Source organism: Perissodus microlepis, chromosome 6, assembly GCF_051167445.1.
Source record: "Perissodus microlepis isolate ML-2025 ecotype Zambia chromosome 6, ASM5116744v1, whole genome shotgun sequence".
NCBI classification, from domain to species: domain Eukaryota; kingdom Metazoa; phylum Chordata; class Actinopteri; order Cichliformes; family Cichlidae; genus Perissodus; species Perissodus microlepis.
Genome location: NC_140466.1, coordinates 39,747,162 through 39,819,250, shown reverse-complemented (window position 1 = coordinate 39,819,250; position 72,089 = coordinate 39,747,162). Strand labels below are relative to the sequence as shown.

At 41.0% G+C, this 72,089-nt stretch overlaps 2 long non-coding RNA genes across 2 annotated transcripts; both read right to left on the bottom strand.

The window, feature by feature from the left end:
• Window positions 1-14,381: 14,381 nt before the first annotated feature.
• On the bottom strand, window positions 14,382-15,029 carry LOC146386245 (uncharacterized). The gene is made up of 3 exons (XR_014800414.1): window positions 14,791-15,029; window positions 14,588-14,705; window positions 14,382-14,456 (listed from the first exon to the last, which is right to left on the bottom strand). It is a non-coding gene; the product is annotated as an uncharacterized LOC146386245 (long non-coding RNA).
• Window positions 15,030-15,558: 529 nt separating this feature from the next.
• On the bottom strand, window positions 15,559-62,452 carry LOC146386244 (uncharacterized). The gene is made up of 3 exons (XR_014800561.1): window positions 62,026-62,452; window positions 18,345-18,527; window positions 15,559-18,265 (listed from the first exon to the last, which is right to left on the bottom strand). It is a non-coding gene; the product is annotated as an uncharacterized LOC146386244 (long non-coding RNA).
• Window positions 62,453-72,089: the final 9,637 nt, after the last annotated feature.

Genomic DNA, 72,089 nt, shown 5'->3' with positions numbered 1-72,089 from the left:
ACCTCTGTATGTTTTTATGTGAGTGTCAGTGGTTTTATCTTGTGTTTTACTCCTTTGTTTCTGTACAGTACTTTGGGCAAACTTTCTGTTTTTAAATGTGTCATATAAATAAATTGGATTTGGATTTGGATTTTGGCATCAACCTTCCACTCAACATCGAGCTTCTCCAAGTTCCAGGCTAACAGCATCTACTTACAGCTGCTTACAGAGTCAATATTGTCAGGGGATCTCTGAAAATATACTGTAACAATACCAAGTCTCCCTGTCTGTCTATCTTTACGTGTGTGTGTGCATGTGTCTATATGTGTGTGCATGCCTGTATGTGTTTCTGTGGCCCCAAAACAGTGATTGATCATTAATATTTTATTTTTCTGCCTTGGTGGAGTCTCTCATGAGAAAAACACATTATTATTCACACACATTCACCCGTCTCACATATGCATCCACACACACAAGCAGATGAACACATGTGGCCTAAACCACACTAAACCACATGGAAACATAGACTATAAATAGAGCACAAACACACACACAGTCCAATTTGCCTCCGCAATGGTTGAGTTGTTTTGGGCATGCGGTCTCAAGGGAACTACTATGTCCACACTGTGTGTGTGTGTGTGTGTGTCTACGTGTGTGTGTCTACGTGTGTATATGATGGCCACAACCACACAAGTATAAAGTCAGTAAACCCACATACATGGCAGTACACACTCACCCTGTAGTGAATGCACAAGGAGCAACTTGGGGTTGCATTTTGCCCAAGGCCTCTGCAACATACAGAATTGAAGAACTGGGGATCAAGTTATCAACCTTCTTATTAGCAGGCAACACGCTCTACCCCGAGTCACAGCCAATAGAAGTAACTTTGTAAAGTAGCCGTTACAGATAACTTTCAACCATTAATGACACTTTCAGTACAGCAAATAAATATGTACCATGTTCACTCAATCGTGGTATTGAGTAGCGATCTGCTCTTCCATGGTTCCAACAGAAATCTTCTCCGTCTTTTCTGTATAACTCTCAGGTTTGTTTACCCGTCTTTGTTAATCGCCTGTGAATACAACTAAAATCTTCAGAAGTGTGGGGAAAATTGAAATATACCCCCGACATAATAAGTGAAAGCCCACCTTAGGGGGGTCACATTTCGCTGCAGGGCAACTTGCATGTGACAAATAAAGGCTTTCTTGACTTGACTTGACTTCCTGCTTCTTGCCTTTTACTTGCAGCAGCAGTCTGGGTGGGTCCTCAGAAGTGGCAGAACTTGAGAAGTGGGAGTGGCTAAAGGCACAAAGATTCCTCCTTCAGTCTCTTTCAGTGGGCAGCTTTCATTTCCTCAGAATCACTTGTTAGGTTAGATTCTTAGATTATTTTTTTCTTGCATCCTTCCCTTTCTTACAATAGTGATTATCAATCCCATACTAAAACCCTACACATCCATAATCCCTTAGTGTTCAATAAACCAATTGGAACATTGAACTCTGTGTGGAATCTCATTTGTTGTTAGCCTGAGTTGTAAACTAATTGGGGATGATCCAGGATTTAAATTGGTGCATTGTTTGTTTTCAATAGGTGTTCATTGTTGCTCTGTGTAATTTTTCTTTATTTTGTGGAGTCAGATATTTGTGTGCTTATGTTACTGTGTAGCACTTGTTAGCATAACCACAAAGGATTGTTGTACATCTAAAGAGCTGTATCGTTTTCACCTTAAGCAAAATTTATGGTCCCACAAATGTGTTTGCATGCACATTATTGGTCAGACAATGACCAGAAACCCATTGCAGACGTGCTCTGGTTCAGTCTTCCAGAGTCCTTATTGCATGTCACAGGAAGTGGATGATATATGCATCTGACAAATGCTAACTGGTTGACAAGTGGTAGATAAGTTTGCATCCTTCAGATTGTCCACAAGGGTTTGGGACCTAGTAGCTTTTAGTTCTTGCTGTTTTGTTCAATTAATATGGCTTTTAGTATTTTTGCTTGCAACAATTTTTGTTTTATGTTTCCATGTGAGCTGAAAATTGTACTCAATATATGACAAGTTGCCTCTAAAATGCTGACTTTACTACTGCTGTATTATCTTCTTTTGTTCGAGCAGTTTAAATCTACAGTGTCTTTAAAGAACAAAGGGCACTTTCTCAGATAGTCAGGGAGGAATACCATTTAAACCATGGGTCCTTTAAAAGTGGTTACAGTTGTATCAAACAGGACCAGAGCAAATAGTGTAACTACTGCTTATGATGAAGTCATTGGAAAAATAACTGCCCTGTGTTAAAATCTGTAGTAAAAAGAAAAAGTTAAACAGCAAAAACAGATTTCTCTGCTTGTCCAAATGCAAAAGCTAATGATGCAGGTGCAGTAAAATGTTAGTCTAATCCATTCCTGCCTGTCATGAATCTTCAAAGCTTCTGATGGAGATGATCCAGGATACAGGCCACATACAGGCCACATAAAAGTAAAAATATCTAGGAATATGGGTCCTTTAGAATCATTCATCTTGGCATCTTTATTGCTATTTTCCACAAAGATACGGAGCAATGTGCTACAGTACAGGGAAGGAGTGTAAATATGTTGACCTTCCTCTTCATCATCAAATTCAGGGGTGCTGGAGCCCAGCTACCATAGAGCAACAGCCAAGGTACTCCAGGTCACCAGCCTGTCACAGGACTAACCCACATCGTCGTCACGGACGTTAGAATGATTAACTTTTTAATCATTCTAACGTCCTCCCAGTTTACTTTTAAAAACTACAAGCAGTCTGAGAGAAAAGTGCTCTAATGGGGTGATATAGTACTACGAGATCTTAAAGATCAGATTGGACCTGATTTTTCAAGACCTTGTATGTGAGGAAAAATGTCTTTAAACTTGATTCTGGGGACTAGTCAAAAGAAGCCAATACAGGAGAAATCTGCTCTCTCTTTCTAGTCCCTGTCAGGACTCTTGCTGCAGCATTTTGGATTAACTGAAGGCTTTTCAGGGAGTGTTTTTTCTATTGAGAATTCTTATTGAATTCTTATTTATTTATTTAAAAACTACCAGTTTATTTAATGTTATTGTGTCTTATCATATCTTTTTATTCGCTATTATGGTACCTAGTGCAGACATGAGAGTCACTGTTAGGGGAACATCTGATCATTGGAGTTCTCTCTTTAATTTTACAGGATTCATAACTGACACAATATAAATAAAATGAAAGTGAGATGAAATAAGTAATATGTTTCTCAGCTGTGTTGATGGATTAAAATGATGAAAGCAGATACAGACTGTAATAAACTGCATTTTATTAATTTAAACATTTTCTGACTTTTTTTTGCATAAAAAAGAATAAGAAAGAAAGAAATTGCCAAAGTTTTGCGGGGACACTGTGATGTTTGGGGGGGTTTCTCATTTTTTACCTTCTAATCAAAATCAAACCATTAAGCTAATGTGAGACCTAAAACCCTCCAAGTGCTTCTATGAAGAAAGAAGCAGAAAGTTTTAGCTTGTACACAGTGTGACTGTAAGATTTATTTACTTTGGAAATAAAGCTTTATATTTTTTCTGCTATAAAGTGAGTAATTTAAGTGTTTTACAAGCAATTTTAATTACATTGGCATTTATTAACAAGTTAAAAACATACACATTAAAAAATAGAATGCAGGTGTGTTCAGCCTCTTAGAGCATGACAGCTTGGAAGGGCTCCAACTTTCTCCCTACAACACTGAAGTGGATAAGCAAAGATGAGTGGATGGATGCAGGGGTTAAAAAACAAACAACAGTCTGGACTGTATCAGTTTTGAAAAACAAGCTACTGTGGCACTTCATGGGACAGAGGCGATGTCCTTTCTAGACCTTGAGGTTCCCGTTAGATAACACACCACTACATTCACTGACACTTAGAATCTCACCTCCTCTACTCACTGAATAAATGACAGCCAGTATTAAGTCTATCCAGCCATTTCATTTATACAAATGTTTTTAGCCTTCTGATTTTTTTGTCAGCTTTTTCATTTTTATCATGTAAATTTTTTATGAAAGGAAAAAATATAACTGCCATCTGTTTAACAATGCAAAACCTCCTCCAGCTCGCATTCTCATTGTCAAAACATCTGGGTTTTAATTGATTCCTGTTTTGTGGTATTCACAGTTACTCAGCTTCCTACTTAGACCACATGCATATATATACTCAAAGGTGAAGTCATACTAATGTGTGCGAGCGCAGCACTGTCACACTAATTGCTGGGCTCATATACGTGATAGGGTTACAAGCAGCCTGGAGCCAATTTTTTTTCCTCAGTCAAATAAAAGCTGCAGCCTATCCGCGTCCTTCCTCTGAGGGGCGCTGCTTATTGTTTAAACATCTGTCTTCCTATTGCCCCCGAGTGTTCAGCAATTTGGCAGCAAGGCTGTGTGTGAGTATGCATGTGTATGCAGGCAAACTAGACGTGTGTAAATGTGGTTTGAGCAACTAAGTTTCTGAGGAAAAGAGGTTCTTGATATAACTGTTTCAAAAAGTGAAACATAGTCGCGCCTGTGCATGTGCACGAGTTGCCAAACATACATTATGCAATATGAAAGAGAAGAATTTAAGTATATCTATAAAGTGAGCCACTGGTTTTCCATCTTAATCGGAAATTTAATGACTTGACCCTTTTCTAAAAGAAAAAACTACTCCCACATGTACACACAATTACAGTAAGCTTGCATACAACCAGTAAGTAGATGCACAATATACGTGCTCACTCATGTTTCCTTTTTGCCTTTGTTTAAAATGCTAAAACACATCCTGGGTAGAAGCATGTTCTCCTCTGCAAAGGCTAATCATTCACAAGCCTAATTTTGCCTGATCAGTGAAGCAAAAAGGAACCCATCACTATTTTCTCCAGTAGTACCTTCTTGACAAGTCATGCTGCCACATGTAGGATCATAGAGATATGCGCTGTTTTCCCATTGTCTACTCGGTAGAAATGAAGACTTTTAAAAAATAATAATAATAATAACTGCTTTAATTTGTTTGGTTTACAAAGCTAAGAAATCTCAGTTTGTAACAGAGTTCCTCAAACTTTTCCAGAAATAGTGACCTCTAAGAACAAAAAAGTTTCTGGCTTTGTGTCACGACCTGCGGGATCGGCAGGGCGCTGATCAGCATCTCTCCACTCCTAGCCCCCCTTCTCTTCTCTTTTTCCTCTCTCTCTCCCTCTCCCCTGTTTTGCCGGGGCGGAACTCATGGCGGGTTCACGCCCTCGGTCCACGCCTTCCCGGATCGTGCACACCTGGGCCTCATCAGACCAGCTGGTATATTAGAAGGAGGAGATCAGCTGTTCAACGCTGGATTGTTGTGAAGGCTCTTGTCAGTACACACCTAGCTCAAGTTTCCCGTGCCTCTGTCTCAGAGACTTAACGTGTTCCTTTGTTCCTAGATTCCCCGGACCCGTCCCCGTGTTTCCCCGTTCGGAGTGTGGAAGGAGTGACAGGTCGCTAGCGGAGTGGAGAGAGGCTGTTCTGAGCGCGTGTGTGATTTCCCCGTTTTCCCTGGAGCCCTGGACCCCTGCCCCTCATGTCTTGTATATAGCACTAACCTCGCACTGTCTGTACATACACTTGGTGAAGATCTGTAATAAACAATCTCTGTTTGAACGCTACCCAGGAGTCCTGCGAGTGGATCCTCTAAGCAACCCGTGACACTTTGGAAGTAAACAGTGACAATTATTTTCCTGTAATGCTTCCCTTAACATAGTTACAACAGCACTGGCAATCCATGGTTTTCACATGAACTCAAAGCTACTGAACATGCCTACCTATTGATGAACAACATATACATAAATGTTTGGTGGTCAGATTCCGATGGCTCATCCCAGCTGTGAAGGGGATTAGAGCAGGACCCCCGGAGCCTAGACGCTGGTGGTGGAGATGAAGCTGACTTGAATAGAGCTTGAGTGATGAGAGGTGGAGATGGGGAGGAAGTGGGTCACACAAAGGCGTCTGCGAAGGAGAAAGACAGATGTGCAGTGAGATTTAAAGTAATGCTGATTGGCCTGGAGAAGGCCGGAAGCAGGTGACTGGACTAGACCAGTAATGACACAAACAGTTTGACAGCGTGGGAAAGTAGACGTGAAAGCTTTGACTCAGCCGACAGCATCTGGGAGCAGACAGATGTGACGCCATAGATCTTCCTTATTGAACCCATTAGATCAATTTTGTTGTTTTTCACCTCACTATTTTCCCCGTCGTTCTGTCCTGTCTCTCTCCATTCTCACTAGAATTGTATTCTCTGGAAAATAACAAAAATATAATCTTATGATAATTATTAAAAGAGCAGATCGGGGGATCCACAATTGATATCAGTACAGCACACTGGTTAGTTATGTGAAATTTGGACTACATGTCCACTCTTATTGTTTTTTTGTTTTTTTTTCTCTCTCCCTCTCTGCTTTTGACTTGCTGTCACTTGGATCTTGAACAAGTACAAATAAGCAGAAACTTTATAAGTCACACCAATGTCTCTGCATTATCAGAACAGTTTGAACTTTTGCTATACTTCAGTTAAAGTGTGTTTTAAATCTGCATCATCATCGTTGTGTCATGAAATTACCTCTTTATCATGTTTCTGCTGCAGCCTTATTGAAATAAGCCACACTGTTGAAGCAGCAAGACCTCTGCTAGTGTACTGTAACCTGTTTTCATTCTGTCCTGTACTGTTGGCATAGACAAGTTAGGAAAATATAACATTTGAAGAAGCAGAAAATAATAATAAAATGCGCTATTATTACTGCTATTAATATTGTTATTTTTAGGGGTGCTCTCATGAAATTTGCTTAAACACTACCAAGAAGGGTCTAAACTCACATATGGCGTAGATTATGGGACTTACATGTGAGTACACACCTGCTAATCCAGGCTACCTGTGGCAGTTCATTTAAACTGAAAGAATGATTTACTTGACACATATACTTGGTCAATTTTACTATGACACAACATTAATGTGACAAATTAATGCTGCCTGAACTTTTTTGGTCCTACACTGTACAGTTTTTGTCCAATTCAACAAAAAGTAAGATCATTTACTTTTACTTTAACTATGAACATTTTGTTCTTCACCTCCCACACAGCAGCATCATTCACTCATTTCGATTGAAAATACATGTAGCTGTCCTCACTAGCTTTCAGGGATTTACATAAAGCTCTGGGGCAAAATATGGATCATAAGTCCCCAAAATGTGTCGTTTCTCTTCTATCTTTATTTTTCCAGCATGGATAGATGTCCAAGTAGTCTTTGCTCGAGACAGGTGAAAAAATGTATCCTGCAATACTACCGACTGTCTGCTATTGGCCATCATGATGGAGTAATGTTTTTCCCACTGGGGTCATACAGTTCATTTCTTGCGTACATTTGTAGGGTTGTATTCTGATGAAATTATTTGTCTCACACTGGTGCCACAGTTTCTGACATGGGGGCTGGCTGGAGGGAAATTAAGAAATTACGGTGGCTAAGCTGATACTTTAAGCCGCTGAGGTGGTGCACTTGACTGACCTAATGATGTGCTGATTACTTGAGTCTGATAAATGAAAGTCCCAGGCAAACTTTCCTTTTTTTTAGCCAGTCTTATCTGGAAGCTTTTGCAGTCACAACTGTGATCTGAATGTGATGTAGTGCAACATATTTGCTTTCCAAGATGAGCTTTATAAATTCTGTCCGTCCACACTTTAGAGGGTGGGGTAATTTTGGACGGATGTGTGTCTCTGTGCAGTTTCTGTCTGTGTGTTTTTCCTTTATAAATGAACTGAGTTAGCTGGAACTACACTTCTATTTGAAGCTGTGGTTTTTAATATATTTTTTCTCTTATGAACCACTTTTTTGTTGAGTTGTTTTTTTCCTTATTGCATGTTATTTAACAATCTGTCGAAAAACTCAGGGGCCATGTGACTAAGTTATGCATGAATCTATTGCAGGAGTTGATCTGAGTGTCTAACGTGATTTCTAAAGATAGGTCAAACCACTACAAGGTGTTGTATGTCATTTGAGTGTGCTTTGTTACAGGTGCAGCAGTTAAAGACCCAGCATTTTTTTTTTTTCATCCTCGACTTCCCCCCCCCCCACCCCCATTCTTTTCTCTCTCTTTTTCTATTCCTCCACTTTCTTCTTCCATCCTTTGCCTTAACACCCTGTCCACTCCAGCACAATATCCACACAGACAGTAATATGAATAATAAAATAAAATAAATAAATAAAATAAAACCATTAACAAGACAAGCCTACAGAGAGTCTATGGTGATCCTCTTGGAAATCAAATATGTTTGGCACAATGAAGCATTCAGACCATTATTCTGCTTACTACTACTGCTGAACAGGACAGGTGTAGTAAGCAGAATAATGGTCTGAATGCTTCGTTGTGCCAACTGCTCAACAGGACAGGTAAAAAAAAAGACAACAAAAACAAATAAAACCAAATAGAAACTCACAATGGATCACAAACAGCTGCATTTGTAAGAAAAAAAACATAACCATACAACACCTGGAACACAAAAAAATAATGAAAAAGCATACACCAATCAACAATCTTGTGTTTTGTGCAAGTATGCGTGTGTATTTGTGTATGTGTCTGTGAAGCCCCAGATGCAGCGCCCGTGGCCAGATGGTGAGATCGCACGGTGGCAAAATCCAAGAACTGGGCGTCAGGTGCCCAAGAACTGCCCGGCATCCGGCAGAGAGGGTGAGAGCAGGCGCACTCGCAATTCAAAATATTTCTTTTCATCGTGCACTTTCACTTTATTTCTAAAGCACTACATAACAGCTGGCCCAAGTACTGTACCAAAATACAAAAATAAGAGAACAAAAGAATAAATCAGTACAAGTACATACAAAGGGTAAAAAGTTAAACACATATGACAACTCACACTGGGTTAGCCAAGGAGAAAAGGTGTGTTTGAAGTAGTTTTAAAAACAGCGAGGGATGGAGCCTGCCTGACCTCCAGAGGCAGCTTATTCCACATTTTCGGAGCCAAAGCTGAAAAGGCTCAGTCCCCTCGGGATTTATAACATGTCAAAAGCACCTGGTTAGCTGATGTAAGAGCATGTGACAGCATGTAAGGGTGATGCAGCAGCAGTTAATTTTTGGCAGTTACTTCAACAGAAAGAAGGACTTAACAACGGTATTGACATGTTGGTCAAGTTTTAGGCTGGGATCCATTTTCACACCTAAATTAGTAAAGCTAATGTTAGTCCCACACATCATTTGGGAGGGAAATAAGGACACAGTCTCAGACCAATAGACCAATTGTTTGAATGGACTTCAGTATCAATGAAGGAAATCCTGGAGCGATGCAAGGTTTTGTTCCCAATCTGAAAAAATTTCCTACAATGAGGCTCCTGGGCTGCAGGCTGCTTAATCATGACACCACGACACGGCTGCACTGAGTTAAGTGATCTATAGCTACAGTAACGCCTGTTTCTTATTTTCTCCTTTCACTCTCATTTTCCACTAATCTAACATACTTCTGTACATAGAACAACTAATGTTGTTTAATCCGTTTTTTCCTGTTTATTTTAGGTCACTTTGAAATGGTTCTTGGTCACTGTCTTATTTCCCTTGTCACAATTCTGTTTACATTATACAGAATTGTACATTATACATTATATACCCGGTTACTGCGTTCACCAGATATCAACACAATTTCGATCCGCTCCTCACGTGTTAACCTCTTCGACATGTCAATGGCTGTGAACAAAGAGAAACTTGTAAATAACTCATGAAAGAATAAAGTTACGTTGAAACCAAGCACACCATTGTTTTTCTTGTGACATTACCAATAAGTTTGATGTGTCACATTGGCCCTCTTCCTATTGAAAAAACAAAAGTTGTATCCAAGATGGCCGACTTCTAAATGGCCACCATGGTCACCACCCATCTTGAGGAGTTTGCCCCCTCACATATGCTAATGTGCCACAAACAGGACTTTAATATCACCAACCATTCCCATGTTATTACGCTGTATCCATATAAATGGCCCACCCTGTACATGCTTCCCTTAGGCAGTATCATACGATCCGGCCCCTAGACGGATCCTAAGCCCCTAGTGGACATGAGTGAAGCTCTCGCTCCCCCCGCCCCCCCAAGACCCAAGCTGTGACAGGAAACAAATCAGTTCGTTACAATGTCATTTATTTACAATGTGATAAAAAAGGGAGTATCAACACTTCAGGGTGAACGAATCTACACACCCCTTACCAAAACAAAAGTCAAAAATAAAGACAGAGTCTGACCTCGTTAACTTACTCAAAACAGGAGAAAATGGGTGATCAAAATAAACACCCCTACCCCCTCCACTTCCTCAACTGTCACAAAGTGACGGCAGCCAGCGGCTGTCACAGGCATACTGCTCGGACGTTGGGAGAAACGCAAGAACCTCTCTCGCCACGGCACTCCAGCCTCCATTTAACAGGCAGGTCCTTCAGATGGAACCAGTCACTCCGGAGCTGTGCACCAATCACAGCAGGGCCCCGGCACAGCTGTATTAACATAACTAGATGTGTTGATTGCACAAAACAAACACATACAATGCAGAGTCGTAACAGCATAGCATACATTTTCACTGCTAAGCAGATGACACCCAACTCTATCTACCCATGAAGACAGATAACACACACCAAGTTAAACTGCAGGAATGTCTTAAAGACTGTCACGGCAGGGGCAGCAGTCGTGTGGTGAAGTAAAGGAGGACCCAAGTTGCAGACAGCGGCGGTGATGCAAGTGAGTTTATTTACAGTAAACGACAAATAACAAAGGCGAGGGCAGAACTAAACAAACCTAAACTGGGGAAAACTAATAATAAACAAGACCCAAAACCATAACTCACAAAGTCACATGCAGGGAAAAACATAAGGAGGTTACGCAGGGGATGAAGAGCTGGGAATGGAGAGCAGAATGTGGAGCAGAGAGACGCGGAGATGAGCAAATAACACAGATGAACCAACCATGAGCACAGGTAGACACACACTATAAATACACACGGAAGGGAATAAGGAATTGCCCAAACAGGAGGGAGACACAGCTGATCCTAATTGACATCATGAGACACGAGCCTCAGACGTTCAAAGTAAAACAGGAAATTCACAAACTGTTCTACAACACTAACTTAGGGACACGAACAGAGCACAGAAGGGAGAACACTAAAACACTAAACACAAGAACCAAACCCTAAGAACTAATACAAAATAAGAATTAACACAAAACACAAGGTGATACCAAAAGGAAACACAAAACGCTGGGTCAAACGACCCAGGACCATGACAAAGACATAAGGACCTGGATGGCCTCTAACTTTCTGCTTCTTCATTCAGATCAAACTGAGGTTATTGTACTCTTAGAAAATCTTAGAAATATGGTATCTAACCAGATTCTTACTCTGGATGGCATTACCTTGGCCTCCAGTAACACTGTGAGGAACCTTGGAGTCATTTTTGACCAGGATATACTCAGTGCAGTGACCCACGAGCTAGGCAAGTGTCTCCAGCAGATCTGAGGAACAACATCCAAGATCTCTGTCCAGAAGAGTCCGGTCCTGGGAACAACAAAGATACTGGGCAGGACCCATAAGCTCCCAGACCTCTGGTAGAGGATCTGAGCTTGAAGGATAGACCGCCCGCAGGGGCGAGAGGGGAATTTTATGCAGCTTTTTATTGTGGAAAAAAGTTATGAGAAATAACATTTCTGGTTGCACACTGGCACAACGTTTTACTAATAGCTACACTGTACTTTCACATAATATCTGGACATTTACTTGCAGTATCTTCTTGTGACAATTTAAAAGGAGGTTTGTCCTCTTTGGAAAACCTGTATTACAATCAGAACCACAGTGGAAATTGATAGCATATTGTGATTAAATACATAGTACTAATATCCTGTGAACAGTATGTCAGAGAATCTGAAAATGAAGTGCAATGGATAATAGCAAAAAGATAAAGATGCTGGGAAAGTGGATTAACTCAGTTTGTCCTTTTAAAGACAGCCTCTTCTTGAGCATTAAAGAAAAACTTTTGTTGAGATCCTGAATGCTCTCATACATGCTGGGTCTCTGCATAGGAAACAACCGTGGTGTTATGTTTTCATGTGACACTGTCAGCTGCCCAGATAAAAGACTAAACTTGTTAAGCGTTACTGTGGGGAATTTCACAAGTCTGATTGACTGTGTGTCACTGCAGAAAACTTAACATGAGCTTCAAATGACTTTCTGTTAACTGGCTTTCTGCTTCTAAACTGCTTTTTTTTTTTTTTTACTCCTTTAAGATCTTATTAGACATCACATCAGAGACTCCAGACTTACTCAGCTGTGTCACTCCCACCAGGATAGCCACTTATCCTGTCAACCCCCCCTGCCCACTGGACATGGCAGGACCCTTATTAACAGGCAAAGCTCCAGTGGGTCATACCAAAACCCCCAAGGGGGGGTGGTGGTCATCAACACTGTGCTGCTGTGCTGGTGAGTGACAACTAAACGGCTTAAAATGTCACTTTGAATACAAAGCAGGCCACACACAAGGGCTCACATGTAGTGCACACAGGAATGCACACACACACACACACACAATTTGTTTTGTCTGTCTGCTGTGCGTGGTTCCTGCGGGGTGTGCACTTGTCTTTGTTCAGCCATGGAGTTCATTATTAAGTATGTAAGAAAACCACAAAGTGAATGTAAAACTAAACAGCTCCGATAAAAGTTTAAATCTCACACATAAGAAGCAGCATTTTGCTGTTTCCATTCACATGTTTTGGTTCCACGCGCTTGAGCTCTACTCACCGAACTCCATGAAGTGAGACTTCCTCTGCTGCACATTCTAAAATGTATCCTTACTTCTCCTTGTGTAATGGCACGGTTAACCAAAAACTGGTCTTCGTTTGTTTGGTGAGTCTTTTTTTTTCCTTTTTATGCCTTTTTTTCTCCCAGTATGAGTTCAAAAAGGAAAAGGAATATGAATGTTCCTTTTATTAGACAAATAAACTGGAATGACAAGCAGATTTGACTGCAGAAGGAGAGGTTGAGGAGAGTAATTCAGGGAGCAGGGACGATTGGTACAGGTGATATGCATTCACTTTTCTGCGTAGTAGCTCTGGATTTTGTATGTATAAGAACAATTTATCAACAACAACACCTCTCTCAGCATGTTTATATTGTTTTACTTTAAGTAATGCAAAATAAAGCAGAAAAATATTTATAAACATGAACATTTATTATCACAAGCAGGATGCTAAATGATGTAAAATGTATTGTAAACAAGTTGCTAAAGTAGAAAAATAAATGCTTCACGGGTATAATTACTTCAATTAAAAAAAGTTGTGTTTGTTAGGATGCCTGGGTCGTTGACCCAGGGTTTTGAGTTTAATGTATTATTTATCATTTCTATTCTTTGGTTTCTTCGTTAGAGTTATGTCTTATGGTTTGTCTCTGTGCATCCTTAGTTGCTGTCTCCCCTGTCTGCTATATCCCCGTGTCCAGTCAGTGTCTATGTCTGCCCTGGTCCCACGTCTCTGTTCCCTCTGTTGCAGTGCGTGCGTGTTAGTCTCTGTCTTTAGTTCAGTCTGTGTCATGTTTCCTGTTTTATTTTGAAGGTCCTTGTCTGATGTTAATGTATCTGGTTTCGCTTCCCCCTGTCTTGTTAGGCCTGATTTGCCCCAGCTGTGTTTCCCTCCTGTTACCCATTCCCTGATTGCTCCCTCTGTGTATTTAAGCCCTGTGTTGCTCTGTGTCCATGTTGCGATCTACCTTTTATCTAGCTGTGTGTTCTGTCAGTCTTCTGGTGTAAGTTTATTTTGATATGTTATGTTACGTTTGAGTTTAGCATTAAAGCTGTTTTGAGTTCAAGTTTTGCCTCCGAGTGTCTGCACCTTGGGTCCTATTCCTGCCTGCACACAGCCGTCCCATAACAGTGTTAATTTTTACTAGTGATGGGCAGATGAAGCTTCATGAAGCACTGAAGCTTTTCATCCAATTGGTTCATCCCAGCGCAAAGCTTCTTGAAGCTTCATTTGCTCTAGTAGGACACCTACTGGACGTAAAAATATTAGTTGGCATGAATTTGAAGAGTGTGGCCTTTTGCACACAGCCTGTAAATGTCAACAACAAAAGGAGTGTGTAAAACATGTATATTGTAGTGATGGCAGTATACTGTGTATATTTATCTGGCAGTATGGAAAATGATTATTTGGAAATGCTTAAAATGGAAATGATCATTTACTGTGAGGTGAGGTGTGGTTGGGGTATGGACAGCTACACACTGAGGCTTTGAGCCTCAGTCCTGCCTGTTCACATTTTATTCTGTAAAAACTAAATTTTTACTGCTTTTATGACCTTTTTAGTGGGGAGAACATAGCTAGGATTTAATGATTTAACAAATCTTTTAAATCCTTTGTCCTCCACAATGCTAAAGGGCTGGGAGTCCTCAATCACCATGCTAACCAGGTCTTCATCTATTTGAGATTGTTCTCCTGAGGAAAGACAATAAAGACAAAGCACAAATATAAATATCACACACGTAACTTATAACAGTTGTATAATATTGTTATATAATTTAGTAACATTACTGCATGCTATATTATCATGGCATTTGATGGCTCACCTGGTCTTGCTCCACAATCGGTGTTCCCCTTATTCTCATGCAAAGCTCTGTAGTGCCTAAGCATGGATGAGGTGTTGTTGTTATATCCCAGCTCCCTGGCACATAGCAAACACTTCACCTTGTACAAAAGTAAAGCCGCTTAACATAAATTGTATTGCACCATCAGTATTATGAAAATACATCTTCTGTAGAAATTTACATACCTTGTTGGGAGGAATAAGATCAAAATGTTCCCACACAGGGGAGGACATCCTCCTCTTCTTAGCTGGCTCCATTCTCTCCTGACTTTCTCTCCTCACTCTCATAAACCTCCAAACTGTCTCCAAACTCTCATTAACCGCAACTCTCCATCAAACACCCACATTTTTGAATGAAGTCTGAGGGGTTTATATCTGTCATAGCTCGCGGCAAAGTTCGAACCGCTTCATGAACCAGTCACGTGGTACAGCCGGGCAGCGAGGCTTCGGACGTCATCATTTTCAGCTCCTCCCATAAATGAAGCAAGCCTCGATACGTGCATCGCGGAAACGCCCCCTCCATTACTCGACACAAGCTTCGAAGCCTCGATACAGAACGTCACATCACTAATTTTTACATGTATAGTGACAAGCATTTTCTGCTATCTATCTATCGATCGTCAGGGTGCCCTGGTTTTCCAATTTTGACCTCGGAACTTCCAGGCCATATTCGGCACAGATGTTTCTGTATACTATGCCAGCCACTAGGTTACGGCGTTCCATGTATGCCCTGCCCTGCAGTTATGTGCTGGATTGTCTCAGGGGCATCTTTACACAGCCTGCACCTGGGGTCTTGCGTGGTGTGAAAGACCCCAGCCTCTATGGATCTTGTGCTCAGAGCTTGTTCCTGTGCTGCCATGATTAGTGCCTCTGTGCTGTCTTTCAGTCCGGCTTTGTCCAGCCACTGGTAGGATTTCTGGATATCAGCCACCTCCATTATATGCCGGTGGTACACACCGCCCCCTAAGGTGGTGGAGAATGACCAAGCTAAGATCCTGTGAGACTTCACTCTTGATGTATTGGATTGATGTATAAAAAAGGCCTATACCAACCATAGACTGTTTAATGGCAAACATATATTAGCTAATACTTTATTGATGATAATAACAATAATGATAACAATAATCATAACAAAATCGGAAAGTAAGTTGACATTTACAATTTAAAAAGGTGAAGTGAAAAATATTCCTTCAGCCTCAATTACCTGAAGCTCTATCATCAAACATTTATAATAACATCATATGACCCCCTATGAGCAAGCACTTTGGAGACAGTGGGAAGGAAAAACTCCCTTTTAACAGGAAGAAACCTCCGGCAGAACCAGGTTCAGGGAGGGGCGGGGCCATCTGCTGTGACTGGTTGGGGTGAGAGAAGGAAGAAGAAGTGAGTGAGAAAGGTGACTGAAGAAGAAATACTCAATCCATCATGGGAATCCCCCAGCAGCCTACACCTATTGCAGCATAACTAAGGGAGGATTCAGGATCACCTGGTCCAGCCCTAACTATATGCTTTAGCAAAAAGGAAAGTTTTAAGCCTAATCTTAAAAGTAGAGATAGCGTCTGTCTCCTGAATCTAAACTGGAAGCTGGTTCCACAGAAGAGGGGCCTGAAAACTGAAGGCTCTGCCTCCCATTCTACTTTTAAATACTCTAGGAACAACAAGTAGGCCTGCAGTACGAGAGCGAAGTGCTCTAATGGGGTGATATGGTACTACAAGGTCATTAAGATAAGATGGGGCCTAATAATACAACCCCAGTTCTTACAAAAAAAAAAGTTGGGATGCTATGTAAGAATTTAAGACCTTGTATATGAGGAGCAGGATTTTAAATGCAGTTCTCAATTTAACAGGGAGACAATGCTTCCTGCAGCATTTTGGATTAATTGAAGGCTTTTCAGGGAGTTTTTAGGACATCCTGATAATAATGAATTACAGTAGTCCAGCCTTGAAGTAATAAATGCATGAACTAGTTTTTCAGTGTCACTCTGAGACAGGATATTTCTAACTTTAGAGATGTTGCACAAATGGAAGAAAGCAGTCTTACATATTTGTTTAATATGTGCATTGAAGGACATATCTTGTGTCTTTAAGACATTCCTGCAGTTTAGCTAATTGGTGTGTGTTATCTGGCTTCATGGACAGATAGAGCTGGGTGTCATCTGCATAGCAGTGAAAATGTATGCTATGTCTTCTAATGATGCTGCCTAAGGGAAGCATGTAGAATGTAAACAGAATTGGCCCTAGCACTGAACCCGGTGGAACTCCACTGAGGACTCTCTATTTACATGAACAAATTGGAGTCTGATGAATAGATACGTTTCAAACCACTATAGCACAGTACCTTTAATGCCTATAGAATGCTCCATTAGTTTTAATTTAAAAAAAATCGTGTTTACATTGTTTTTGCTGATTTTTGGTTTGTTTTTTGTCTGGGAGCATACACAGTCTCTAAGGAGGTTTTGGGGGATAACAAGAGGAAAGAAACTGCAGAGAGGTGTGACAGACTGCAGCTCTGCTTCCTGTTCCCAACTCTGCATAGTCATGTTTTGGGGGGTTTAAAAAATTTGGCCAGATTTCAAGAAATGAGTGCTGCTCCATCCAAAGTGGGATGGATGCCATATTCAGGTTTCACCAAGAAAACTTCCCAATTATCTATAAAGCCCACATCGGGGTTTATTTTGGACACCACTCAGACAGCCAGCAATTTAAGGAGAACATGTGCACTCAAAAAAATAACCAAAAGTGGTTCTTTAGACTGATGCCATAGAAGAACCTTTTTTAGTGCTGCAAAGAACCTTTCAAACAATGGTTCTTTGAAGAACCATTTCTTTCAGTGGTTCATTGAAGATACTTTAAAGGTGCTCCAAAGAACCATCAAGAAATGGTTCTTTGGGGCACCTTTTATGGTTTTAAAATGGTTCTTTAAAAAAACATTTTTAAAAAGGTCCTTCAAATGGTTCTTAAAAAAACATTTTAAAGAACCTTTTCTGAGTGGTTCTTTAAAGAACCATTTTAAATCTTTCAAAAGAAAATGTATCAGAAATTGAATTTGAGTAGGGTAAAATAAATACGAGCACAGCATAGACATATATTAATGGTTATTGCCATTTCGTAGTATACCAAAAGACAAAAAGGCATTTTAACCCTCAGCACAAATCACTACTAATACATGTCACATATTAGTAATTTAAACAGTAATAATTAAATATTTTTACTATACTATAAATAAATATATATATTAATACTATATCTATAGAGAACACAACAATTAATATATGTATTGTTAATTAATAAAACATCAGAAAGTGATAAAAACACATTAGAAGTATCAATAGCTTCATAACAGACCAATAAATCAACACATTTTCATCTGAGGTTTGCATGGTCAGTAAAAATATTGAACTTCAGCCTTACATTATGTAAGATAAGTTTCATGTTGGACTCATGGTCCTTTGTTCGTCCAGTTTAGGACAATGTCTCTGACATATGTATCATATCAAATATATGTCATATCAAAACAACCCCACACCTGCCGTTGTTTCAGTTTTTCACAGGTGTTTCCTGTCAGCTGGTCAACCTCACTCAGGTGGACATCCATATCAGCCAACCAAACGACAAGCTCCTCCATTTGTGCTTCAAACCCCTCCCACTCTGAGACAAGGAGCTGAGAGAGAGAGAAAAAAGAGTCAATTATGAAGAAGAGAGAAAAGTGAAACCCTCCTCACAAGGTCTGACTCGCATACCTGCAGTTGACCTGTGATGGACTCCAGTTTGGCGTTTACGTCATCTCAGCGGCGGTTGCACTCCCTCGCCAATGCCAGCAGCCGAGTCTGCAGGGTGCCCTGGAAGAGCCGAGTTAATGTTCGACTCCTCCTGGTCAGGCTCTCCAGCTGGTTGAGCCGAGGTCTCCCCTCTTGCCGCAACCTCTGAACACACAAACACAAATTGCATCTGAAGCAGGAGGTGCAGATGTTTTTTGCTATTCTTTTCTAAATCCAGGCTTGATCACGCAGAGGTGAAAAAGAAAACTTTTTTTTGGCCAGCGGCCAACTGTTGTCTTGCAGAAAGTCAAATCAAATGTATATGATACACCATCAATTCACAAGAACACATAAAGAAAGTTCCGTTCTTGCCTCATTTCAAGTGAATTCTGCATCAAAACAAGGTGGCAGAATTAAAAAAAGTGTTTGCAGCAAATGTGAGCACAAAGCCTCACTTTGTAGAAGCCTGCTATTAAAGTTCTCCTCTATGCAGACGACTTTCCTGTTTTCAAGGCACAACTTGGATCTGCTGTACGAATCTTATGGATACACACTAAATGAAACAATAGTGTGCACAACTCCAGATTCTGATCCCTCATCCTACCAACATAGCAATAGCAATAAAGCAAATGTTGAGGCTTAAAAATACAAAGTCCATAAAGCAATGGCTGGCATGGGTTTTATCATAAGGGTGATAAATGTACAACATATGGTCTTAAGACTAAAAGTATAATACAGATTTTAGTCTAAGAGATTTTATGTTCATTTACCTGCAAATGCACTATACGTGCCTGCTCTGTGATCTTGCACAACATTTTGCAAATCGCTATTTAATACAAGAAGTAGGTGAACTAAAACAAGGTCATCTTTCTTTGTGAGAGGACCATATTAATTAAACAAACCTCAATGACATCATAGAGATCCCTAAAGATGGTCCTGAGGAGGGATATTAGGCCCCTTATGTCAAACAGAGTGATTTGTGGCCCCAATAACTTATTCGCCCCGCTGCCAATCACATAACAAGTGGGCGGCTCCCCTCGCACCCCGGCTAGCCAATCAGATACAGGTCCGATTTTTATGATCTCCCGCTGAGGTTAAGACTGGCACGGCGCTCCCACAACACGTCTGACTTCAGCCACATCAACAACTGGCGCCGCTTAGTCTGCTTGTGAGTTCGCATAAGGACCGGCCGGTTTCAACAGCAACTGGCGCCTCTTGCCTTATGTGCATATCAATCGGTAAGTGTTAATCTTCCTTTCTAACTACATTTTGCACTTTCCTTTTTAACCATTCTCTCAAACCTTTCATCTTAAAAAACCATGTAAATAGGGTTTTTGTAGCACTTCGAATACACTTTTTAAAATATATATAAGCTCGAGTTTAACACTCGGAGTTAAAAGTGCTTTAGTATACTATACTGTAGCAGCAAATCATGGCCTCGTCAGGTACCTCATTTCTTACTCTTTGTTCATTTTAATGCTTTTATTTTTACTGTTTTTCCATGTCTTTAAATACTCGTTATTTCTTTTTTAGACTCTGAAATAAGCGTGCTCAACTCTACTATCGGTGATTCTCTCGGTGATCCTCTTTTGGCTCTCAGCGAAGGCGGTCGCACTTTTCTCCTCTCCTGCCCTTATCTTCCCTGCTTAGCTTCTTATGTCCTTGTCTTGTCTTGTGTTTTTACTTACTTTTCCCTGGAACACTCTCTCACAGTCTGTTCTCTAAAACCTAAAAGAGGAATTATGGATTTGATCAACTGGTTTCTGAATGCAATTGACACCTCTTCTCAACGAGAAGTCTGGGCTCGGGTGAGCCTGACTGCTGAAGATATCTACCTATTCGGAACCATGATAACAGGGTTCTTGCTGATCGGAGCTGGCTTGGCCCTGGCTTATCGAAGAATTAAGGAAGCGGAACCGGCTGTTCAAATCCCCACAAGGCTGCCCGCTGGGATTGAAATGATGGGACGAGGCGTGAGTTTCTCAAAATGGGCTCATTGAGTGCAGCACGGAGAAGATCTTGGAGAACGCACGGCTGCCGTGAATACTCAGAACAAGACCTCTGAGTGAAAAACTGGATTACATCTGGAGGGGCTAGCTCGAATAACACCTTTGAGCGCAAATTCGATCACATCTTGGGGAAGTGCACTGCGGTCGTGAGTTCTCAGAACCTGCTCTTTGAGCAAAAAGAATGACAACATCACAGAACGTAAGTTTGGATAACATCATAGAAAGCTCACAGCTCTCCAACGGGAGATTGAGAGATCAGTGTTGGACTGTTAGAACAGCTTTGAAATTCATATGAGTTGTTCGCACTAAAGTAAAAACCATCATCACTTCATGCGGAGACCCCTTCGGCGCCAGCTGCGGCCTCAAGGCTGGAGCTGAACAAAACACCCTGATAACGACTGTGTTTAGACTGTTCCCCCCATTCCATGCAAGGCCACCTGGGTTGGCTGGAAGACTGTTTACTTAGCCTGGCGGGGCGAAGGACACTGTCTCAGCTGAACTCTGGACACACACTCATACACTGATATGCACACACTGATCCCCCCTCCCTTTCCAAACGCCTTCGATGCTTGTGCCCTACCGGGGAAGATGGCAGTCGACTGGACCAGCGCAGACATGCTGCAGGACCGGATGCACTGTCTACACCGGCTCTCTCTTACCCTTTACCCACCCCTGTTGCTTGTCTTGTGTTTCTATGGTGTATTGATAGTCATGTGCTTTTTGTGCTGAGGTGTTTTTTCTGTTATCAAACTGTTCTCCCACTAGGAGCTCAGTCTGAGTGGAGTTTTTTTTCTCCTCCTCTTACCTCATGTTATGTATTTTCGTTGTTTTTTTCCTATCAGCCGACCTTTCTGACATGTCTCCCCAATGTGATGTTTGTGTAAAGTTGGTCAGAAGGTTCCTTTGTAAGTGCGCATGTGCCATTAGCGTGCTGCCTGCTGTAACCCTAATTTCCTTCGGGATTAATAAAGTATTCTGATTCTGATTCTGATTCTCTCAATCAAATTGGTAGGTTTGCTTCATTTCTTGTTCTCTGTCTTAACAGCTAATTGTACAAGAAAATTAAATTAACCCTCTTTTTCATTTTATCAAACTTTTTTAGACATCTCGGATTTGGACCGCTTTATCTTTCCGAGGACTCCGAGTGCTTCTTCTTCACCAGCGATCCAGCCTCCATACCAGCGATCCTCGGGGAAAAATATTCATCTTTCCGATAGGGATAGGCAGGAGCTGATCTCAGCGCTTGATCGCCCCGCTTTATCGGGCCACATCAGTTCCATCCCCACCAGCGGTTCTTCTGTCCCTCGATCCTCGGGGGAAAATATTCGGCTGCCCTATCGGGAGAGGCAGGATTTGCTCTCCGAGCTCGGTCCCCGTGTTCCGGTCTCTCGGAGGAGCGTCCCGGCCAACACTTCTCCCTCCTCGGGCAACCGAAAGTCACGGCACCTGCTTTTGAGAGCCAAACACGGTAGGTCTCTCTAGGTTCTCCCTTTTTTCTCATTTTGAAAAAAAAACTATCCTTTTGTATTTAACATAACTGTTTTGTTTTTTACCCTCTAATTGTTAGGTGTAGGCGTTAAACGTCTCAGAGGTTTCAATACTGTGTGCGCAAGGACCAAGACCAAGAGTAGGAGGACAAGGACAAGGCGCAGCCGGCAGCACCTCATTTCTTTGGCTCTGCGAGCAGTATGTCTGGTTTGCTGAGTTAATGTCCTTTATCATATAAGAAAATAAATAAGCTGTTTTTGGTTTTGAAACATTGTCTTTTTACATTCTTCTGCATCAATTAAAATGGATAACCGGGAACATGATATTACTGACCCATTTTTAGCCATAAACCTAGCGTTAGCTAGGTTAAACCAAAATCTTGATCATTCTCAGAATACACATTCACAAAACAGTGAGCAACCTGCTGTGATCAATAATAATGACCCTTTAGAATTGCATAATTTAGCTCTTGCCCGATTAGCGCCTAGTGAAAGTGCCTTTCAAAATAATTCTCTGAGTTTGGGAGTGGATCATGGTGAGGTTCGAACAGAGTCAAACGTGGCTCATTCTCAAATGAGTCACAAAACATTTCCTCTTCTGATCAGTTTTTAGTAATTAATAGAGCTTTAGCAGCCTTGGCTCAAATACAGGATGAGGTTCAAATACCGCCAGAGTTATTGAGTCAAATAAACAGGTTAAATGAAAATCGTTTCAATGATTCTCACAACCAACAATCGCTCGGCTTTTCCCCAAACATTGTGTCTGCTAACAACCCGTTGTTAAACCGTTTCAAGGCGGTAATCCAGACCTGAGTTGCGCCAGCAATTCAGCACAACCGTCTATAGTTGTCAGAAATAAATTTAATAACGTTGAAATTAGAGAAATTTTGAATTTCCCGCCTCCACACGATATACCCAATTACGCCCAATATTATCAAGGTATAATGGCTTTTAACAAACAGGATTTTCGAGCATGCAAGTCCAGGCGATCTTATACAATTAGAGTTGATGGGGCAACAGTTACAAAATAATGTTTCAGTCATTTTACGTGATTATGATTTGTCTGAATTTGAAGATTTATTCTTGAGAACTGTGCAATCAAATTGGTCGGTTATGTGTGAAGGCTCACTTGAGCTCATAGCTCAGATCGTTAGACCCCCTTCCGGTAGCGGTAAGAGACATCTTAGTCAGATACTCAACAACGAAATTGTGAAAAAGAAAAGGCGTTTTTTATACGTAGTCCGTAACCCCGCGAATAAGTTATGTTTTTCCATAAGTCTCGCCCACCTTCTGCACCCCGATTTTAACGACCTGCAGGCAGAAGCTTTTGGTAGAGAAATTCAACAAAAAGCTGGTCTAAATGATCAAATGCCTGTGGGCTTTAATCAAATAATTACATTCGAAACGCTACTCAACTGTAAAATTATAGTATTTTACCGTAACGAGTATGATCGTAGCCTTTGTAAATTTCAAACTAGTACACCAAATACAGAAAAAACTCTGTGCTTATTTTTATTTGACAATCATTACTACGCTATTAAAAATTAAAAAAGGCTTTATGGGCACAGACTATGTCTGTAATTACTGTTACACTGGGTATAATCACGTGTCATCTCATTTCTGCCCCGATCGCTGCTCTGTCTGTATGCAATCCACATGTAGTAGCGACATCCTGTCTCCGCTGTTATGCCCAGACTGTAATCGCACCTGCAGATCTCCCCTTTGTTTCCAGAACCATAAAAAGCCAATTCAGAGGTGTGAACGACTCGCAAACAACTGTCAGATCTTTAAAAAATGTCTCAAGTGCTCTCTTCTTTATTATATTGCTGTAAAAGGTAAACCCCACAAATGCAATAAGAGTAAATGCAGAATTTGCGGCCAAGAGAAAATAAGTGATCAGCAAACGCACGAGTGCTATATGCAGGTTTTAGAACGCGAGACAAAGCATGATTTTTTATAATTTTGAAACGTTCCTAAACGATCACGGTGAACACGCTCCTTTTCTCGTCCGTGCAAAAACATCAGATGGTAAATCTTGGAGCTGTCAGGGTGAAGATTGCGCTGAAAAGTTTCTGGCTTATTTTAGACGCCCGCTCTTTAAGGGTTCTATCTTTATCGCTCATAATGCTAAGGGTTTTGACGCGTACATTATTCTCAGGGCTATGGTTAAGCAAGGTTTAAAACCAAAGTTAATCATGCAAGGCTCGAAAGTGATCAGCTTTACAGACACAGACTTAAACCAGCGCTACATGGACTCGTGCAGCTTCCTTCCGATGCCATTGTCAGGTATCCCAAAAGCGATGGGTTTTTCAGACAGCATTAAAGGCTTTTCCCCCCATTGTTTCAGTTCGAAACAAAACCTAACTTATTCAGGCCCTTACCCTCCCCCCTCAGCCTATAGTCTGGAACGGATGACGACCCAAGGCAGGCAGGAATTTTACGAATGGTATCATTCAGTCAGCTCTGGCACCTTTAATTTCATGAAAGAGGCCCTTTTATACTGTGAAAATGATGTTGAAATTCTAGCACGGCAGGTTGCGCATTGTTCAGAAACGGGTTTATTGAAGGAGTACATCTACAGGAGTAGATCCTTTCAGCCGCAACACGCTTGCAAGCGCGTGCCTGAAAACTTATTTAACAAACTTCATGTCAGCGAATTCTTTAGCATTACCATGCCCTGTAAATTACCGTAATCAGGTCAAATCATTTTCCTCATCCTCAATTCAATGGCTCGAATATCTCTCGTACACACAAGGTGTTTTTATCAGACATGCGCTCAATCAAGGAGAAAAACAGCTTGGTTGTTATTATGTTGATGGGTATGGTCAGATTAAGGGTAAAACATGCGTTTGGGAATTTTTGGGCTGCTACTTCCACGGCTGTGTTAAGTGTTTTTCGAATCAGGCCGATATTAATCCCCTTCTAGGTGCCTCTTTTGCACACATACAGGGAGTGCAGAATTCTTAGGCAAATGAGTATTTTGTCCACATCATCCTCTTCATGCATGTTGTCTTACTCCAAGCTGTATAGGCTCGAAAGCCTACTACCAATTAAGCATATTAGGTGATGTGCATCTCTGTAATGAGAAGGGGTGTGGTCTAATGACATCAACACCCTATATCAGGTGTGCATAATTATTAGGCAACTTCCTTTCCTTTGGCAAAATGGGTCAAAAGAAGGACTTGACAGGCTCAGAAAAGTCAAAAATAGTGAGATATCTTGCAGAGGGATGCAGCAGTCTCAAAATTGCAAAGCTTCTGAAGCGTGATCATCGAACAATCAAGCGTTTCATTCAAAATAGTCAACAGGGTTGCAAGAAGCGTGTGGAAAAACCAAGGCGCAAAATAACTGCCCATGAACTGAGAAAAGTCAAGCGTGCAGCTGCCAAGATGCCACTTGCCACCAGTTTGGCCATATTTCAGAGCTGCAACATCACTGGAGTGCCCAAAAGCACAAAGTGTGCAATACTCAGAGACATGGCCAAGGTAAGAAAGGCTGAAAGACGACCACCACTGAACAAGACACACAAGCTGAAACGTCAAGACTGGGCCAAGAAATATCTCAAGACTGATTTTTCTAAGGTTTTATGGACTGATGAAATGAGAGTGAGTCTTGATGGGCCAGATGGATGGGCCCGTGGCTGGATTGGTAAAGGGCAGAGAGCTCCAGTCCGACTCAGACGCCAGCAAGGTGGAGGTGGAGTACTGGTTTGGGCTGGTATCATCAAAGATGAGCTTGTGGGGCCTTTTCGGGTTGAGGATGGAGTCAAGCTCAACTCCCAGTCCTACTGCCAGTTTCTGGAAGACACCTTCTTCAAGCAGTGGTACAGGAAGAAGTCTGCATCCTTCAAGAAAAACATGATTTTCATGCAGGACAATGCTCCATCACACGCGTCCAAGTACTCCACAGCGTGGCTGGCAAGAAAGGGTATAAAAGAAGAAAAACTAATGACATGGCCTCCTTGTTCACCTGATCTGAACCCCATTGAGAACCTGTGGTCCATCATCAAATGTGAGATTTACAAGGAGGGAAAACAGTACACCTCTCTGAACAGTGTCTGGGAGGCTGTGGTTGCTGCTGCACGCAATGTTGATGGTGAACAGATCAAAACACTGACAGCATCCATGGATGGCAGGCTTTTGAGTGTCCTTGCAAAGAAAGGTGGCTATATTGGTCGCTGATTTGTTTTTGTTTTGTTTTTGAATGTCAGAAATGTATATTTGTGAATGTGGAGATGTTATATTGGTTTCACTGGTAAAAAGAAATCATTGAAATGGGTATATATTTGTTTTTTGTTGAGTTGCCTAATAATTATGCACAGTAATAGTCACCTGCACACACAGATATCCCCCTAAAATAGCTCAAACTAAAAACAAACTAAAAACTACTTCCAAAAACATTCAGCTTTGATATTAATGAGTTTTGTGGGTTCATTGAGAACATGGTTGTTGTTCAATAATAAAATTATTCCTCAAAAATACAACTTGCCTAATAATTCTGCACTCCCTGTAAATAGCGCCACTCAAGACAGGCTCGCTAGATTGAGAGCTGAGCATAATGTGTGTCTTGTTATACTCTGGGAGCATGAGTGGACCGAGTTAAAACGTAGTGATGAGAGTGTAATCAGCTTTCTCAAATGTTATGATCCACCAGAGCCTTTGAACCCTCGCCATGCACTCTTTGGAGGCCGTACAAGCCCAGCACAACTGCGTTGTAGTGCTGGGCCTGGTGAGAAAATCAGCTATGTTGATGTTACCTCGCTGTATCCATTTGTAAATAGCACCTGTAGTTACCCCTTAGGTCATCCTCAAATAATCTTGTGAGATTTTCAGGACCCTAAAAACTACTTTGGGTTTATCAAAGCGGTTGTTTACCCACCCAGAGGGCTCTATTTTCCCGTTTTATCCTTTAAAACAAAATCGGGTAAACTTCTCTTCACTCTCTGTCGCACTTGTGCTGAAATGAACAATCAACAGGGCGCGTGTAACCATAGCAACGAGGAGAGAGCTCTCAGAGGGGTGTGGACCACTCCTGAATTTAACCTGGCATTAGAAAAGGGCTATCAAATAAGTCGAATCACCGAGGTATGGCACTTTGAGAAACAGAGTAACACAATATTCACAGACTATGTACATCATTTCCTGCACAAAAAACAAGAGGCTTCAGGCTACCCATCAGATGTTGTAAGTGAGGAGGCTAAACAGCTTTACATTAAAGACTACCATGCTAAGCAAGGCATCACTTTAGACCCTGAAAACATAAAACTAAACCCTGCTAAAAGACAAATGGCCAAACTGTGTTTAAACTCTTTTTGGGGAAAATTTAGTCAGAGAAATAATCTCACACAGAGCAAACTGGTGAGTGACCCCGAGGAATTCTTTAACCTCATGTTCTCTCAAAAATACAAAGTGAGCTATTTCTCTTTTGTCAGTGATGATGTGGCTCTTATTCAATGGTGTTATGGTGACCTATGTACTCCACTCCCAAACTCCACAGATAACATCTTCATTGCGGCCTTCACTACTTCATATGGGCGTATGAAACTCTACAGTTACTTGGATCAGTTGCAAGAAAGAGCTATTTACTATGATACTGACAGTGTTGTTTATCTCACCAAGCAAAATCAATCTGAACTACAATTAGGTCGATATTTAGGCGATCTAACAAATGAGTTAGATCAGGAGGATTTCATTAGAGAGTTTGTTGCAGCTGGACCTAAGAGTTATGGCTATATGACCAGAAAAGGTAAAGTTGTTTTGAAAGCAAAAGGGATCACACAAACACATGAGGTCTGCGAAAGGGTCAACTTTGAATCTCTAAAGAACCTTGTTGACAATTACATTGATAACTGTGAAGGAGGGTCTACACTTGAGGCCCCTCAGCACAGTATCATTCGTAATAAAGCAGCCTTTTCACTACAAAATTCATCATTCCCCAAAAAATTCCGGGTTGTTTATGACAAGCGTACATTGCTGCCAGGAGGTCTATTTATTTTTTTTGTTTGTTTTTTTTGTTTGTTTTTAAAAATGTTTCAGCCTGCTTTAATTGAGTTTGATCCCGGACTTCATGTGCCATTTTCTTGTATGGTTGTCGGGCCTAGTGGTTCGGGAAAGACCTTTTTCGTGAAATCTGTATTGGAAAACTGTGTACATGTTTTGAACAGCTTATTGACAATGTTGTGTGGGTTTATACATCCTTTCAGCCTCTGTATTCTGAGCTGCAAGAGAAAAATAAAAGCATTAAATTCATTGAAGGTCTCCCTGAATCTTTTGAAGATGAGAGCTTGTTTCCCTCACACCAAAGTCATCTCATTGTTCTGGATGATGTTATTTTTCAAGCTGCTAATAATCCAGAAGTGGTCCGGATTTTCACTCAATACAGACACCATAAAAATATGAGTGTGATGATGTTGAGCAAAAATGTGTTTTTACAAGGTAAACACAGCAGGACGATCAGTCTGAACAGTACGTATATGGTGTTATTTAAAAACCCTCGTGATAAATTACAAGTTAATACACTAGCTAGACAAATATGCCCAGGACGTGTGCAATACTTCTTGGAGAGTTTTGAAGAAGCAACGAGAGAGCCACACGGATATTTATTGATAGATTTAACCCCCACCTGTCCAGAGCAACTAAGACTGAGAACAGGGATACTACCCTCAGAACCAACACGTTCTCACTCCCATCTCGCCAAATGTGTGACGCATGGTCAGGCTCCCTCTGCTTCACTTATGGCCAGGCCCAGCACTACAACGCAGTTGTGCTGGGCTTGTACGGCCTCCAAAGAGTGCATGGCGAGGGTTCAAAGGCTCTGGTGGATCATAACGTGTACAGGTAAGGCCATTTAAACGGACAGAATGACTATTAAAAGTCAGCGAGTGTCAATAATGTTAATGTGGTTATGTTAGTAATACACCGAGTGCTAATATAACAGCTTTAAGATGCATTTGTAGATATTATTACGTGTTTTACCATCTTTATGGTGCAGACTTAAAGTTACGGTGTAAACGTTAGCTTATATTGGAGGAAAGCTGTTACTGTTTAAATGATGTTAGCACAGAAATATTAGCTCCTGTCATGACTGATGAAGGTACTAGTTAATAAAGTTTCCAGTAAAGTGTTTAATCGCAGCCACAGATTGACAGTAAATATCTCGATTAGCTTCAGTGCATCTGTAATAAATATGTGCAAGTTTCAGTGCTTCGTTTAAACTGTATGATACTTATACTGACCCAGGGTCAGTGTAAAATTCAATCCTAGCTGTGTGAACAAAGCCTGGCTCCTTTAATCCTGCATGACAAACCTCAGGATGCAGGTTATTATTACTCTTTCCTGCTGGCACACCTGTCACACCTGAGAGTCAGCTAGAAACTTACAGTGACGTGGACATCATGCAAAGACTGCCAGACTCTGTAATACTGCAAATGATCAGTGACTCAGGTTAACACTAAACTTTAAACGGTACCTCTGTGTCTCTGTGTGCTGAACATCTAGAATCAGATTGAGTCATTGACTTTATTCATTGGGATTTTAATGTATTAAAATCAGGTTGAAGACGGCTCAGAAACATTTGAAGATTAAAATTTGGCATTATGGCTGCTGGTGGTTTGTAAAGCCTCCACTCAGCTGTATTTTTGTTACTAATTTATGTTTGTTGTTGTTTAACACAGATTTCAGAAGAGCAAATATGCTTAATAGTTTAACTAGATTTCATTTGTCAGTGTGGGACTGCTGAGTCACCTGAAGAACTCATTTCATTCATTCTCCACATGATGTTCATTTACAGAAATGTTTCACAGGAACTGATTCCTCCCAAAGGGTGAACTAGTGTGTTTCCATAGATTACCTCTGTATGAATGTACTTCTTAAATGAAGGCAAGTGTTTGTCCTTTTTTGTTCCTCAGGTACAGTACGTGATATTAAGGGCAGGTGGTCATCACTGGGGGAAGACAAGAAGCAGACGTACTTCCAAGAAGGAGCTGCAGTGAGGACACAGCCAGGTCACTGAGGTCAGAGGTCAGAATCTGAAACAGCTCAGGTTTATATTTTAGGGGTTATAAAAAAATCAGAATGTATTTATAAAGAAACCTTTAAATAATAGTCATAATTATGATTATTATAAGAAACATCAAACATTTAAGTGGATTTTCTGTTACACATATTGTGTTAGCCCTGCGATAAACTGGCAGCCTGTCTTTGTCCTGTATCAGCTGGGATAGGCTTCATCCTCCCGCAACCCTGAATTGGATACATTGTATTCCAATTATGTAATCTGATCATTTACAAACTCAAGGTATCTAATCAAAATGTAAGTAATAATTATAAAATGGGAAAGCAGAAATAAGTGTGACATGAATGTAAATGTGTTAGCTGACATAGAGGACAGCTACATGCAGTCGTGTTGTCAAGTTTGCAGGTATATCAGCACGAGACATTCTTACACGGAAGAGAGTGTTAAAGTCTCTAACTCAGTGAAGCATTATTGCTCCAGTCTGTTTGGATAAATATAGTAAGTTGATGTATGTGCATTTATTGACACATTTTCTTAAGTGCTTATCCAGTTCAGGATCACAGTGGAGCTGCAGCTGGATATATTCAGTAAAGAAACCTTACCACAGTTAACAATAAACCTGCATTTATGTACGTTGTTGTCCACAGGATGAGAAAATCAAACTGGAAGACTGTGGAACATGTTAATAAATGTTTGTGTTTATCCCTGTGTCTTTCACAGGAGGCGCTGGAAGGTTTCCCTAATAGTTCCTGGTGAATCAAAGCAGAACCATAAAGGTTGCTGGACTGCATGATGGCCTTACCCCTGAGCAGTCATCCTGTTAAAGGAGGAACCACTTAGAAGCTGTTTTCAAAGTAGCTGAGCAGATTTCATCTCAAGTAAGCGATTAACTGTTTGTTTGTTTGTTCTGCCACTTAACCTGAGTCACTGATCATTTACAGTATTACAGAGTCTGGCAGTCTTTGCATGATGTCCACGTCACTGTAAGTTTCTAGCTGACTCCAGGGCTGGACTGGCCATTGGGCGTACCGGGCATTTGCCCGGTGGGCCGCTCGTGATTTTTCGTTTTTATGGGCCGATGGGGTTTTATTTCTTTTTTTTTTTAACGATATAAATGAATGGTGGTGGATTGGCCAGTTGGTCATGATCGACTCTGGGCTTGACCAGTTACAGCAGAGGTCGAACTTTAAAGTTGAGGTGAAAAGGAACACAATTTCATAACTATTTCAGCTAGAAAGTTGCTAATTCAATCATGAAACTGATCAATGATCAGCTGATCGGCTTTTCTCTCTGCGCCAGAAAGAGGGAACCAGCAGAAGTCGCGCTAAACAACAGCAGCACGTTTAAGCTTGATCAGCTGTCGGTAGAATTTATTTAATGTTAATTTCTAGTATCAGCTGATGTTTGTTGGAGCCACAGCTGTAAAGCTTCTGGTCATGATATCGGTTTGGATATGTGGTAAGAAGGAAACATGAAGATGAAACCAGGAGATGTCCTTACTGAATCATCAGAGCTGAACAGGTGATGGAGAAACAGGTTTACATTTTAGGTGACATGAATGAGGTGAAGGGAAGTTATGAACTGTTTCTGAGAGACAAATAACACCAGGATCCATACTTTTCTTTCTTATTCTCATTTAAAATGTCTAGCTTTTAATAAATATTTATCTGAATCTTACAACCAAAGTTTTCATCTGATGTAAAATGTATAGAAATACATTATTGTATTCAGTAAATATTAAGTCTAGTATATACCCTAGTAAGTTATAGTATTCTTTCCTTTGGGAAGGTACCATCTGTGCAGTCTGCAATTCTGTTGAAGAAAGATGTTGAATCTATTTGATTACAGGAGAAAAATAATAGATTTCTGTGCATTTGTTTGATACGTGCATTAAATTAAAATCAGTTTTGTCAATTAAGCATCTTGAAACAGAGGGTGGGGGAGTGGTTCCCTTTTTTTTTTTTTTTTTGCTGGGAGTTGGCAACACTATTAGTTAGGTATATGTAATTATAAATTAGGTTGTTTTATATTTTTGCTAAAGACCATTTAGAATACCAGAATAGGGAGGGTGGTGTAGGTTTAAGTTTATTATAAAGGCTTTATGGCTTTTCCTATAATACCATGGTGGGCCGGTCACTAGTCAAAATGCCCGGGCTGATTTTTTGTCCCAGTCCAGCCCTGGCTGACTCTCAGGTGTGATAGGTGTGCCAGCAGGAAAGAGTAATAATAACCTGCATCCTGAGGTTTGTCATGCAGGATTAAAGGAGCCAGGCTTTGTTCACACAGCTAGGATTGTATTTTACACTGACCCTGGGTCAGTATAAGTATCATACAGTTTAAACAAAGCACTGAAACTTGCACATATTTATTACAGATGCACTGAAGCTAATCGAGATATTTACTGTCAATCTGTGGCTGCGATTAAACACTTTACTGGAAATTTTATTAACTAGTAACTTCATCAGTCATGACAGAAGCTAATATTTCTGTGCTAACATCGTTTAAACAGTATCAGCTTTACTCCAATATAAGCTAACGTTTACACCGTAACTTTAAGCTAGCACCATAAAGACGGTAAGACACGTAATAATATCTACAAATGCATCTTAAAGCTGTTATATTAGCATTCGGTGTATTACTAACATAACCACATTAACATTATTGACACTCGCTGACTTTTAATAGTCATTCTGTCCGTTTAAATGGCCTTACCTGTAAACACTGCTGTATCCACCGGATTCCAGCCAGAGTGGATTCTGGAGTATTCCCACACTCCTGTTAGTGATCCTCCATCTGGATGGATGATAACAACCTTCTGAACAATCTAGCAGGAGATGGCCCATATCTATGGGACTGATTTGTGCTAATAACGCCCATTGTATGGACTGATAACAGCCGAAGCGGGTGAATAAAGTCACCCAGTAGCTAGCTGTGCCATTACCCAGCATACACCACTCCCTCCATAAATGCAACAAACGATACAAAAGTAATAGCCTATAATTAATTTATCTGCTGTATCTCAGGTAGTTGTTTAATTATATAATTTACTGTGTTCTGTATACGTCACTACAATGTGATTTTGGAAATATATAAATATACAGACAACAGGCTCTTCCGCGGCAATCTCTTGTCGTCAATAAGCAACGTTTAGGGAGCTCTATAGTATTCAATGAGAGGACCCTGCACGTCAATTGTCGACGCGAAGGGGGTACCCTGCGCGTCGATAAGTGAAGCAGAGGGAGCCTGACCATGCGTCACACATTTGACGAGTTGGGAGTGAGAACGTGTTGTCAGAACAGCTGTGTGTTTTCTTACCCAGGAAAAAATAAGAGAAACAATGTCTGTAAGATTGAGAAGAAACTTTGCTTTGCTGAAAACACTAACCACAAGCTCCCCTAAAATTCGTAAGGTTATTTTAGAAGAATGCTCACCGGATTTTATTCAGTCTGTTTGCGAGATTTGTATGAATCTTTTAAAAGGAAATATTCCAATCACACCAATCAGGCACCATTCGTAAATAAAAATGCAGAAAATGTATCTGATCTCGCCCGAGCAGATCAAACGCTTAAATGAAACACATTCAAATGCTTCTCGAGTAAATATTCAGAGACAAGGCCGAGGATGAACTGGATAGTCAAATGAGACGTGTATTGGAGACTCAAGGTCTAACCCCCGATGAGAAAATTAAAAAGTATAACATGCTTTTACAAAAGTACCTCGTACTTGAGAGACAGAAATCAGATGAAAGCAAACAAATAACACTAAGACTCCCCGCAGAGCGTGAAGGGGGGCAGAGTGAGAGATCAGATGACTACCAGCAGGAAGAAAGCGAGGAGGGGGGGAAGATGGGAAGTGTGAATAAGGTTTTACACGATGTTTTAACCCACATAAATCCACGTTCAAAGAGAAACACTGAATATCTAATGCGTAGAATATTAGCATCAAAAGGTCACATCAGATGGACTGAGGACGGAGAATTGATGCATAGACAAAACCCAATACCAGGAAGTCATATGCTCGACTTGATGAAGTTGTTAGCAAGCTCCCGGGCAAGTGTGAAACCAACAGGCTGGAGCTTGCTTGCAAGAACGTTGGCGGATCTAAAAATACCCGTCCACTATTACAAACTTGTCGGTCAGAAGGGAAATAGCAGCGTTAAAAGATTCAAGAGAAAAAGGAGAATACCACACATCATCTGACGAAGCTGTTACTGTTAAGAAAAAAAAGAAGAAAAGCAAGACATTTGCCTTATCACCCACATGGTTAAATTTCTGATGTAATCAAAACCAAAAATAAAACGTTATTGTTATGTTTTTTTAAAGTTAATTGTCTCTCATGTTTTTATTTAACAAAAAAGCACAATACACCACTTTTTTTCCCCAGAAACGTTTTTTTGTTTTATTAAAATAATTTTTTAGCACAAATGACAATCATTAAAAGCTTTCAGAGAACACGAAGTTTGATTAAAATTGCTAGCTTTAAATATTAATACACATCTGATAAATCATTTTACAAAACACGAGACCATGCTATCATTTTTGTTTTGATTAGAGCTATATAAAGCAAGTACATCATCATAACTAGGGATGGGTATCGTTTAGGTTTTATCCGATACCGGTGCCAAACCGGTACTTTTGAAACGGTGCCGGTGCTTAAACGGTGCTCAAACCGGTGCTTAAAGAATGGAGAACAAAAAATTGGTCCAAAAACCTCTCATGTTCAGCTGTTTTTTGTAAAAAGACAACAATGTTAGCCTTTTCTGCAGCTATGGGGCATATATGGTATCACTCTTGGCTGGAAGCAGTGCTTAAACAATGGAAAAAACACAACGTTTGTCCAAAAACCTCTCATGTTTAACTGTTTTCCACTTTTTCTTTGGTCATTTTAGCCGTTTTGGCCAGGGTGAAGGGAGTATCTGCCATCAAACAAGAAGACAGCCGCATGTAGCTATGACGGTGTTTGCTAGTTCACCTTACTGCATTATTGTAATAACGTGGTTAGCCTACTCAACCTAAATTACACACGAACAACATTACGCTACTCACCCAGAGAAGAACGGCTGCTGCTGCATCATCATCCGTCATCATTTCTGCTACACTGGCAGGGCTCAGGGCCAGGACTCTTCTCTTCGGGTTCTTGGGGGATGTTGCTAACTCCGGGTCCAATAACAAGCACCACACCCGCAGTAGATGTGCTCGGTGTGAGGTCTCGCAGCAAGCTATCAAATACGGCGCATTTCTTGGCCTTAAAAAAACCCGCTATGCGTCGCCAGGTGTTTCATCGGATTTGAGGTGTTACCTCCTTTGACAGTATCAGCTTAAAGCACTTGTTGCAGGCTGCTGAGTTTGCATATTTTGCTGTGAAGTACAGCCAGACCGCTTCGCCTCGGGCACTTTTAAACTGTAGCTCTGCTCTAAAAGAACGTACGTACCTGGACCCGCCTACTATCCTCGGAAATGTAGAATGATTGGCTAGAATCTAAAGTGTATCACAGCTCAGGAAAAAAAAGCACCGAAATAAAGCACCGAAATGTGCGCTGCTTTTCGGTCTGGTTACTGCCATCATGGCACCGGATACCGGTACCCATCCCTAATCATAAGTCTTTCCACGCGATTTCTGGGCTAGAAAAAATATACAATGCTGCCCGCATACTGTAGACAGTGTCTTGTAGCTGTCTTTGATGGAAAGATACTCGTTTAGCATACTTTTTCAAAAACGTTACAATGCTTTTGGGGTAAAAAGGATAATCTGGTGGGAATCCAAACGAATCATAAAAACTAGCACCTCCATCTTCATCTAAAGAAATAGCCAGCCAGTGAGTTCCAGGTTTGTTCCTTGGATCTGTATTTATGATCATATATGTAGGCCGTTTAAACGAGCGTTTGAGTAGGCTAATGTTAATAATTCATCTTCTGCATATACTCCAAAAAAACTATCGCCCACCAGCAGTCTCATAATTCAATATAAAAAAGGTGAAACCTCAGTAATAATCAACCAAAACTTGTCTTTTGGAATTGATCTCGAGAATGGAATCATAACAAGCATAAACGATCAATGTGGTTGTGTGAGGTAGAGGGACATTTCAAGTCTCAAGTTGCCATTTATCACCGGTGACAAGGCCTGACTGTCATCTGAAGGATTCATATTGAACACAAACAATGTATATTCTTGTTCAAACTCCTGTCTGTCAATGCACAAGGACAGATCTTTCAGGTTTCTCCCGGTAGCAGTGTACCTGCTGTAAAACTCTTACGGAGTGATTCTCAGCAAAATTGGGTTGAAACGCTTTGGCTGGTATTGTCACGGCGAGTGAGATGAGCCGTGTGGAAAATAAAGGAGGCACTTGTAAAGGTGTGAGGGTGGTTTATTAAACACAAAATAAAAATGGACAAAAGGCGAACGGAACAAAGACTAAACTATACTGGGAACAAACTGACTACAGAACACGAACATGAATGAGAGCGAGCAGAAACAGATGGCGGTTGAAACACACAGATGAAGCAGGGTGGATACACAGACGGACCAGCAACTACAATGACAGAAGACGCGACTTAAATACACACAGAGAAACACAGGGAGATTACACACAGGTGGGGAACACAGCTGGGAGTAATCAACAAGATGAGACAGAGGTAAAACTGAACACACACACTCACATGAGACGCAGACCTTCACAATAAAACAGGAAACAAGAAAGCTACACAAAGACGCAGACTCGACACTGAGAGACAGACAGAAAATGACACATGGAACTAAACCCACACAAAACATGAGAACACAAATCTTAAACACAAATAAACAGAAACATGGAACTCTAATAATAATCATCATCATCATCATAGCACCCAAAACCACAACAATCATTCAAAAATAAACTAACAATCAAAACTCAAAATACTGGTTCGAAACTGACCCAGAACCGTGACAGGTATTTGCTTACTCTCATGACACAAAGCCAAAAACTCTAGATTGTTATGCTGGAAATTGAAAGGGCATAAATCATATCGACCTGTAAAAGCCTCATGGTTAACCATGCCTATGATTAGGTAACGGGGAAGTGAGCCCAGAAACAGATTCTCATGATGTGATATCCGTGAATTCTCGGGTATTGAAAATGTTTTTACATTAATCCGGGATATGGGATACAATGCATTTTCTTGCATGAGAGCGGACGCGTGGCCTACGCGCACAGCGGGGGACACCGTGACTTTCCTTACGAACAATGATGCCCCGAGAATATTGAGATGGTAATTGGCATTTTGAGGCGCCATGAGGGTGAAAGCATCGTTGGCTCTCGTGAGCTTAACCCTTAAATCCACGTTATTGAGCAATAATCTTTCGCAGAAAAAAAATATCAGAATGTAACGGTCCCATGACGTGGAACTCTCGCGAGCGTTCACTGTACACGGCCCGTCGGACTAATCCTCTGTTCGGCCCATTATTCACAACATAGGAATCGTGCGAGCCAGCAGTATCTTTGTAAAACAGACCTGCACTAAATTGAGTTTTCAGACTTTCTTCTGAGTAATTTAAATATGTCTCTATTATAGCCCTATAGGGGTGAGTTGAGCTGGCTTGTGAAATCAGTCTGTCGCCCAATGTGACGTCACATTGCGAGAAAATGGTGTTTAAAGGGTAATTTATAATTCCAACATTAGCGTCCGCTTCAATGTCGCTACCATCTGGGTTTGTTATTTTCAACCTTAAACTCAGCAGTGTGTCATTTAAATCCAGGTAATGCAACCCATTTCCAGTAGTGATGTGCGATACCACTGATTTCCTTTCCGATCCGATACCAAGTAATATTCAGGGTGGTATCGACGATACTGATCCGATACCGATACTTTGTACAAAAACGGATTTTATTTATTGTATCTCAAATTATAGCGTCATAACGATTACAGGACATCAGATTACTTGTTCTTATCACTTAATAATGCAGAGTTCATCATATAGAAATAAAAAAACTAAAGTTGTGCGCTATTTGAACACCTTGCCTGCCTGCAGCACTAAAGGACTCCGTGAGAGACTCTCACCCTAGCAGCACCTGTCCCTGTCCTCCTCTTCAGTTCGCCTCAACATACGCTCGTCATATTCTGTGATATGATTTACTCTGAGGTGTTTGACAAGGTTAGTGATGTTGCCACAACCATACATGCCAACCCTCCCGATTTTTCCGGGAGAATCCCACCTTTCTCCAGATTTTCCACCCGGACAACAAAGTTGAAAAACCATATCGCAGAATTCATAGCGCGGCCCAGCCAATTCCAGTCTCCAACAATGATGGCAGCTACTTAGTTTTAATATCACTCTTATTTCTCTTTCTGGGTCGCAAAAAAACTTTTAACATATTTTCAGGTGAGAATGTAGCTGTGTAAACTTCAAATATCTGAGCCGACCGACACATCGTCTTCAAACCCCCGCGGTCTTTCACCACTCGGGTTAAACATGATATATAAGTCACTTTGATAACTTAAAAATGTTATTGTTCGGCTTTTTCAGTGTTTTATTTGTTCGTGAGTAAATCGGTTTGGCTGAGATTAAAGTTATTAGATTAAATTAAATTTAACTTTATTAATCCCTTGGGAGGGTTCCTCCGGGGTTTTCACACAGCTGAATAAACGTCAAACAGAAAACTGATTAAACAGAAGTGTGAGACGGTCGAGAGTTTACATCAGTGTCCTGTTATATTTTAGATAGCAAGGAGCAGACGGCAGAGTTTCACTCCACCGAGGGAGCTTGTGACGTACTACCCGGCTTTCTCTAGACCGCGAAGGCCGGGTCCTCAGGTGGAAGCAGCCTCTGAATTTGGACACCCCCGCTGTTTCCGGGCCAGCCAATAATAACGGTGACATTTAACGTATTTTATCGGATAAATAAACACTGTAAAATATATTTATCCCCCCCCCCCAAACAGCTCTTTTGAATGTCTCCCTAATTCTGAGGTCTCAAGGTTGGCAAGTATGCCCACAACACCTCACTCACTTTTTTGCCACATGTATCGCAAACCACGTTTCAGCTGTTTGTGGAGGTAAAATACATCCGCACAATTACGCTCAGCCATTGTCGTGAGTGCCCACACCAAGGGGCTGCCAGACATTTATACAGCCGTATTTCACACATGACTATGAAAGGCGGAAGAGGAAGTAGTTCCTTTGAATGTAGACAATCCGAATGTTATAGTTTCTTTCCACTGTGTTCCTGTTAATGATAAACTACAAATTTACTCTAAATTACTAAAATATCGATATTTTAATATGAGAATCGATTCTAGAACATAAATGATTGGTATCGGAGGAATCGATATTTCAGGATCGATCCGCACATCACTAATTTCCAGGCACATAAAATTCCAGAGGTCCCGATCTGTGAGAGCTGTTACTGGTAAAATTTCTGAATAACATTTGTCCTCGATCGAAAACTGCGTGAGCGGTGCTGTAAACAGATCCAATTCCCTTAAGGTGCATTCGCTTGATCTCTCGTGAAGTAAAGACATTGCTGTTTGTTTCTTAGTTGTTGTTTTTTAGAATATATCAGCTTTAGACTTGTGTCCTGTCCGTCTGACGGTTTTCCCACTCTGTCTCTTTTTGACCGTTTTCCTCTGCTTTTTAAACTCTGTCAGCCTCTGACCCCGAGGCCGTTTTAAGGCTCTACGTGAAATTACACTCTCTTGCTGTTCTGGTGTGTTTGAACGAGTCAAATTTGAGAGTGAGGAGGTGACAACATCTGAAGCAAAGCCTTTGACAGCCGCTTTCAAGTGAGGTTTTGCGATGCTCACAGCCCGCTTTATGAACGTGGTTACAAATCTAAACAATTTTGAGAAAATAGATGCTATTCCTCGTCTGTAAATTACAGGCGCACCTAAAAATCAGCCTGGGTTTCGTAATACCGTATAAATCTATTATTATCCATTTTGTTATGAGTTATGCCAGATCCTTGACAGGCCGGAAATGTAGCTTGACTATCGTTTTACCGTAGGTAAAGTTTACAGGCTCGTTCTGATCGGTTTTGATTTCAATATGGATATTTTCTATGTGTTTGCAAGCCACAGAAATAGAGTCTGGTTTATTAAAGCTCTGTGTGATAATATCTCCATAATTACCCTCTATTTTGACAGTACGCAGCAGGGGCGAGTAGCTATCACCCACGAGCTATAAGGCAGTTATATCCGAATAACAGAATAGATGATAACACCCTTTATATCTGCAGGATATGGGGCAAATTTGCGCTCGAATCGCTGCCAGACACCTGCTGGGACACCAAGCATATATGCGAGAGGCAGAAAAAACCTGAGTTGATAAATGCCCCCAGCTGTGACTTCAAACTTTTTAACAATTGGGTGATATTTTAGATAAATATCCGAGTCGATACGCCTGAGGCAGGCTTCAATCTCTGCTCTCAACGTGTTAGCGTCCTCATAAAAGCCGGCGCGTATTTTCGTTTTAACCACGTCATCAGGCCTCTGCTCAGCATCACCCTTTTTCCTCCATTCAAAATAAGCCTTATCATTCGGGAGATTAAGCCATGTATAGGGATATGAAATTTCAGTGAGAGCCACCTCCCACGCCCCATCGAGATTGAGATGCTGGGCGAGATCCACACGGAAGCAGCTACTGGTGTTATTTTTAAATACATTCAAACTTGCGTTTGATGGAAGCGTGACGTAAAACCCCTGCGACCTGACAGTCATGCTGACCCATTACCAAGGTTACCAAGGTGTGTGTGTGAGGTCCAGCGTTTGTTATGCGATGTTTTTAAGCTCACTGGCTTTACCATTTTTACCGATTGGCTAACCGGGGTGCGAGGGGAGCTGCCCACTTGTTATGTGATTGGCAGCGGGGTGGAATTGGCCTCCGGCGCAAATTTTCAACCTGGGTAAGCCATTTTTCGGGAGCTGAACCAGGGAGCGAACAAGAAGGAAAAATTGTGCGCTGGCTGCGGTCCGGTTCGAGTGAGAGCGAAAGGAGAACTTAGGCTTTGCTGAATTTGAGACAGAGCTAGTAGAGGGCTGGTTTGAAGAAAAAATACTAAGGGTTTTTTCAGGAGTTTTTCCCCTGTTTTCGAATATAAGGTTTTGGGTATAGAGGGTTCCCCAAGTTATTCTAGGGGTTTTTTTGTTGTGCGTTTTTTGGAGAAATACGGAGGGCTTTTTTTCACGAGTTTTTCCCTGCTTATTTGCCTAAGGGTTGGGGTGGGAACCGCAAGAGTTTTATCGAGTTATTCTAGGGGGTTTTTTGTCGTGCGTTTTTGGAGAAAAGACGGAGGGTTTTTCAGGAGTTTTTTTGCTGGGAGCCGCGTTGGGATCGCGAGAGTCTTTTGCGACTCGGACTTTGATTCTAAATCTCCTTGTTCGTATTAAACAAATGCATATAAATTGAAATAAAGTTTTGCCCCGATGCATGCAACCTGTATGTCTCGCCATACTGAACGTTACAAAAGCACAAGTTTAACTTAGCACTTTGGTTTAACACATTTTCACACACACAAGCACGGACCTCCGAGACACAAGCACGGCCCCGAGACACAGGCGCGCGCCCTGAGTGCGCACAGACACGTGGGCGCGCGCCCGTGCGCACTCACGCGCACTCACGCGCTGACCCACCACCAAATGGCGTTTTTTAAGCATAAAAAGTAAAAACTTTTTTAATGGCTTAAAAACAAAATAATGCTATTTGATATATGAAAAACTTTCTAAATAATCAATTAGTTCTTTTTTTGGGGGGGGGGGGGAAGCAATGAGCTATGAACTAGGATATTTTGGATGAATATCATATTTTTTGATGAATATCATAATTTTATTAATATCATATTTTTTATGAATATCATATTTTTGTCACTTCCTTTATTACTTCCTTTACTTCCTGAGCTCATGAATAAGTTATTGGGGCCCCAAATCACTCTGTTTGACATAAGGGGCCTAATATCCCTCCTGTCCTGCTGCTTCTCTTCCTCCTCATCCTAAGCTTCCTTCTCCTTGTCCTCAACTTCCATCCAATTGTAATTCAATCTAATTGTATCTCTCCCTCTCCTCTTCCTCATTTTGTTGGAGCTGTAAACAGAATTAGTGTGAATCTGAATTAATTTGTGCAAACAAGAAAAATCTACAGCTTTTCGGTCAGAGATGGTCTTGTGATTTCAGCCGGGTAGAGTAGATTTATGTGTTGATACCGCCTGCTTCAGCTCTACGACTGGCTGCTTTAACCACGTGCTGAACTTTGGCCCAGCATTGAATGAATGAATGAATCAAGGCCTTATTGGCCACCTAATAGAACCCCCCCCCCCCCCCCCCCCCCCCCCGACTTACACACACAACATAGACATCACATGGGAATACAGGTCGGAGATCGGCAGCGTTACAGAAAAATACTGAAAAAGTACACAACAATGGGAATGTAGAAGAGGAAAACAAGACCTCTACTCATGCTGGGCTCCTATGGGAGGACAGCATGAGAACAGGAAACAAAAAAACTCCTCTGCACAGAGAGCAGAGGAGTGACAAGCCACAGGGTTGGGTAGGGGGTGAGGAGTAATCCGAAGGAAACACAGCAGTCATCCTGCCCTGCGCTATTATTCCAGCGTGGGCCCAGACCCGCCGTGTTCTCCAGGAGGGGACAAGCATCGAAGGCGTTGGAAAGGGAGGGGGGATGAGTGAGTGCTTATCAATGTAAGTGTATGTGTGTGCGTATCCTTAGTTCAGCTGAGACAGTGTCCTCCGCCCTATCAGGCTAAGTAAACAGTCTGCCAGCCAACCCAGGTGGCCTTGCATGGAGTGGGAAGAACAGTCAACACACAGTCGTTATCAGGGAGTTTTTGTTCGGCTCCAGCCTTGAGCCCACAGCTGGCGCCGAGGAGGTATCCGCATTATGACGTTGATGTTGTTGATATGACTTGTTAGTATAATGACCTCTTCTTGGCTTAATGTATGATGGTGGATAAATGAAATGTACAAAGAAAATGTAACTATATTACAAAAGGACATCTATCTTGGAAACATCTAATGACCGGAGCATAATTTGTCAATAGTCCGAAAATAAGTTATACAGGAACAGTCACAGACACACCTTCTCATGTGTCACATTTCTATTCATTCAAAACACCTATGCATTGCTGTATTTAAACAGCTCTTACAGAATTCAAAGTACAGGTTTATGTCAGTATTTAATGTACGGCTCAGCTCAGCTGAATTTCAGAGTTTCTAGAGCAGACATGTCAAAACAGGCTTCAGTCGCTATTTTAGTGACTTTAACAATATTATACATTTTAATATTGGTCTAGCTGACATCAGGTTATGTATGCAGCATGCAATTGAACCACATATTTTAGAAGCCAGAGGTTCAAATTAGTTGGGAGCACCTTCATTTAATTATAACAGTGGTTTTGTTAGGAAAACAGTTCTGTATACCGATGCAAAATTGCGTTAACATCAGCGTCTAACGTATCTAACATAGCTAACCGTTATTGTAGCACAACATTAACAGCAAGCAACAGTGACGAGTAACAAAAACAAAACAGTAAAAAGGTTTTAATGAAAATGTTTTACCTTTTCCAACAGTCCCAGAATCCAGAGCTTCAAAGACCAGCAGGTACTGAAGACTGTTATCTGTTTCGGCGTCACCGTCCGTGAGAAAGAGTTTTTTTCCCTCAGAAAGTTCAAGGCCCATCGCTCGCGCAATCTGTCTGCGCATGCACATCCCAACGATTGACCCCCTCCATCCCCTCCCTTTCAGGAGATTGCCATAACGTGTTCTAACGTCACTCTCTCTCTCTCTCTCTCTCTCTCCCTGTCATTTGTTTGGCTCAAAACACATATTAACAAATTACTCAGTGATGAACAAGTACTCAGATCATTTACCTAAGCAGTGTGCTTTGTCAAAACTAAGTTAACATTGACATTCTCTTGTGCAATTGTTATTTACTTGTATTTTATAATTTGACATACTGCTGGGTGGTTTGTAAAGTTTACAATAACTAGTATTATCATTATGCTATATTTTCTAATATATATAATAATCTCAAAAGTAATGCCTTGAAGCAGAAAATAGTAATACTTTATTAAAATTGAAAACTAAAGTAGAGTATTTGAATGTGTGTATTGTGTCTACTGTTTGTTAACTCACGATATTCATAAACGTCTTAATAATAAATTCCGTATTCTATTACCACATTATTTGTGATCAATGGATTTGCGGAGTTAGGGGTGTGGGGGGGTAGGGTCTTTAGGCTTTCTAACTTTTATTTGAATATTCAGTATCCTACCATCTGCTCTTAAAGGGTAATTGCCAGGTAACCCGCCCTCCCCCTTCGCATACACATGAACACAAACAAAACACACAGTATAATTCACACCCTTATTATAGTGAATAAATATTTATGCCATTTTACACCATCAAACTTAGACTACGTTCACACTGCAGGCGAAAGCGCATCAAATCCAACTTTTTTTGACCCTATGCGACCCATATCCGATCATGGTATGACAGTGTGAACAGCACAAATCCGATCTGGGTCCCTTTCGTATGTGGTACTGAATCCGATACATATCTGATGTTTTAGAAAGCGACTGCTGTTTGAATGGTCCTGTCGCATTAAATCCGTCTTTTACGTCACTGACACAAGACAGACGCCAATTATCAGCGCCTGAGAAGACATCGTGAACGCTTCCTGGCCATCCAGTGTAGATGTTAGTGAAACTGTTGGGAAGACAACGTTGGAGAAACGTGAACATTTTATTTGTACTGTATAATCTGCAGATTCTGACAGAAATCTGCAACTATCCTTTGAAGCACTGCTCCTCTCTAAAACAGCAATAAGGATCATTATTAGGCCATATGTAAATAACAAAATAAGAACCATAATTTTTCCGAGAGTGGCTAAACATGTCACTCCTGGTCTGATTGGGGAGGGGACCAGAGAAAACTACAGAGAATGACATTGTCTTGGCAAAGTTACACGCTGATCCAGTATTAATTTTGGTGACTTCTGATTGACGTAACAGGGTGTCATTACTGCATATGAGTCGTGTACTGTTCATGGGTGCCGTGGTGACGTACTGTGGTGTACCAGAGGCTTCTGTTTAGGACTACGCTTCCTCCTCACCATCATCCACCCATCCCGTTTTCTCGACTGCTTTTAAATAAATTGTAACGCTACTACACTACTGTAACTACACCATAACACTACTGTATGTTATAACAAGATCAGGAAGTGATACGCTACCGCAGAGAACCAACCCAACTGAGAGGAAGGTCTGAATTTTCCATCATAGCACAAGAAAGGGCATGAGTAAGGAACAGACAGTCTACAACATGAAATGAAATACAACTGAAATCCCTACAGGAAAGATTAAATTCCAATCAACTGAACTTAAAAATGCCTACATGGGTAACAGAACTTTTAAATCGCTCTACCCCTAAAGTCATCAAAAAAAATGTAAAACGTTATTCTTAAAAGTTAATAATTTATTTTCACCCCCAAATTCCAAATTAGAGCGAGAGCTTTTCATCAACCCCAAACAAAACTTCTGGACAAAAATATGTTCAAACATCTTCAAAATGACTAATGACTAATACAATACAAAACTCTCCATAGGACACACTATACAGGACAAAGAATGTTCCAAATGGGCTTTAGACATTTGAACTGCACAGGCAAGTATGCTGAGAGCTATATAAATGCCACATCTTGTACGCCTATTCAGAGATTCTGGCAGAGGATATGTAAAGACAAAGTCTACTTGCTGCATCCTTTCCTCGTCCAAACTGTGCATCTTAGGGCGTTCTCACATTTATGGTTTGTTTATTCTGGTCCAAATCAGCTTGTAAACGTAGCTTTTCCCATGATTTGTTTGTTTTCACAAAGAGACAAATCCAAGTGAACTCTGAGTGAAACAAAATGTGTTAATGCCAACCATGTGAGGATGTAAAGTCTGCTCATTGACCAACTACAAAAGCAACAAAAGTAAGTAAGTACACAAAAAAGGTGCTGTGTTTTGAAGAACATTTCCATTAAATTTACGGCTAGTTGTTAGTCTAGATTTTTACACATCTTTAGCACCTGGTTCAGATGAGGTTGAATCACGCTCACACCATAGACAAACTTCTCTGGTGTTTGTTTGGAATTGTATCAAGACCACATACTCAAAAGGGTTGCAGCATGGTTGTTTTGGTACACACCTGAATGCATTTTCTGTGTTCACATCTACACAAACAAACCGGACAAAAAAAAAACAGACTTAGATTTAAGTTTATGTTTTGGATTTCTTATGTTATATTTAGAGATAATGTTGAGTTCTCGGGTCAATATTAGTTTGCCTTGAGTTTTATTCTGGGTGATGTTTCATCTAGATCTTCTGTGCTAGTCTGTCATTCTTGTCTGTGTGTTTCATGTTGTCAAGCCTGTGTTATCATGTCTCTCCATGTTTCCTGTGTTATTTTGAAAGTCTTGTGTTTCTGTGTTCGGTGTGCTTAGTTTTAGTTTTCCCCTGTGACTTCCTTATGTGCGTTCCAGTTAGCTGTTTGCCAATGTGTTTCCACTTCCCCTGATCAACTGCTGTGTGTATTTAGTGTGTGTGTTTTCATTCAGTCTTTGACAGGTCATCTATTTTACCTCCTCCACGTCACTTCATGATTCTGTTCAGGGCATGTTCATGTTTCAAGTTCATGTTTGTGTCTCATAGCATCTCATATGCTCCCGCTCAAAATCATGTTCATGTCATTCCTGGTTATTCCCAGTTCAGGTTTTAGTTTTAGTTCTCACCCCCTGTTCACCTTGCTTTGTTTTTGTTTTCATGTTTTTCAGCCAAATAAATGGCTCGCTTTTTGTTAACCTTAGTTTGTTTTCCCCCAAGTCTGCTTTTGGTTCCATTCCTTAAACACCGGCTGCGCAGCCGTGACACCCCGAGACTTGGGGCCAATCTGCATGCTCTAAATAACCCTTTACGGTGGGGACAGTGGGGGCTGACCTTGAGCACTTTGGTTCCCCAGGGTTTTGTCACTGGGTGGGTTGTGGGAAATGAAGGTCCTTATTGAGCAGGTTGGTTAGCTGGCTCAGTAAAAGGAGAAGAGAACTTCTTGGTCTTCTTCATAGGGCCATTCACGTGGCTTTGCTAATGTTGCATGTTGACTCACCTCTACTTTTTAATTACACTAGTTATTGCAGGTTTTGGGGAGGAGGTGTGGATGAGCACTGTTGAACAGCAGTCTCACCTCACATCTGTTCCTCAGTTATAAAAGGAATCATGATTCACATAGTGATACTCATCGATTTGACCCCTCTGGCTACCTATTTGGTGTGTCCCAGAGATCCCATGGGTTATGTTGTCAGGGTCCTTTTGGCCTCGTGGTAGGGTCTCCCATAACAGAGACCAGGGTCAGAGACCAGACAAAGAGCGATTAAGAAGACCCCTATGGGTACAACATCAAGGGAACAGTTTACCCTACCCGGGATAGAGTTGTGGGGGCTAAGCATGCTGGAGCCAGGCCTGGGGAGGGTGCAAGTAGGGCAAGTGCCTGGTGGTCGGGCACAGCCCAAAAAAGGGACATGAGACCATCTTCCTGTAGACCCACTATCCGCAGGGGGTGCCATAGGGGTTGGGTGCAGTGTGTGCCGGGCAGGAGTCAAGGTAGACACCATGGTGGACCGATCCCTGGCTACCAAGGCTTACAATAGGGACATGGAACGTCACCTATCTGGTGGGGAAAGAGCTTGAGTTGGCGTGTGAGGTTGAGCAGTACCAGCTATATATATTTTGGGTGGGTATCCTGGTATCCCCCCAGCTTGCTGTGTGTTTTTAGCATTTTTCATGGTGGACAAAAGAGTTTGTTCCCTGCACCTTCAGGTCAGGGAATGGTTCATGACTAGAGTTGGGTATTAATTTTGATTTCTATAACTGATTCGATTCCATTTCACAAGGTCCTCACAAAATTCGATCCAAAATATAATTTAATTTATTTTAAACACTAACAAGAGGAGCCTATAGAGACATGTTAACTCAGAAAGCGTGTACAAGAAGAGAATGAAAATGCTCTGCTTCCTGAGGAAGATGAAATCTTTCAACATCTGCAGTAAAATATTTGCTCTGCTACACACTGGATATTTTTGAAAGTGTAATAGAGACAAGTTCACTAAATAAACTGTTGTCTCGTTATCTTTTTCTTACTTAGCTGGTCCTTTAGAGGTCACCACAGTAGATAATCTGCTTCTATCTCACCCTATCCCTAGCATCCTCCTCTGTCACACCAAGCCTCTGCATGTCCTCTTTCACCACATCCATGAATTTTCTTTGGGATCTTCGTTTTGTCCTACTGCCTGGGAGCTCCATATTCAACAATCTTTACTCAGTATATTCACTATCCCTTCTCTGCACATCTCCAAACAATTTCAACTTTGCATCTCTAATTTTGTTTCCAAAATGCACAAGCTGAGCTGTCCTTTTGATATGCTCATGTCTAATCCTGTCCATTCTGGTAACTTCCAATGAAATTCTGTGAACATCATAGTCCATGGAGACTTCCACCTGACTTCATTTGTCAACCTGTCCATCACCATTGCAAACAAAAAAGACTCAGAGCTGATGCTAGGTATTATCCCACCCTGCACACCACACCACTGTCCTGCTCTCCTCATTCCTGCATTACTGCCACATACTTCTCTTCCACTCCTGACTCCCTAAGACACACACACAGTTCTTCTTGGCAGCGTATCATCTGCTTTCTTTAGATCCACAAACACAGGGTGCAGGTCCTTCTGACCATTTCTATAGTACTCCATCAAACTGACCAAACTGTTATCAATCATGAATAATTCTGACCACTGTCTGAATGCAGGCAGCAGCACCTTCTCTAAGAGCATGATTCAGCTCCACTGCTCAAGGACAGAAGCAGTAAATATATCATAATACTTTTAATAATTGTCTATAATACAATTTATCTGTCTGGCAAAGCATCATCTGTCAGACAATAATTTATTTGTACTTTGAAAGTAAATATATATAAGCACAGTATACAAAGAAAAAGAAGAAGAAACAGCTGAAGACACAATAGAGAAATAATACATCATAAATAATCAATAATATCACATTATCATATTTATCCTTTCTTAAAGGTAGGACCTTATCAGGCATCCACAAGATAATCAATTACTAATGGCTTGAAAACACAGAAGTCCTCCTTTCTTTGTTTCTCCTTCTACTGCTTCCTGATAATACTAGTATTTTTGAAATGGTTGAGCTAAGTCCTTTGGCTAAGTGGATTGAATTTAACATCCTTGTCAGATGTGCTCTTTTTGTTTATTCAGGCACAGTCTTAGCTTTTCCATGGATATTTGGTTAGCTGGAAACTGTGTGCTGTCATGTTTTCAGAGGATGATCAGAAGGATGGTGATGAAATTAGAAAAAGCAGAAGAAAAAACTACTTGTGTTCCTGTCAAAAACCTCAAAGATTTACCACATGAGAAAAGAAAGAGACAAGGAGAGAGAGCGAAAAACAGGGCAGATAACTGTGAGCTTGAGTGTCTGTGCAAAGAAGTGTGTCTTTGGGTGGTTGGTAATGTAGGGGAACTAAATATTCTTGTGGTTATTCTCCCGTAGGAAAAAAGCAAGTCTGTGGAGTGTGTAAATGCTCAGTCTATGTGTGTGTGTGTGTGTGTGTGTGTGTGTGTGTGTGTGTTGTGATTGACAGGCCATGACGAGGTGCCTCTCATTCCGATCTGCAAACTGAACCTTGTATCCGACAGTTATTTGGATCAATCAAAAACTTCCAGGATGGGAATGTTGAAGAAGCAGGCAAACATGACTTGCTTCCCTGGTTTTACACAAATCGAGACAGACAGATTGAGCCAATCTTCTCCCCTCTTCTCCACAACATTAGACAACTGTTATGCCGTGCTACCAAATTCTTTTTGCAGACATTCTTCTTGAAGCCCTTCCGAACACGTCATACATATTCAGTCTTTTACTAAATGTACTCTCATGATCCCTATAGAAGCAGTAAGTGTATAGTTAGTTTTACTGTAAAGGAAAGTTATTTTCACATGACTATGATCTTAAATTAAATTAGGGCTCCACCACACTTTAGCTTTCTACAGATTTGTACCACAGAGGTGTACCAAGTCAGTGTAACATCCAGTATGCTAACATTTAAGAAAGAGGATATATGATGGAGAGGCAGAGAAAGCACTGATACTAATGTGGAGGGATAGGTATTGAAGGTAGGTAGTGAACGACCTAAAGATTTTTCGTACAACCACCAGCACCAACTCCCACTAAGAAACCATTCTCAGTTGCAAGTACGTGAATGATAAGAGTAAACATTGGGAGGAGCGTTCCACTGCTGGTGATAGCTCACAGACAGCAAATAAATGATAGTAAGTCAGTAAGTAAAGAAATAATGATGCTAAGCTCAAAACTGTTAGTATTAATGTTTGCTAATGTACTAAAGTGGCACACTTTAGTTGATCTTCATGGGAAAGTGCTGTCAGTTATTCCCCAGGCACCTGGCGTCTGTGCTGTTCACAATTCCATCGCTGAACTTCCTCTCTGCACCGTCGATTAGAGCTTGGCATGCTCCTTTCATCCTTCAGTTTCTGTTCCGACGCGGCTGAAGAATTAGGGTAGAGCAAGTCTTACATCTTAGTTGTCTTCCTCAACGTCAACGTCGAATCTCTTTCACTCCTTCTGGATGTTTGCTGTTCAAAGTTCAATTCAATTCAATTCAATTCAATTTTATTTATATAGCGCCAAATCACAACAAAAGTCGCCTCAAGGCGCTTCATAGATACAGAGAAAAACCCAACAATCATATGACCCCCTATGAGCAAGCACTTTGGCGACAGTGGGAAGGAAAAACTCCCTTTTAACAGGAAGAAACCTCCGGCAGAACCAGGCTCAGGGAGGGGCGGCCATCTGCTGCGACCGGTTGGGGTGAGAGAAGGAAGACAGGATAAAAGACATGCTGTGGAAGAGAGACAGAGGTTAATAACAGATATGATTCAATGCAGAGAGGTCTATTAATACAGAGTGAGTGAGAAAGGTGACTGGAAAGGAAAAACTCAATGCATCTTGGGAATCCCCCGGCAGCCTACGTCTATTGCAGCATAACTAAGGGAGGATTCAGGGTCACCTGGTCCAGCCCTAACTATATGCTTTAGCAAAAAGGAAAGTTTTAAGCCTAATCTTGAAAGTAGAGATAGTTTCTGTCTCCCGAATCCAAACTGGAAGCTGGTTCCACAGAAGAGGGGCCTGAAAACTGAAGGCTCTGCCTCCCATTCTACTTTTAAATACTCTAGGAACAACAAGTAGGCCTGCAGAGCGAGAGCGAAGTGCTCTAATAGGGTGATATGGTACTACAAGGTCATTAAGATAAGATGGGGCCTGATTATTTAAGACCTTGTATGTGAGGAGCAGGATTTTGAATTCAATTCTGGATTTAACAGGAAGCCAATGAAGGGAAGCCAAAACAGGAGAAATATGCTCTCTCCTTCTAGTCCCTGTCAGTACTCTTGCTACAGCATTTTGGATTAGCTGAAGGCTTTTCAGTGAGTTTTTTGGACATCCTAATAATAATGAATTACAGTAGTCCAGCCTGGAAGTAATAAATGCATGAACTAGTTTTTCAGCGTCACTCTGAGACAGGATATTTCTAATTTTAGAGATGTTGCGCAAATGGAAGAAAGCAGTCTTACATATTTGTTTAATATGTGCGTTGAAGGACATGTCCTGGTCAAAAATGACTCCAAGGTTCCTCACAGCGTTACTGGAGGCCAAGGTAATGCCATCCAGAGTATGAATCTGGTTAGATACCATATTTCTAAGATTTTCAGGGCCGAGTACAATAACCTCAGTTTTATCTGAATTAAGAAGCAGAAAGTTAGCGGCCATCCAGGTCTTTATGTCTTTAAGACATTCCTGCAGTTTAACTAATTGGTGTGTGTTATCTGGCTTCATGGACAGATAGAGCTGGGTGTCATCTGCATAGCAGTGAAAATGTATGCTATGTCTTCTAATGATGCTGCCTAAGGGAAGCATGTATAATGTAAACAGAATTGGTCCTAGCACTGAACCCTGTGGAACTCCATAATTAACCTCAGTGTGTGAAGAGGACTCTCCATTTACATGCACAAATTGGAGTCTATTAGATAGATATGATACAAACCACTGCAGTGCAGTACCTGTAATACCTACAGCATGTTCTAATCGCTCTAATAGGATATTATGGTCGACAGTATCGAACGCTGCACTGAGGTCTAGCAGGACAAGCACAGAGATGAGTCCACTGTCAGAGGCCATAAGAAGATCATTTGTAACCTTCACTAAAGCTGTTTCTGTGCTGTGATGAGCTCTGAAACCTGACTGAAACTCTTCAAATAAACCATTCCTCTGCAGATGATCTGTTAGCTGTTTGACAACTACTCTTTCAAGGATTTTTGATATGAAAGGAAGGTTGGAGATTGGCCTATAATTAGCTAAGACTGCTGGGTCTAGAGATGGCTTTTTGAGTAAAGGTTTAACCACAGCCAGCTTGAAGGCCTGTGGTACATAGCCGACCATTAGAGATAGGTTGATCATATTTAAGATCGAAGAATTAATCAATGGCAGGACTTCTTTGAGCAGTTTTGTAGGAATGGGGTCTAAAAGACACGTTGATGGTTTGGAGGAAGTAATTATTGAAGTTAACTCAGAAAGATCAATTGGAGAAAAAGAGTCTAACTTAACATCAATGGTACTAAGAGTAGCTGTAGATAATATTACATCTGTGGGATGATTACTGGTAATTTTTTCTCTAATGATAAAAATTTTATTTGTGAAGAAGTTCATGAAGTCATTACTAGTTAACGTTAAAGGGATGGTTGGCTCAACAGAGCTCTGACTCTTTGTCAGCCTGGCTACAGAGCTGAAGAGAAACCTGGGGTTGTTCTTATTTTCTTCAATCAGTGATGAATAGTAAGATGTTCTGGCTTTGCGGAGGGCTTTCTTATAAAGCAGCAAACTATTTCTCCAGGCTAAATGATGATCCTCTAAATTTGTGACACGCCATTTCCTCTCCAGATTACGAGTCATCTGCTTTAGGGTACGTGTTTGAGAATTATACCACGGAGTCAGGTACTTCTGATTAGAGACCTTAGTTTTCACTGGAGCTACAGTATCCAGAGTCGTACGTAGTGAGGAGGTGAAATTATTAACAAGATAATCAACCTCTGTTGGGGTAGCGTTCAGATAGCTGCTCTGCTCTGTGTTGGTACAGGGCATTGAAGATGATAACAGTGGGTGGATTATATTCTTAAACTTAGTTACAGCGCTTTCAGAAAGACATCTACTTTGATAAAATCTACTCTCCACCGCTGTGTAATCAATTATTGTAAATGTAAATGTTATCAGGAAATGATCAGACAGGAGAGGGTTTTCAGGAAACACTGTTAAATGTTCAGTTTCTATGCCATATGTTAAAACAAGATCTAGAGTGTGATTAAAGTGGTGGGTGGGTTCTTTTACATTTTGAGAGAAGCCAATTGAGTCTAATAACAGACTAAATGCCATGTTGAGGCTGTCATTTTTAGCATCTACATGGATGTTAAAATCACCCACAATAATTATTTTATTTGAGCTCAGAACTAAATTAGATATAAAGTCTGAGAAATCAGACAGAAACTCTGTGTAAGGCCCAGGTGGACGATAGATGATAACAAGTAAGACTGGTTTCTGAGTTTCACAGCTGGGGTGGACAATGTTAAGCATCAGGCTTTCAAAAGAATTAAAAGTCTGTCTTGGTCTTTCATTAATTAATAGGCTGGTGTGAAAAATTGCTGCCACACCGCCCCCTCGGCCTATGCTTCGAGATTCCTGGTAGTTAGAATGACTCGGGGGTGTTGATTCATTTAAACTAACATAATCATCCTGCTGCAACCAGGTTTCTGTAAGGCAGAGTAAATCAATTTGTTGATCAATTATTAAGTCATGTACTAACAGAGACTTGGAGGAGAGAGACCTAATATTTAATAATCCACATTTCACTGTTTTACTCTTTGGTTCAGATGTGGATACTGTACTGTTCTTTCTTTTTGATTGTTTATGTTTAAGTTGTTTGTTGCTGGTTTTTAGTTTGTTTTTTGTCTTTTTGGAAGCTGACACAGTCTCTATGGAGATGGGTTTTTGGGGGGGTAGCAGGAGGAGAGAAGCTGCAGAGAGGCGTGTAAGACTGCAACTCTGCTTCCTGGTCCCAACTCTGGATAGTCATATTTTGGGGGGTTTAATAAATTTGTCCATATTTCTAGAAATGAGAGCTGCTCCATCCAAAGTGGGATGGATGCCGTCTCTCCTAACAAGACCAGGTTTCCTCCAGAAGGTTTGCCAATTATCTATGAAGCCCACATCAAACTCTGGTAATTGGCGATTCTGTTCTAAGACATGTGAAGTCTCCTCTCGACGATCTTCTGGAAGCCCAGTGGCACAGCTCTCTGCTTTAGCTTCTCTAGATCAAGTGGCACAGCCCTCTGTGGGTTCTCAGCTGTGCTGAAGGTGATCTCTGATCCTCACTGATCCTCTTGAAGCCTCTCTCCTGGCCTCAGGTTCCATCTTGTACATGATCTTCTGCAGTCGCTCCTTCTCATGGTACCTCACGACACCTGCAAGTTAAAACTGAAACTCCTGTTTTGCCACACGGCCCATGCCATGCCAACTTCACATTTGCAAACAACTGCATCTCATAAGAGTAATAAAGTATTCAGCATCACAGAGACAAGTATCATTGCAGTTTTCACAAATCATTGAATGGGAGCTTTTTTGATCAGTCCTGACTCCTGACTTTTGGTGGCGCTGTCACTTGGTGTTCGCTCTCTCTGCGGTAGAGTATCACTTCCTGTTCCTGCTTAAACACAGTGGTGTTTTTGAGTAGCTTATCTGCTTAGCAATTTAATTAAAAACTTTTAGATACCTTCTTTTTTCATAGTATAATCTTAACGTGCTTCATCCGAAGCACACTGTCTGTGTACTCACTACCTAACTTATAGCCAAAGTATTCACTCACTGTGTTTTTACTGTTTCGCGAGCTTAGCTTAGCTAAGTCAACTCGCTAGCAGCATGGCCTCTTCACCTGTCCCTTTTGCACTTTCCTGCTCATTGTGTCAGATTTTTGGTTACTCCTCGGCCTCCTTTAGCAGTAATGATACTTGTAACAAATGTAGTATATTTGGAGCTCTGGAGGCCAGGATTACTGAATTGGAGACTCGGCTTCGCACCCTTCATTCACCCGTAGCTAGCCAGGCCCCTGTAGCTGGTGCAGCCGAAGATAGCGTAGGCCCCGCTAGCTGTTCCCCGGCAGACCCCAAGCAGCTGGGGAAAGAGGGTGGCTGGGTGACAGTGAGGAGGAAGCATAGTGGTGTACCTGGGGCTTCTGTTTAAGACTAACCTGTTCATGTATCTAACCGTTTTTCCCCACTTTGCGACACACCCGCCGGGGGTCAAACTCTGGTAATTGGCGATTCTGTTCTAAGACATGTGAAGCTATGTGACACCGGCAACCATAGTCACTTGTCTTCCAGGGGTCAGAGCAGGCGACATTGAGGGAAATTTAAAACTGCTGGCTAAGGGTAAACGTAAATTCAGTAAAATCATAATTCACATCGGCAGTAATGACACCCGGTTACGCCAATCGGAGGTCACTAAAATCAATATTGAATCGGTGTGCAACTTTGCCAAAACAATGTCGGACTCTGTAGTTTTCTCTGGTCCCCTCCCCAATCAGACCAGGAGTGACATGTTTAGCCGCATGTTCTCCTTAAATTGCTGGCTGTCTGAGTGGTGTCCAAAAAACGATGTGGGCTTCATAGATAATTGGCAAACCTTCTGGAGGAAACCTGGTCTTGTTAGGAGAGACGGCGTCCATCCCACTTTGGATGGAGCAGCTCTCATTTCTAGAAATATGGACAAATTTATTAAACCCCCCAAAATATGACTATCCAGAGTTGGGACCAGGAAGCAGAGTTGCAGTCTTACACGCCTCTCTGCAGCTTCTCTCCTCCTGCTACCCCCCCAAAACCACATTTCCATAGAGACTGTGTCAGCTCCCAAACAGACAACAAACAAACTAAAAACCAGCAACAAACAACTTAAACATAAAAAAATCACAAAGAAAGAACAATACAGTATCCACATCTGAACCAAAGAGTAAAACAGTGAAATGTGGATTATTAAATATTAGGTCTCTCTCCTCCAAGTCTCTGTTAGTACATGACTTAATAATTGATCAACAAATCGATTTACTCTGCCTTACAGAAACCTGGTTACAGCAGGACGATTATGTTAGTTTAAATGAATCAACACCCCCGAGTCATTCTAACTACCAGGAATCTCGAAGCATAGGCCGAGGGGGCGGTGTGGCAGCAATTTTTCACACCAGCCTATTAATCAACGAAAGACCAAGACAGACTTTTAATTCATTTGAAAGCCTGATGCTTAGCCTTGTCCCCCCCAGCTGTAAAACTCAGAAACCAGTCTTACTTGTTATCATCTATCGTCCACCTGGGCCTTACACAGAGTTTCTGTCTGATTTCTCAGGCTTTTTTATCTGATTTAGTGCTCAGCTCAGATAAAATAATTATTGTGGGTGATTTTAACATTCATGTAGATGCTAAAAATGACAGCCTCAACATGGCATTTAATCTGTTATTAGACTCAACTGGCTTCTCTCAAAATGTAAAAGAACCCACCCACCACTTTAATCACACTCTAGATCTTGTTTTAACATATGGCATAGAAACTGAACATTTAACAGTGTTTCCTGAAAACCCTCTCCTGTCTGATCATTTCCTGATAACATTTACATTTACAATAATTGATTACACAGCAGTGGGGAGTAGACTTCATCACAGTAGATGTCTTTCTGAAAGCGCTGTAACTAAGTTTAAGAATATAATCCACCCACTGTTATCATCTTCAATGCCCTGTACCAACATAGAGCAGAGCAGCTACCTGAACGGTCGATTATCTTCTTAATAATTTTACCTCCTCATTACGTACGACTCTAGATACTGTAGCTCAGATGAAAACTAAGGCCTCAAATCAGAAGTACCTGACTCCGTGGTATAATTCTCAAACACGTACCCTAAAGCAGATGACTCGTAAGGTGGAGAGGAAATGGCGCGTCACAAATTTAGAAGATCATCATTTAGCCTGGAGAAATAGTTTGTTGCTTTATAAGAAAGCCCTCCGCAAAGCCAGAACATCTTACTATTCATCACTGATTGAAGAAAATAAGAACAAACCCAGGTTTCTCTTCAGCACTGTAGGCTGACAAAAAGTCAGAGCTCTGTTGAGCCAACCATCCCTTTAACATTAACTAGTAATGACTTCATGAACGTCTTCACAAATAAAATTGTATTCATTAGAGAAACAATTACCAATAATCATCCCACAGATGTAGTATTATCTACAGCTACTTTTAGTACCATTGATATTCATTTAGACTCTTTTTCTCCAATTGATCTTTCTGAGTTAACTTCAATAATTACTTCCTCCAAACCATCAACATGTCTTTTAGACCCCATTCCTACAAAACTGCTCAAAGAAGTCCTGCCATTAATGTAATACTTCAATCTTAAATATGATCAACTTATCTCTAATAACTGGCTATGTACCACAGGCCTTCAAGCTGGCTGTAGTTAAACCTTTACTTAAAAAGCCATCTCTAGACCCAGCAGTCTTAGCTAATTATAGGCCAATCTCCAACCTTCCTTCCATATCAAAAATCCTTGAAAGAGTAGTTGTCAAACAGCTAACAGATCATCTGCAGAGGAATGGTTTATTTGAAGAGTTTCAGTCAGGTTTCAGAGCTCATCACAGCACAGAAACAGCTTTAGTGAAGGTTACAAATGATCTTCTAATGGCCTCTGACAGTGAACTCATCTCTGTGCTTGTCCTGCTAGACCTCAGTGCAGCGTTCGATACTGTTGACCATAATATTCTATTAGCGCAATTAGAGCACCCTGTAGGTATTTCAGGTACTGCACTGCAGTGGTTTGTATCATATCTATCTAAAAAACTCCAATTTGTGCATGTAAATGGAGAGTCCTCTTCACACACTGAGGTCAATTATGGTGGTCCACAGGGTTCAGTGTTAGGACCTATTCTATTCTTCCCTTAGGCAGCATCATTAGAAGACATAGCATACATTTTCACTGCTATGCTGATGACACCCAGCTCTATCTATCCATGAAGCCAGATAACACACACCAATTAGTTAAACTGTAGGAATGTCTTAAAGACATGAAGACCTGGATGGCCGCTAACTTTCTGCTTCTTAATTCAGATCAAACTGAGGTTATTTTACTCGGCCCTGAAAATCTTAGAAATATGGTATCTAACCAGATTCTTACTCTGGATGGCATTACCTTGGCCTCCAGTAACACTGTGAGGAACTTTGGAGTCATTTTTGACCAAGACATGTCCTTCAACACACATATTAAACAAATATGTAAGACTGCTTTCTTCCATTTGCGCAACATCTCTAAAATTAGAAATATCCTGTCTCAGAGTGACGCTGAAAAACTAGTTCATGCATTTATTACTTCCAGGCTGGACTACTGTAATTCTTTATTATCAGGAAGTCCTAAAAACTCCCTGAAAAGCCTTCAGTTAATCCAAAAATGCTGCAGCAAGAGTCCTGACAGGGACTAGAAAGAGAGAGCAGATTTCTCCTGTATTGGCTTCCCTTCATTGGCTCCCTGTTAAATCCAGAATTGAATTCAAAATCCTGCTCCTCACATACAAGGTCTTAAATAATCAGACCCCAATTTATCTTAATGACCTTGTAGTACCACATCACCCTATTAGAGCACTTCCCTCTCACACTGCAGGCTTACTTGTTGTTCCTAGAGTATTTAAAAGTAGAATGGGAGGCAGAGCCTTCAGTTTTCAGGCCCCTCTTCTGTGGAACCAGCTTCCAGTTTGGATTTGGGAGACAGACACTATCTCTACTTTCAAGATTAGGCTTAAAACTTTCCTTTTTGCTAAAGCATATAGCATATAGCATATGGCTGGACCAGGTGACCCTGAATCCTCCCTTAGTTATGCTGCAATAGACGTAGGCTGCCGGGGGATTCCTATGATGCATTGAGTTTTTCCTTTCCAGTCAACTTTCTCACTCACTATGTGTTAATAGACCTCTCTGCATTGAATCATATCTGTTATTAACCTCTGTCTCTCTTCCACAGCATGTCTTTATCCTGTCTTCCTTCTCTCACCCCAACCGGTCGCAGCAGATGGACACCCCTCCCTGAGGCTGGTTCTGCCGGAGGTTTCTTCCTGTTAAAAGGGAGTTTTTCCTTCCCACTGTCGCCAAAGTGCTTGCTCATAGGGGTCATATGATTGTTGGGTCTTTCTTGTATCTATTATTGTACGATCTACTGTACAATATAAAGCGCCTTAAGGCGACTGCTGTTGTGATTTGGCGCTATATAAATAAAATTGAATTAAATTGAATTGAATCCACATCATGGATCATCTCAATTTAATCAGTGACTATCCTTAAGTTTGTCACTCACTTATTTTATTACTATGAGCTCAATAGTGGTCAGATAATGAGCCCAATATTAAACTATTCCATAATCACTGCACATTTTATTTTCTCTCATGTCACTTGTCTATCTGTGCTATATTCTTTACAAGCACTCTTAAAGAAAAACATTAGCAGTAGCAGGTCAGGCCTAGGTCACCCAGATTCCAGAGGTGCTGTAAAAAGACCATAAAGTCAACACTCTGGTGTAAAAAGAAACACTGGTTTCAAACACAGTATGTCTCACACTGTATTCACATTTCCCTCTGTAACATTCACATTTTCTCCAACATTTTCTCAACAACACAGTGTAATTGCATCACATCCACCCCTTTGTCACATCTGGGTGGGGGTTAACCTTGCACAGTTATATCAAGTCAGTCAACTCTTGTCAGCTTTTACCAGTCCAGTCAGTTCCCCATTTTAATTTCCCTAATTATTTATTCATTCATAATAATAATGGATTGCATTTATATAGCGCTTTTTGGGACCCCTCAAAGCGCTTTACAATACCACTATTCATTCACTCTCACATCCATACAATGGTGAAGGCAAGCTACAGTTGTAGCCACAGCTGCCCTAGGGCAGACTGACAGAGGCGAGGCTGCCATATCGCTCCATCAGCCACACATCATACACACACAACATACAAAATAACCCTGATATCTTATCACATAATAAGTTTCTTATTATTATTTCTTATTAACCAAATGTGTGCCATGTTAAAACTTCTTCACACACCTCAGAAACTCAACAATCAGCTCACTCAGCTCACTCATTTAAGACCCCTCATCAGCATTCTGTTTTCCCCCAGCTATAATGCAATCACCTGTCCTGCTATAATATTAGTCCACTAGTCTATGTGTCACTTCTCAACCTACCTAGTGACTTGGACAAGATGACAAACAGAATCACATGCTTAGATGCTGTCTGGTCTTCATGAGTTTCATTGTATGTGTGTAGGGTTAGTATGGTTAATACATTTTCTCTTTGTGTGTGTTTCTCATTTTGTGGTCCTGACTCAATTTTCCCACTTAAAGAAGTCATTTTCCTTTTTCCCAGGATTGCTAACCCAATTTTGATTTCCCACACTAAATAACAGCCATCCTCTGTGTTCTCACCTGGTCCTCTCACTCCGTTCTCCTCTCCGACTTTGCAGTCCAATGGCAGTTGGTTCTCTTTAGCTTTGTCCTGTGTTTTCCACTGTCTCATCTTGCCATTCCACTCCAAACGTGGCAAATGTCACTCAGACAGTGTCCTCAAAAGTCCTCTTCACACACAGTGAAGTTGCAGCTTGCTGGAAACGCATCTCCATTCATTCAATCAAGATGATGGATCTTCTCTTTCTGATGCCGTTTGCCCATAGCGCTGCTGGACCTGTCTGCTCAGGACTCTGCTGTTGTCTCTTGGCCTGCTGTCAACTGTTCATGTTCATGCCTGTGCTTCTGGAACTGCACTCTTTGTCTTCAAGGATAGGTTAGCTTCCTTGGAGCTTGCTTTTTCAGGATGAGGAACACAGTGAAGCTGTAAACACAATTCAGCCAAAAACTCGGCCTGAGTGTTTCCTAATGATGTTTAACCTATAATTTTCCTCCAACTGCTGCATGTGGAAAATTGATCCAGGTCTGCTCTTCACCTGCAAGTGGCACACTGAGACATTTTCATCATTCTCATCACTACTGAAACAACACACATCTCCTCTCTCTGGTTTTTGAACTCTCCTTTCTTAAAAACAGAAAGTGAGATTGTAGTTGTTTTAGGCTGAGAAACACCAAACACTCTTCATTGTTACTTCTTTCATCAACAACACAACAATTTTATTTCTTTTGTGTCCACTGGGGTAGTTGGTGACCTGCAGAATCATCACTGTCCCAGCTGGAGACTGCTTCACACACACACCGTGACGTCAGACACATTCACACTCACTGTTCGATCTGCTTTGTGCACAAATTCTTCAACAATTCACATACTACGTGCTGCCCGGTGAATACTTTTCAGTGTATTCCATCCCCTTTCAACGCAGTCTTACTCAGTTTATTCCCCATTACAAGACAACAATCAGCCACACACAAACCACGTCTGGTCCACACTCACTCACACGGTCGTTCACACACAAAATAGGCATATGATCTCCCTTAAAGCAGAGTCACCAACGAGAGCTCTATCCTCCTTACATATTGGTGGAGAAAACAAACACTCAACGCCCTCAGCGGCAGAGAAAAAACCGCCTTTCGGTGGCGAAACCATCCTTAACAATCCTTTCAAAAACTGGCGGAGAAACCAGGTAGCTTGCGTCTGCACGCACAGCTAGCGCGCTCCTGGACCTACGTCGTACCCGCACAGTCACAGAGGCGCTTTTCTCTAGGTTCGCGTGGATCTGCGCAACCGACACACTTCCGTGCTCGCGTGAAACTGCGCAGCTACGGAGCTGTTTCTTTTCTTTAGTGGCCTGCGTCCTTCCCGAACGGCTGGCGCACTCCTGCGTGAAACCGCACGGTCACGTAGCCGCTCTCCATTGTTTTAGGTCCGCGTGCACCTGCGGGTGCACCTCTGTTCCCCCGGACTCACGTCTACACGCACAGTCATGGTAATGCATAAGGCCTTTTCTACTTACTGTTCGTGTTGCTTCTCGTTCACAGGAAGAGTCTCTGGATTCCGTCAATCGCCATCCAACTCGAGGGGAGTTCAGATGCTGTATAACTGGCCTGGCCACAAAATTAAATACCGGGGCTTTCATCGGGCGTCCCGGACGTCCTGGCTGCTAGGAGACTTCGGTGTCTCGTCTCCCCCTCCTCAGTGGACGCGATGTGTTGGGCTCTGGCTCGGAGGGACCAAATAAATGTTGGGTCTGCACTTCCACAGGCCCTGCTGGTTTAGAAACGTATTCCCGTTAACAAAGCAAGGAAGCAAGATGAACAGCTTTAACCGGTTTTTACTTGCTAGCAAGGGAGGCTGGTCGGAACTAGGCTCTTGGAGCTGAACGCTCCTCACCTGTCTCCTAGCCAACTTCAAATAAACAGCCTTCCTTGCAGCCTTTTTATTGAATACAGTGAATACAAGCACCACCCTTTGTAAAAAAAAAAAACAAAAAAAACCCTATGGTCACAAAAGGTTAAAACACTGCGTGTGTGTGTGTGTTTGTGTGCATGTATGCACGTGCGAGAATGTGTGTGTGTGTGTGTATGCATGTGAGTGTGTGTGTTTGTGTTTGGGGGTGCGTTTGTGTGACCTCCTGCCCACAAAAGGGTCATCTCCCCCACCCTGTATATGGCTTAACCCCTCTAATGGTCTCACCAAACACAAACACAGGTGAGGTCATAAAGGCAGAAAGTAAAACATCCTCACTAAATAAGAAAACAGAACCCTCACATAGGATGTGCCTATAATAAAACACTACAGCCTCCCCCACCAACAGGCTGGGGAGGTCAACAGAAACAGAAGAATGTCTTGGATCCTATAGTTTGGACCAAGACTTACAAATTTAAGTAACACAATAACAACATTTAACAATTTGACTCCAACAATAAGACATATTTAGAATTATTAAAAAAAAAATTCTTTGCCTCATAATTCCACATATTTTGCTTCATTTATTTGATGTCTTCAGTTTGTATCTACAATGTAGAAAATAGTAAAAATAAAGAAGACACATTAAATGAGAAGGTGTGTCTAAACCTTTGACTGGTAGTGTATGACAGAAACAGAGAGAGACATAGAATCACTGGAGAGTTTATTTTATACTTCCAGCAACAAGTTATGTGAATGCTGGGTGGTGTTCAAGGTTGGAGGCCCTGGTGGTTTGATCCTGGGTTGAGGCTGGCTGTTGACTGCACATTAGGACATGGAATGCAAGTAAAGAGAGATACTGACTAAATATATCGATGCATGGCTTAATTGGTGGTTCGGTGTATACTTAGTTTTTCACCGGAGGGATGGCTCCAGTTATTGGGGGAATCACACTAGTCTCCCTGGGAAAAGACTGGGGAGTCTGTTCATTAGTCGAACCTGGATAGATTAGGTCTCTTGGCTGGCCAGGGTAGACCTCACTGAAGGGGTGAAGGAGGCAGTTGTGGAGAGGGAGATCTGTGCTTCTCTAATTAGGCTCCTCCTCCTGTAACCCAGCCCTGAATCAGTGGCAAGAAATGGATGAATGGCTGATCATTTTAAAGACCAGAACAGAAAAAGGAATTAAGACAGTTTGGAGCATTTCATAAATGTTTGTTGAATGGAAATGAAACTGAAGTGATGTGCGTTATTTGCTGATGCTGATTACATGTGACTGTTTCCATCACAGAACCACGAGAGCATCATAGACTCACCCTGCTGAAATGAGCCTACAGCAGCCACAAAAATAGCATAAAGCATAAATGAAAAGTTAATGCAGTACTTTTGTACATTAAAGCTGAATGTTAGCACTCGAATCGCTTGTTTGATTTAGAATAGACTGCTGTTATGTACTGAGACAGAATTACTACACTTGTGATATTGTCCAAGTGTTTATATAACTATCTGTAGGTATAGTCAGTGTTTAATAGTTTAAAGAATCAAACTGTAAGCAGGGTCCAGAGGTGGGAAATAATGAAGTACAAATACTTTGTTACTGCACTTAGTAGATTTTTAGAGGGTAGAATTAATAAGTAGAATTTTCAGGTATCTGTACTTGAGGAGTTTTTTCTGACAACGTTTTACTTTTACTCCCTACATTTTTAAACAAATATCTATGCGTTCCTCCTCCTCCTTGTTACTTTCGGTTTAATGCATTTGAGGGGCGTTATTATTTCACGTCACTGCGAGCCTTCACACATCGAACTGATTTAAACCGAAATAGTAACACATGAAAGGCATATTAATCAACAGGAGAGACGAATCACCAAAAAGACATCCTGAAGTTGTGATTTTCATACAAGATGAGGAAGCATAAAGGTGTAACATCTTATGGCAGATAATTTTAAATGCAACCTTTCTGTCAAGTCGACAAACATCACTGTTCGTGTGCAGTTTGTTGCACAGTGTGCTGCAGCTAAAGGTCCAGCTGCTGTATTTCACAGGGAGAGAAAAGAAAGAGAGCTAACTTTACTCAGAGATGGAGAAAGATAAGAAAGACAAGACAGGAGAGGAAGAAGAGAGCTTAGATTTAAAGGGAAGGACTGCTCAGTGGGATTTGATCAACTGGAAATTTCAAGCTTACATGTAAGTTGTCATGTTTTTAAATCAGATATTGGGTCTGTACATGTGACATTATTTTTTTCATATTGGGAATCCTGCAGCAAAAACAAACTGAGATAGACTAACTGTGTTATTTAAAGTTATCAGCTGATTTAGATCAGCTGATCACAGCCTGTAAATTAAGAAAATCTATAGGAGCTCTCATTAGAAGTGATTGTGCATTATGATTCTTTTCTCCACGCTTAGCCACTTCATCTGATTTAAGGCGCCCTACAAGTGCTGAATACCACTTTAACCTCTTGTGTACTCATTTTCTGTTTAAAGGCAAAGTCCCCCTCTACAGCAACAGAAAATATAGATTTTTTTTTATTTTCCTTCTTTTTTCTCCTCGTGTTCTGCTTACCTGATTTAAGCTGAGAGTATCTGTTAGAATTAAAATTTAGACTAAAATAATTTTTGCATTCCCATCTACTAATATTAATTTATTTTTACATTAATATAGGAAGGTTCAGTTAGCTTTCCATAAAAATAGGAGGTAGAAACATCCCCCAAAGAGCTGTTTCTTACTTTCTTACTTTGAGTATTTCTTTGAATTTCACAGCAGGTACCTTTTCACTTTTACTTAATGGTAAAGAAGTTGAATCAGTACTTCAACTTTTACTTGAATATTTTTTAGCATTAGTATCTGTACTTCAAACTGAATGTCTGAAAAGCAGTCTCTTAGAACTAACAGGGCGTGCCTCACAGAAACATGCAGATGTTCAAATAGACTATTGTGTAGTGAATCGTTCCACAATATGCCAGCTACCTTCTCTTCAAAAAACTCATTTGAGAGGACTGTTGAAGGTGGTTAAGAAGACAGAAATGATTCTGACCTCTTAACACTCGATTAGACTGTGTGGAAATGAGAAAAGACATCAGCAATCAGTGATCTGTCAATATGGGAAGTGTTCTATGGTTATTTCCAACAATTCCAACAACTGAAGTACTGAATCTATTTACTTTTGCCACCTCTGGCAGGTCTATGTGTTTTTGTGCTGGTATTTAAAGGTAAAAAAAAATCAAATAAAGTTTCCTCCAGTCAAAACAGCATAATTCACATTTCATTTTGAGTGGCACTGGTAAATTAATTGTATTGTCTTCTAGATGAACAGCTAGCCTTGCCATAATAATGCTTACTATCACTCTTTATCATCTCTCTGTTTAACACTCAGTAGCATCCTCAGAATTAAAGCTTAAGGGATGTTCTGTTGCCGTTTTTCTAGGGCCCCACAGGATGGTGTCTAGTAACTTAGATGAAAATTAGAGCTGCTTTTCAGACTGGAAAAATGTTTGGCTGTTACTTTATTGTACTTGTGTGTCTGCTAATGTAGCCAATATTAAAGGAATTTAGCTGATTCAATGATCCCCTCTCACGTGCCACTCACTCCCCATAGCTTAAAACAAACAGCAACAAATTTGACGCTACTAATTAACCCAGCGGGTCAGATGAAAAACTGCTAGTACAAACATAAAAACTGAGATACCACCTGCTGTTTAACAGAAAATACAGTTGCAGACATCCAGGTTCCCTCGCAGTGTATTAACTTTCATCAGTCAACCATAGAAGAGGTTAATGCTACCAAACAATGGTCTGAATCTAAAAAGCTCTTAGTCAGAAGACTCAGCCTTACAGAGCAGATATGGGCTGAAGGTTTTCCAAAATATTGTTATGACCATTTCTCAAATGTTGTTTTTTTCCTGAACAGCGCACTTTGTTATGGCAACTGTCTTAGCTCTGCATGTTATGGTAATTCAACGGTGCAGGGGCCCAGCTGCAATTGGTGCCCGGATGTACGGCTCCTGCATGACTGGTTCCAGCCTGAGGACATGTCTTATATATAAAGCTTGGAAGGCTGCCTGCCAGAGAGGTTCATGTGCTTCCTGTAACGCCTGATCACCCAAGCCTGGAGTGGGTAGGGGGGAGCTGCCATTACCTTTAACACATCCTTTTCTCCTGTTTTTGATTAGGACACGGAGGTCAGACTCTGTCTTTGTTTTGGTTCTTTTCTCCATGAGGTCATGCGTATGGGCATCGGAGCTTAGCTTTGTTTTGTTTATTATTTTGGCCTCGGCTCACCCTGAAGTGTTAACACTCCTGTTCTGTTGATTTTTCCTCACTGCTTTATAATAAACCACATGTAATGACCAGTGATTGTTTCCTGTGGCTGCCTGGGTCTTGGGGGGAGCAAGTGCGTCATCCATGCTATGACCTGGCCCATATTTAGCCCACAGCTTCCATGACATTATTACAAACTATAAAGAGTTGCTTCCCAATTTTCATTTAACTCATATAGATATCATATTAAACATGAACGCCTTCAGTGTTAAAGCCAGTAAGAATCCTTTTATTTTTTTTAAATTAATATTTAAATGAATAAAACTGATGCTAAAAGTCTATGTTGCACTGAGTTTGATGACGACCACAAGCATGATCCTATCAATTTGTCATTTTTTATTCAGACCACGAGATGGCAGCATTGAGTTTTCCTTACTCAGTAGTTGCTGCACAACTGCTGGGAACAGTGCATCACAATAAAAACCACTGGTGCTCTGTGACAATTCAATTTGTTTCAGCATAAACGTATGATATATAAATAAATATATAATACATTTTTTTTTAGCTCTGGCAAGTACTTCTTAACATCAGTAAATAGTAGTGTTAGGCTGGTAGGTGTACGCAATATTGAATGCATATCAACTAATGTAATATTTGACCTTCAAGTATTAGAGTTAAATGACAGCATTTAGTTGTTTTTATTTTTGACTCCTTAGCTATTCATTTGACAGTGAAAACTGTCTTTCTTTTGGAAAGCCAGTCATCTCTGTTGGCCACAGTTTTGTTTGAGTAAGAGTTGGGATATTGAAGTACGTGGAAGTATTTTAGGCTTTGAGTTGTTCAGCCTTTGTTTTCTTGAGCGACAGTGTGTTGCTAAGCACCCTAAGCTGGGGCAGTTAGTTGTGATTTGGAACCTTTAAGTTATCGAACTCAGGAAATGTAGGGGCCCCACTGAGGGCTGACCAGACATGGAGGAGGTAAACACTGGTCGTGAAAACAAAGAATATTGTAATATGATCAGTTTTTATAGAACGTTTTTCTTTTTGCAGTACTGTATACTTACATTTTGTGAATCATGGGATTTCTTCAGAATGAAAAACAGTCTTGTAAAAAACAAAAAAGTCAGACAGTGGTGAGATAAATGCAGCCTCAACAGAACAACATATTGCATCATGCCATTAATTTTTTAACAAAAACTAAGTTATACAACTGCCAATGAAGGGGACAGTCCAGGAAATATAGCCCATGGTCAGATAATGCAATGCAAAAAACAAAACAAAAAAACTACAGTCCTCACCAAGTGTTAAAGTTCATGACAATATAATTAGAAAAAGACTAATTGACCTTTAAGTATTAGACTTAAATGATAGCTTGTTTGGAAGGATTTCCAACGAAGAGCTTCTTTTCTCTTAGAAAGACATGGCAGCACAGTTTAGCTTTGCAAAGATGCATCTAAACAAAGTACAAGACTTTTGGCCAAGCCCTCTAGACAGAAAAAACAAAGCTGACATTGTGGCCTTGACACACAGCACTATATTTGGAGGAAAATAAACACCAAAATTTCGGATTTGATTTCTTTTATAGCCAGAGGATCTGAACATTTTGCAGCCATTGAGTCAACTGAGTGAACTCCTCTGCATATCAAAGTACTCTGGAGTCAAATATCAAGACAGCTGGAGTTTGGCCAAAACTGGGTTATATAAGTGGAAAATGATCCCTGGCACACCAGCAAATCTACAACAGAATGGCTGAAAAAGAAAAGAAAGTGTCAAGATAGTCCAGTCAAAGACCAGACCTCAACCCAATCGAAATACTATGGTGAGAGAGCTGTTCATCGAGCTGTTCAAACCTGTTCAAACCTCACTGTAAAGAAGAGTGGATCAACTGGTACAACGTAAAGAAATTTCACAAATTTCACCACAGAGACTAATGAAGTCAAAGAGAAAATGATTACTTCAAGTTATTGCTTCTAAAGGTGGTTTGACAAGCTACTGAATCATGGGGTATGCATGTTTCTTAACAAGTTGCTTTTGAATTTTGGCGATTATTTTAATTTTGGCAGTTATTGAAAAGTATTATGTCATGTGTTCTTTGTTAAATTGAGGTTAAAAGGTATTTCTTTTTTTCTTGCCTGTCCCGTTAGCAACTGTAGCAATCAGAATTTGTTAGGTGTCTCTAATAGGTTGATATAGTAGTAGAAACTGTAGGAATGTTTAGCTTATTTTAGAGTTTAGGAATGTGTTAGATAGGATATAGAATTGTGAGACACTGACCCTGCCCTGGATATAAATAAAGGCCTGACTGTGTCATGAACTTAGGAGTAGATTTTAGGAGACCCTCCCCCAGTTGAACTGTGAAAGTAAGACAAAGAGGAGTTAATGCTGAGTGGAAATTTATGAGGTGCCGTAAGGGACATTATTACTGAAACGCTCTCACACACACTACTGAAATTTTAGCTCTCACGCACACTACTGAAACGCTCTCACACACACTACTGAAACGCTCTCACACACACTACTGAAACGCTCTCACACACACTACTGAAACGCTCTCACACACACTACTGAAACGCTCTCACGCACACTACTGAAATTTTAGCTCTCACACACACTACTGAAACGCTCTCACACACACTACTGAAACGCTCTCACACACACTACTGAAACGCTCTCACGCACACTACTGAAATTTTAGCTCTCACACACACTACTGAAACGCTCTCACACACACTACTGAAACGCTCTCACACACACTACTGAAATTTTAGCTCTCACACACACTACTGAAATTTTAGCTCTCACACACACTACTGAAACGCTCTCACACACACTACTGAAACGCTCTCACGCACACTACTGAAATTTTAGCTCTCACACACACTACTGAAATTTTAGCTCTCACACACACTACTGAAACGCTCTCACACACACTACTGAAATTTTAGCTCTCACACACACTACTGAAACGCTCTCACGCACACTACTGAAATTTTAGCTCTCACACACACTACTGAAACGCTCTCACGCACACTACTGAAACGCTCTCACACACACTACTTAAACGCTCTCACACACACTACTGAAACGCTCTCACACACACTACTGAAACGCTCTCACACACACTACTGAAAAACCAAGGCATTTCAGTTGAACAGGAAGGCGTTTCAGTTGAACAGGAAGGCGTTTCAGTTGAACAGGAAGGCGTTTCAGTTGAACAGGAAGGCATTTCAGTTAAACAGGAAGGCATTTCAGTTGAACAGGAAGTTAATTCTTGACAAGGAAACTGAAGGAAAAAGTGGTAGATTTCAAACAAACCACTACACAGATGTCTACTCAGCAACCTGCTAGTAGCCTAAGTGAAACAGCTGCATTACTTAACAATATGTTAGCCTCAGCATAAGTCGAAATTTAGAATAGCAGGAGACGGGCATTATCCTGGTTATTTTTTTTAGCATATGTGCTTTTTGTCTTTTTTAGCAAAGAAAAAAATATCTTAAAATCATCAATAAAACCAGGGAGAGAAGGCTCAGCGTTCCTCCATTTAGCACAATGGATATGATATTTACTCAAAAGTATGATAATGTTAATAATGTCTGAGACACCCAATGCTAGATGATCCATATAAAAAAAATTATGATGTAATTCAAATAGTGGCACATAATTAATATTTAGGGAAATCCAATTTTTTAAGTTGCACCAAATGCATTGTGTGATAGGGCATAGAAAAAAAACAGATGTTCTAGGGTTTCATTTTCATCAGTACAAAAAGAACACTGATCCACCTCAAAGCCAAATCTCTTTTTTTAGAAATTCTAATTTTTATTTTTTCTATTTTTTTAGATATTATCAGCCCTATATATTTAACTTTAGATTCAACTCTAACCAAAGCTATTGAGGAGTCAGAGCTTGTATGAATCGGGAGAAGTTCACATTTTTTGATACTGAGAGATAAACGAGAAGCTTTAGAGAAAATTTAGTTTTCTCTACCACGTATTTATCTTTCAAAAAAATAGATGTATCATCTGTGAATTGACTTATTTTGAAGTCCATCCATCCATCCATCCATCCATTCGCTTCCACTTATCCTTTTTTTTTCAGGGTCGCGGGGGGCACTGGAGCCTATCCCAGCTGTCATAGGGCGAGAGGCGGGGTACACCCTGGACAGGTTGCCAGTCTGTCGCAGGGCCAACACACAGGGACAGACAACCATTCGCACTCACATTCACTCGCACATTCACACCTAGTGGCAATTTGGATTATCCAATTAACCTATCCCCACATTATTTTGAAGTCTTTATTAAATTGATATTCCTTGTATGTCGTTCGAATTTTTGATTAACAGTGTTAACAACTGAGTTGCCAATATAAAAAGCTTAGGGGAAACAGGACATACTTGCCGAATTCCCTGTTGCACCTTGAATCCATTCCTTGATTCAAGGAAGCTAAAATATTGTTAAGTAATGCGGCTGTTTCACTTAGGCTACAAGCACAGCCGTCCCCAACCCCCAGGTCCTGTGAGTCGTTTGGTACCGGGTCGCAAGAGTTGAGGCTTGAGTTTGAAATTTATGGTTTTCAGGGTATTTATCGTTTTTTTGTTTTTTTTTTATATCGTTTACGTGGCGCAAAAAAGGTTGGGGACCGCTGTACTAGCAGGTTGCTGAGTAGACATCCTTGTAGTGTTTTGAAATATACCACTTTTTCCATCAGTTTCCTTGTCAGGAAACAACTTCCTGTTCAGCGGAAATGCCTCTGGTTTCAGTGGAGTGCGTGAGTGCATTTCAGTAGTGTGTGTGAGAGTGTTTCAGTAGTGTGTGTGAGAGGTAAAATTTCAGTAGTGTGTGTGAGAGCGTTTCAGTAATAATGTCCCTTACGGCACCTCATAGAAATTCCCCAGAGGATACCTGGGTGGGGGTCTCAACATTTGTAACTGGATAACTGTGGTCTGGAAGGGAGATGGACTTTTATGACCCTCAGGAAGTCACGTACGCAGAGACACACACACACACAGTGCTTTAACTGTTACACTCACACATATCACACAGGCACGCGCAGACACAGGCACTCACGTGCTCGTGCACATAGACACAGACACAGAGTTTGCAGCACACCATGGGGGTTTTATGATGGGGTCACTTCTATAAAGCTGGCTGTAACTAACAAAGAGGTGAAGATTTTGCAGAGGGGCACTGGCCTGTCAAGTCTTCCCTTCTAGAAGAATGCATGCTTAAATGAGGATAAATAAAGATGAGTAAAGATGAATAAAGATGAATAAAGTTTTTGTGAAAATGACTACTGAGTCCGGTGATGTCTCTGGATGCTCGAGGAATAAAAAAGAACCGGGGTAAAACTGATTTTCCAACAAAACACACACGGGCTTGGGATTGCGATGACTGCTGTTTTATTTACAGTGATATT